The 68770-nt window shown below is 49.0% G+C and overlaps 5 protein-coding genes across 12 annotated transcripts; 2 read left to right on the plus strand and 3 right to left on the minus strand.

Moving 5' to 3' along the window:
- Window positions 1-13414: 13414 nt before the first annotated feature.
- Rnase13 (ribonuclease A family member 13 (inactive)) lies at window positions 13415-13978 on the plus strand. Its single transcript, XM_041638761.1, has one exon. It carries the CDS (start codon window positions 13415-13417, stop codon window positions 13874-13876), a length of 462 nt encoding a protein of 153 aa, XP_041494695.1. The 3' UTR covers window positions 13877-13978.
- A 1432-nt stretch (window positions 13979-15410) lies between these two features.
- Tppp2 (tubulin polymerization promoting protein family member 2) lies at window positions 15411-17398 on the minus strand. The gene is made up of 3 exons (XM_041639090.1): window positions 17226-17398; window positions 16671-16824; window positions 15411-15596 (listed from the first exon to the last, which is right to left on the minus strand). The coding sequence occupies exons 1-3, from the start codon at window positions 17396-17398 to the stop codon at window positions 15411-15413; spliced, it is 513 nt and encodes a 170-aa protein (XP_041495024.1).
- A 4300-nt stretch (window positions 17399-21698) lies between these two features.
- Ndrg2 (NDRG family member 2) lies at window positions 21699-30565 on the plus strand. 8 transcript variants are annotated; one of them, XM_041638846.1, is made up of 16 exons: window positions 21699-21823; window positions 24205-24285; window positions 24604-24645; window positions 24947-25052; window positions 25253-25373; window positions 25560-25622; window positions 26747-26807; window positions 26952-27038; window positions 27205-27261; window positions 27417-27520; window positions 28293-28337; window positions 28574-28625; window positions 29012-29059; window positions 29242-29277; window positions 29411-29462; window positions 29564-30565. In XM_041638846.1, exons 2-16 carry the CDS (start codon window positions 24211-24213, stop codon window positions 29728-29730), a joined length of 1116 nt encoding a protein of 371 aa, XP_041494780.1. In that variant the 5' UTR covers window positions 21699-21823; window positions 24205-24210; the 3' UTR covers window positions 29731-30565. The 8 variants fall into 8 exon arrangements, with proteins under 8 accessions (XP_041494780.1, XP_041494781.1, XP_041494778.1 ...); XM_041638848.1 differs by lacking the exon at window positions 21699-21823 and adding an exon at window positions 22264-22284; XM_041638840.1 differs by lacking the exon at window positions 21699-21823 and adding an exon at window positions 22356-22432.
- Window positions 30566-36970: 6405 nt separating this feature from the next.
- Window positions 36971-38787, minus strand: Slc39a2 (solute carrier family 39 member 2). The gene is made up of 4 exons (XM_041639080.1): window positions 38673-38787; window positions 38378-38508; window positions 38133-38183; window positions 36971-37786 (listed from the first exon to the last, which is right to left on the minus strand). Exons 1-4 carry the CDS (start codon window positions 38785-38787, stop codon window positions 37154-37156), a joined length of 930 nt encoding a protein of 309 aa, XP_041495014.1. The 3' UTR covers window positions 36971-37153.
- Window positions 38788-40439: 1652 nt separating this feature from the next.
- Window positions 40440-46217, minus strand: Mettl17 (methyltransferase like 17). The gene is made up of 14 exons (XM_041638953.1): window positions 46084-46217; window positions 45822-45975; window positions 45604-45738; window positions 44394-44475; window positions 44108-44189; window positions 43726-43799; window positions 43193-43287; window positions 42620-42690; window positions 42291-42398; window positions 42022-42090; window positions 41553-41603; window positions 41147-41239; window positions 40744-40928; window positions 40440-40667 (listed from the first exon to the last, which is right to left on the minus strand). The coding sequence occupies exons 1-14, from the start codon at window positions 46159-46161 to the stop codon at window positions 40577-40579; spliced, it is 1368 nt and encodes a 455-aa protein (XP_041494887.1). The 5' UTR covers window positions 46162-46217; the 3' UTR covers window positions 40440-40576.
- Between the last annotated feature and the right edge of the window lie 22553 nt (window positions 46218-68770).

Here is a 68770-nt window from a genome sequence, read left to right on the forward strand (position 1 = left end):
GAATGCTCAATCGTGCCACAAGGACATGTGCTCAGCTATGTACATAGCAGCTTTGTTTGTCATATCCAGAACCTGGAAACAACCTAAATGCCCCTCAACTGAAGTATGGATAAGGAAAATGTGATACATTTACACAATGGAGTACTACACAGAAGATAAAAAAAAAAAAAACCTGACATCTTGAATTTTGCAGGAAAATGGATGGAGCTAGAAAACATTATTTTTAGTAAGGTAACCCAGACACAGAAAGACAATTATCACATGTACTCACTCATAGGTGGATTTTAAACAAAGCAAAGAAAACCAGCCTACAAACCACAATCCCAGAGAACCTAGACAACAATGAAGACCCTAAGTGAGACATACATGGATCTAATCTACATGGGAAGTAGAAATAGACAAGATCTCCTGAGTAAATTGGGAGCATGGAGACCATGGGAGAGGGTTGAAGTTTAGGGGAAAGAAAGGGAGGGGAGTAGAGAAATATATATAGCTCAATAAAAACAATTTTTTTTTAAAAAAGAAGAGGGATATTGAATAATTCCCTGCTTTGTGTTGAGGAGAAGCCAGAGGGACTGAGGATGCTTACAGGAGCCACCATGTCTTTACAAAGTATCCCATTCCCAACCTGTGGATCTTGGATCTCTGGGAATGCAGTGATGTCATCCAACACACAACTTCCTGTTTCCCAAGCAGACTACATCTGAGGTCACCCACTGGCAATTAGTGAACATAAGTGATAAAATGTAAAGTATGATTTTTAAAAATGCCAAGTGGATTTCCTCCTTAGAAAAACCAATTCTAAGTGATCTTTCTTGTAAAAATGAAATTGTTTTTCCTTTGATCTTCCATGAGCTAACTTGATCCAAGAAAGGAATAAGAAACTGGTCATCACATCTTTAGTTTCCCTAATGTGAAATTTGTTAAGCACTATTGTGCTAACACTAGATACTTCCAGAGGGAGGAAGAAGAAGCTAGGACCACCAGCCCAGGGGTTTCCCTACTGCCTAGTCTTATGAGGGGATTTTCGAGATTGAAGTTCTCTCCTCTCAGGTGACTCTAGCTCGTGACAAGTAAGCATAGAAACTAGCCAGCATAGGAGGGGTATCCTCGGGGTAAGACTCCACCCAGATAAGATTCCACCTTGTAAAAATTTGGTGGAACTGTTTGGGAAGGATTAGGAAGGATGACTGTGGAGGTTTTAATGAGAATGACTCCTATCGGCCCTAAGTTTGGATGCTTGGTGGTTTGCTAGGTGGACTGTTTGGGAATGAGTGGCAGGCATGGCAGTCCTGGTGTATCTGTGTCACTGAGGAGGAGCTTCCATTTCAGGTTGGAGTAGCTGTGTCACTGGGGGTGAGCTTTATTCAGGCCCAGTGCCCTTCTCACTGCCTGCTGCCTGCTGACCAGAATGCAAAGCTCTCAGCTACTGCTCTGGAGCCTGTCTGCTTCCCGCCATAATGACCGTGAACCAAACCTCTAAAATTGTAACCAAGCAATCTCCCAATAAAACACTCTCCTTTATAAGAGTTATCTTGGTAATTGTGTCTCTTCATACCAATAGAAAAGTGACAAAGACAGAAACTGGTATCAGGGACTGGGGCATTGCTGTGACAGGCCTGACCACGTTGTTGTTTGCAGAAATGTGGAAAACTTGGGGCTTTTGGACTAGAAAAGTGGTCGAACTTTTTAAGTGGGTGTACTGGCTGGTTTTGTGTGTCAACTTGGCACAAACTAGAGTCATCAGAGAGGAAGGAGCTTCAGATGAAGAAAAGCCATCATGAGATGCAGCTGTAGGGCATTTTCTCAATTAGGGATCATTGAGGGAGAGCACAGTCCACGGTGGGTGGGGCCATCCCTGGGCTGGTGGTCCTGGGTTTCATAAGAAAGCAGGTTGAGGAAGCCACATGAAGAAAGCCACTAAGTGGGACCCCTCCATGACTTCTGCGTCAGCTCCTGCTTTCAGGATCCTGCCCTGTGTGAGTTCCTGTCCCGTCTTCCTTCAGGGATGAACAACAATGTGGAAGTGAAAGCCAAATAATCCCTTTTCTTCCCAGCTTGCTTTTTGGTCATGGTGTTTTGTTGCAGCAATAGAAATCCTTACTAAGTCAATGGGGCTTAATGGGTGTAGTGTTTTGAAAGAAAATGGCCCTCCCTGGAGTGGCACTATTATGGTACGGCTTTGTTGTAGTAGATGTAGCCTGTTGTGTCACTGCAGGGTTTTGGGATCTCCTGTGCTCAAGCTGCACCCGGGGTGGCACAAGTTCACTTCCTGTTGCCTGCATGTAAACCTCTCAGCTCCTTTTCCAGCACCATGTCTGTCTGCATGCTGCCATGTTTCCCACCATGACAGTAGTGGACTAACCCTCTGAACTGTAAACCAGCCCCAATTAGACACTTTCCTTTATAAGGGTTGCCATGGTCATGGTGTCTCTTCACAGCAATAGAAACCCTAAGATGATGGGCCATTGGAGTAGGAGCATAGAAGGCAGTAGTGTGGAGGGGGATTTGGACTATAGAAGTTTGACACCAGAAGTTTCAGAGGGTGAGAATATTAGTAAGTAGCCTACAGACCTTTCTTGTGATATTTTGGAAAGGAATGTAGCTGCTTTCTGCCCTTGACCAAAACATTTGTTGGAGTCTAAACTGAAGACTTTGGATTAATGCCCTTAGCAGAGGAGATTTCAAGACAGCCTGGTACTAACTATGTCACATGGCTAGTAGCGATCACTCCTATGCAAATCCACCATGAAAAGGAACAAGTGGGGCAAAAAGAAATCCAGAAGGCACAGTTTGAGGAGAAAAGAGGTACTGGAAAGTGTCATGTTGGGGCCAAAGTTTGTGCTGAATAAGAGATAAGAAGTTTAAAGGGAGCCCTGAATCAAAATGGAATGAAGGGGGCGACCACCCTCAGGACAAGATGCCACCGAGGCAATCCTGAAGCCTGTGAAAGGAACAGGCAATTCTGCAGCCCATGAAAGGAACAGGCAATCCTGCAGCCCATGAAAGGAGCAGGCAATCATGCAGCCCGTGAAAGGAGCAGGCATTCCTGCAGCCAGTGGGGTTTCCTCTCTTTAGAGACCAGCATCAACTGAAAGCTTATGCAAATGCAAGTCAAGGAGGGGGCCGAATTAAGACCCCAACAGGCAGAAGAAATTGACCATGTGGTTCTGGATTTAGAGTTAAGACAGATAAAAAAGGTGGTAGAATCTTCCTCCATAAGGAAAGCTGCTGAGGTTAGGCATGTGGCCGGGGCAGCCCTGATTGGAGGCCCAGAGAGGCCATTTCATGAACCTGTGAAGGTGGATCCTGGATTACATTGGAGACCCCAAGATGTTGGAGATGCCAGAGCTATGGACACCTGCCAAGGAAAGCTGCATTCAAATTGTGGTGCCAGCTCGAAAGAGAGAAGTGTGTTGCAGTCAACAAAGGTGGGGGGATGGGATACTGCGCAAGCCATCTGAAATGACCTGTGGGTCAGTATTTGTTCACTCTGCTCTCTTTCTCTTTCCCCCCTTTTGGAGTGACAATGCATATTCTCTACCATTGTATGTTGGAAGACTGGGACCTGCCTTTTTCATTTTACAAGAGTTTACAGTTAAGAAATTGCCTTAAGACTCAGAAGAGACTTTGGCCTTTTAAACAGTCTGAGACTGTTAAAGACTGGTGACTTTTGAAGTTGGACTGAATGCATTTGCATTGTGGTGCAGTTACAAGGCTGAGTCCAGATAGTGGAGAGAATGGCCACCATGAGCTCGTATGTTTCAATGCTTGGTCCCTAGTTAGCGGGACGGTTTGGGAAAGAGTAGAGGGGTGGCCTTGGAGGATGTGTGTCACTGGAAATGGGCTTTGAGGTTTCAAGAGTCCAAGCCAGGCCCAGTGACTTTTTGCTGCCTAAAGATTAGGGTGTAAAATCCGTAGCTACTGGACCAGAAATAGTGGTCCACACCTTTAACTCTAGCACTTTTGGAGGAAGAGGTAGGTAGATCTCTGTGAGTCCAGGCCCAGCCTCCTCTAAATAGTAAGCTCCAGGACAGTCTGAACTATGTAGAGACTGTGTTTCAAAAAAAAAAAAAAAAAAAAGAGCCTTCAGCTACTGCTCCAGGGTCATGCCTGTCTGCTTCCCACCAGATGGTCATGGCTAACCCTCTAACACTGTGACCAAGCAATTCCCCCACTAAACGTTTTCTTTTTTAAGAGTCATCTTGGTCATAGAATCTCTGTAGAGCAGTAGAAGGACATGACAGTGGCCCTGTTGCAGGAGGTGTGTTACTAGGCTTTGAGGTTTCAGAAAGCTCCAACACCATTCCCTGTTAGCTCACACTCTCTCTGCCTCCTCCTTCAGGATCAAAATGTGAGCTCTTAGCTATTCCTGCTGCTACGCCTCCACTCTGACGTCATGGACTTTAACCCTCTGAAGCAGTAAACCCAAATTAAATGCTTTGTAAAATGAGTTGCCTTGGTTGTGTCTTTTTATCATAGCAGTAAAAAAGTATCTTAAGACACCCACTTTCTGTGCTGTCTGTAAGAAGCGAGCTGGGGTTCCAGCTTGCTGCAGTAGTCGGTGTGACTCTATCTCAGTGCACACAGCCCACACGACAGCAGTCTTTCTGTGTGTGTGTGTGTCTGTCCTTCCTTCATTTCTCATTGTCCCTTGTCAGATTTTAGACCCAAGCTGGACAGGATGAGACACCCTTGGACTCCCTATGTCCTATCTGGGTTTTACCTCTCCATCTCCATTTTGTCTCAATTTTTCCTGTTCCCTACATCATTGTCCTTTCTCCCACACCTCCCTCTCTCATGAGTGTCCTCCTACTGTAGTGTCTATCTTACTGCTGACCTGACTAGAACTCACCTGGTCCAAACCTATCCTCCTCTGTCCTCCCTTCTCACTTAGTGCATCACTGGCCCTCATCTCTTTCAGTCCTTGGACCATGGACTGGCAGTTCTTTGAGGACCCATGCATATTGCCTAATTCTTTAAGACAGGCATGAGGAGCTGAGGAGATGGCTCTTCCAGAGGTCCTGAGTTCAATTCCCAGCAACCACATGGTGGCCCACAACCATCTATAATGAGATTTGGTGCCCTCTTCTGGTCTGCAGGCATACATGCCAGAGCACTCACTGAACACATTTTTAAAAATAAAAAGGCAGGCAAGAGCTAAGCTGCCTCTGACTGGGTGCAGGCTGGGAAACAACCCATATATCATTAAATAAACCTCTCTACTTACATATACCAAGTAGCTAATGAGTCTGCCTAAACATATTTGGCAATGGGGAATCTTGAATCCTCACATCCAAAACTATACTGTATTTGACCTCTGGTCACATGGTTTTAGTGACTCCTATTAAAACATCTGGCACCGGTGTCAACTCAGCTGAATTTCAGAGAGAGTCGACATTAATCTTCTTTTACATGTACCTCCAGCTCATTAGCGAAGAGACGATCTCTGTGGTGTTAAAGGTTGTGCTTTCTCCGGGTTGTACAGAAAGTTAGCTCGCGCAACTTCTTGTCATCAAGGTATATGGCTTTTCTCCTGGAGGACCTGGAGGAAGCGAGATGTTGTAGAATTCTCTTTGTGTGCACTGTGAAGATGTGTCTGTGCCAAGGTGCCTTCTGAATGGTCAAGAGCTAGGCAGGAAGAAGTTAGGTGAGACTTCTGAGCAGAGAGGAAAGAGGAGGAGATGAATCTCGGTGCAAGAGGGACACCAGAGGGAACGGAGAGGAAACTGCGTATGTGAGAGGCAAGAGAGGTAAAGCAATGGGGAAAATAGATTAATGTAAGTGGACTAAATTAATTATAAGACGTAGTGCACAAATCTAAGCTACAGGCTGAGCCTTCATAATTAATAAGTCTCTGTGTCATTTTTTTGTGAGCTGGCGGCCCAAAGAAAAATCCATCTACAGCAATAGACAGGATGAATCCTCGGTCACCGTCCCCAGTGCCTTGCCTAACAACTCAGTTATTTCAAGATTCGTGTCTCCAAGCCTCTCCAGTTCCAGTTACTGATCAAGGCCACCTTCCCTTACCAAGAGATGGCACCCAGCCCCTCCCATTCTTCCGCAGGCCCAAAATAGCAGAGCGAGCCGGGCGATGGTGGCGCACGCCTTTAATCCCAGCACTCAGGAGGCAGAGGCAGGCAGATCTCTGGGAGTTCGAGACCAGCCTGGTCTAAAAAAAAAAAAAAAAAGAAAGTTGCAGAGCTTAAACATTACCCAAGTGTTTACGTTTGAAATGCTATCAGCATGCGGCCTCAGCCCCTCCCTCTTGTGCACTTCCTGCTCCTGTGGCGGTTACAGCTTTGGTCTGCGCTGCTTTGGGAACTCCTGGGAGCTGAAAATGTGATGCTCAGAACTAAGAAGCATCTCTGTTAGGACAGAAAAGAGGTGAATGATAGTTTGTTTCTGTTTTCTTTTCAGAACTCACAGGTAAACAAGTGATCTCAAACTCTTAGGTTCAGGTCCTCCCCCAACATTATATAGAGCAGCAGCTGCCGTGTGGTGGTGGTGCACAAGCTTAATCCCAGCACTTGGGAGGCAGAGGCAGGCGGATCTCCGTGAGTTCGAGGCCAGCCTGGACTACAGAGCAAGTTCCAGGACTGGCTTTATAGCTTCTGAGAAACCCTGTCTCGAAAAACCAAAACAACACAACAACAAAAAACAAAAAAACCAAGAGCAGCTGCCTTGAGGTAGTGGAATATCCAATATGTATCAGTGAATAAGACATACATCCCAATCTTTGCGGAGCTTGCATTACATTGGGGAAAGACTGAAAACACACATAACTTTGCTCAGAGATAAGTGCTGAGGAAAATGGTATAACGGGATGGGTGGCCGAGACTTTTGAGCAGGTCATTGAAGTAGGTGACTTTAGGATGGAGACATCCAGATGAGAGGACAAATTTGTGCCTGTCTGGATGTTCCGCGGTGAGAGGACAGCGCAGCAAAGCCAGTGAGGCACAGACAGCGGAGGCAGCAGGAGCACAGCAAGGAGAGCAGCGTGGCTCGAGAGATGGGAGACCTTAGGGACACAGGAGAGGCTGCAGCTTCACCCTGTTCTAAAGGACACCTAATGGATGTGGGTTACAACCACAGACAAATCACACGAACTGTGTTGATTATGAAGTTGGTGTTTGGTCTAGAAATTAGGATTTTTTAAAAATATAAATCATTTGAGGCTTGCATGCAATGTATGCCAGTCACACCTTCCATCTGTCTCCCTGCGGACGCTGGGATTTTGAGCAAGGAAGGTGAGGAAGGTTTGGAGACCGACAGTGCAGCTGTAGTAAGGATGAAGTTCTGTAAACACAAGTGGTGTTGGAGAAGGACAAGGCCACTAGATGGCAAGACAGCGCCAAGGACAAGTTCACACAGGCCCTACTGTGTTTCCTCTGGGAGGCTTGGCCCTGGAGAGAGAGAGAGAGAGAGAGAGAGAGAGAGAGAGAGAGAGCGAGCCAGCCGTTCTCTTCTGTTGAGCTTCAGGACTTCCGGATAGAGTATGACACCACGCTGCTGTAGAGATACAGGCACAATCACGTGACTGTGCATGTGTGTGCGTAAGTACACAAACAGAATCTGCATTTTCTTTTTTTATTGAGAGAGGGGAAGGGGAAAGGACGAAGGAGAAAGTGAGAGCAGTGAGGTGAAGACAAGCTGTAGTGCCATTTCTCTCCTTCCATGTGGGTACCAGGGGCTGAACTCAGGCTGGCAGGATGCTGACACATGCCTTTACACACTGAGTCCCAGAACCCATGTTTTAAAGTAGGTCATGGGCCAAAATCATGTCATGCCCCTGGGAGTGCAGGCTGGGGGGCAGGAGGGGGCAGGAGGCTGTAAGCTCATTAACATTCTTAGCTTAGAGTCCCCCCAAAGTGTGGTGCTTCCAAACCATGACCTGAACCGCGCTGTTTTCTGGCACCGTCACCATATTAACCTATCCGCTCCCAACTCTGCCGCTCTGGCTTCCCAGAGGCTGCCTTCCTATTGGGTGCCAAGGAGACCAAAAAGGCTCTATCATCTCAGGTCAAAGGGGAAGGGGGTGAAGCTTCAAGTCGCACACAGAAGTTGAAGTAGGAAAGTAGAGTCCTACAGTCTATACAATTCAAGTTGAATTCTTTGTTACTTGGATTTGGCTTTATTGGCCTACACTATGCGACTGGTGAGGTTGGCTTCGTTTTGCACCCGGTAGGATAGTTTGCCACTTTATGTTCACTGCGTTCATGGCAAAAGGAGGGAAAGACGAGAGAATGCGGACCACAGGAGGAAGGGGAGAAGACAGAGCCTCCACCCCGGAAAATCCCAGCAGTGCCAGGTGGATCGTTCCCTACAGGACAACAGCTGCCGCTTCCTCCAGCTTGCACTGGGAGGGAGCTCGGGGTGGGGAGAGGGAGGCTGGACTTGGATGAGTGCCCACCCTCCGAGCCAAGCCTTTCTTCCGGAGTTCCACACAGCCTCTCGATACCCCTGGAAAGCCCGTGGGAGAGTGTTTCCCTCCAGCCAGGAGCAGATCCAAGTTCTGTCAGCCTGATGTAGATCCTGGGTAAATAAGGGCAAGAGGCTCGTTTTTATATTTGGAGAAAGTGAGACACACTGCAAAGCTGGGGTCAGTTGTGGACTCTCTTCGGGTCTCTGGATTCCCATGACCTTTCCTGGAACAGCTGTGGGTTTGCAGGAGGCAGCCCTGACCGAAGGTTAGAATCCTTGCCTCCCAGACCTTTAGAGAAGCTAGGAGGACCTGGTCTTAGGGCGAGGTTATCAGCTTGGTCGGTGCCCTAAGCCCTTTCCAGTGCCACAAGCCTTAGTTATATCCAGAATTAGTTCTTTAGCCCTACTCAAGTCTACCACCGTCTGGCAGACCTGCCTCTCTAACTTTGTCTCTGACTTTTCTCCCACTTAGTGTCCTAGCCACGGGTAGACATGATTTTCGTAATGTATTTTTCATGCTGCTTAACTTCTAACAGCCCAGTGAGACTGGGCCCAGGGTTCTCAGGATAACCACCTCCCTCCTCAGGAGAACTTTTCATATCTTCCCAATTCAGAGATAATTTTGGTTTTGATTTTTTTTTTTTGAGACAGAATTTAGTGTAACCTAGGCTGGCTTGGATCTTGCTGTGTTGCTGAGGGTGCCCTTGAACTCCTGATCTTCCTGCTTCAACCTCCCAGTACTGGGGTTTCAGTTGTGTCCCACTGCAACCAACGCTTAGGATCAAGCCTGAGACTGGAACACGCTGCCAACTGAGCTACGTCTCCAGCTGCCAGCGATGAGGTCTTTCTCATCTCTGCATTCTATGATATTTACTGTCTTTTGGGGGGCTGGAGAGATGGCTTAGCGGTTAAGAGCACTTGCTACTCTTCCAGAGGACCTGAGTTCAGTTCCTAGTATCTACACCAGGGGACTTACAACTGCTTGTAACTCCAGCTCCGGGGGCTTCTATGTCTCTGGCCTCCATGGAGACCTATGCACGCGTGTGCACAGACCTCTATACACACACCTACACATCATTTAAAAAATAACAAAAAATTAACCTTAAAAAAGAAAGAAATTATGCCTGGAGTAGTGGCACATGCCTTTAATACTGGCACTCGGAGGCAGAGGTAGGTGGATTTCTGAGTTCCAGGCCAGTTTGATTTACATAATGAGTTCCAGGACAGCCAGAGCTACATACATAATAGAGGGACAATAACTCAGAGACTCTGTATAAAACCATCATCATCATCATAATAACAATAAATCAGATTTCTGTCTGGATTCTGGTTGTTTTCTCTCCGACTATCAATCATCAGAAGTCTGGATTCACCCACTAACGTCCTCCCTGGAAGGCTCGGGACCATCGAGGAGGAGAGTGGAAATACTATAGGAGATACTATCCCAGCAGTCAGACAAGGCTGCAGCTCTCACAGCGTGAAGGAGAAGGGGCTTGCGAAGCCCCACCCATTACTGAGGAACCTTCGGCAGTTGGTTGCTGGGGGGCAGTCAGTCTTCTTGTAGCTATCCCCTGGTAGGGTGCCCATGGTCCAGATACCCCTGCACCCATGCGTGAGCAGCACTAATTGGATTTGGTAGATTATTTTTAAAGGACACTAAGATGGGAGAAGGCAAAGGTGGTCTCGAAGGAGTTGGAGGAGGGCATGGAGGTAAGAATCATGTAAATACATGTACAAAATCACCAAGGAATAAATTAAACCATTTTTAAAAATTCTGTCATAGTGATCACTGAAGTCTTTGTGGAGATGAGTCCCAGAGGCTTAGTTTCGAGGGGACTCTGGGTTGGGGAGTGCAGGGATCTGCATTTGCCATTAGGGAATAAATGAGGCTCTGAATTGACATAGAACCTAGGAGACGTGTTTCCAGTTACCTATCTGCACACTGTTTAATAATTAAAAGACATTTCATACTTATTATAACACATTATTCTCACAGCCTTCTGAACTAAGGGAGGTGTCTCACCTCACGAAAGATGAGTCCAGAGACAGTGAGTGGACCCCAGGCTTTATGTGGATGCAGTTGTCCACACGTGGACCCCTTCCGCTATAATTGTGCTGTAAGCATTTGGAATCCTATGTGCAGGGCAAGTGATGGTGGGTGGAGGAACTAGCAAGTGGCGATGAGGATGAAAAGATTGATAAACAGCTCCGACTGCAGCCTGGAGGGAGGCTGGGTGCGGTGGCATGGCCAAAGCCGGGACCATAGACTCTGTCGAGGTCCTCAAAACACAGCTATGGCCAGGCTTAGGCACTGTCCTGCAGCCCTAAGGACAGCCACGTGCCTCTGTGGGCCTGACCCTTACTTGTCTGAATTATGCATAACCCTCAAGGGAGGTCTTCTAAGCTGAGAATTCTGTGGTGAGACCCCAGGTCTGTCCTCATATGAACTCGATATGGAAGATCGGCAACATTCTGAGTAAAGGAGACAGCATGGGCAGAGGTGTGGGACCCAGTACAAGACGGGAAGCTGGCACACACGGACATGCACAAGAGCAAGATCCTGACAGTCTTGTGTCCTATGAGAAGCTGACTGGATTATGTAGTGTAAGAAACAGGAAACTGATGTGAAGGGTTAAACAAAACAGGACATTTTAAGGTTTTATTTTTAATGTATGCAAGTATTTTGTTTGGACAAATATATGTACATCACCTGTATCCCTGGTGATGAGGCCAAAGATGTTGCATCAGATCCTGAGGCCAGAAGAGTGTAGCAGATGCCCTGGAGCTGGAGTTGTGGTGGTTGTGAGCCACCGTGGGAGTGCTGAGAACTGACTCGGGTCCTCTTGCCCGCTGAGCCGTCTCTTCAGCCCCGTGGGAAGTAATTTCTTTTTTAGATGTCGAATTAAAGGCAGTTGAGACTTCGTGTAATCGGATCATGGTGTCCATGTAAAAGGAGGGACTGAGCTGGGGAAGGAGGACCCTCGGGAGGGACAGATTTGAGGGGAGATTTAAGTAAAGATCCCGAGGGCTACATGGCTTATGGGTTCCTGTGCATTGCTGAGTGGTCACAAGCCAGGCACTAGGCAAAAGCTCATGATTGACATCGTAATGAGTTCTAATACACCATGAGGTAAAAGGTCCTATTCTTACAAGCTTGGTAAACTCAAGCGACGGCATATGCCTTATAAACTGTGGAGCCAGACGTGAGTCTTGATTTTACCATCATGCCTTGCGGTTGATGGTGAGGGCGAGAGAGGAGCCTATCACTGAAGACTGAGGAAGTATATAAGGTCAACTCGACAGATTCTGGCATCACCTGGGAGATGGGATTCTGTGCACATCTTTGGAGCATGATCCTGATTGCATTAATTGCGGTGGGAAACCCAGTCCCTGTGGGCAGCACTGTTTCTTGGCTGGGGTCCTGGGCTGTATAAATGAAGAAGGGTGTTAGGCAGCATCCAGTGTTCATTTATATCTGCTTCCTGACTGGATTCTATGTGACCAGCTGCCTTGACTTCCCCACCCCGAAGGGCTCTCCTTGATAAGTGAACCAGAATAAACCCTGTTCCCTGAAGCAGCTCTTGTCAGTTTCTTACCATAGCAGCAGGGAAATAAAGGCAGACACAGAGAACTACGTTTGAGGAGAACAGATTTAATTTTGGAATCTTGTTTGTGCAGCTGGGAAGAGCAAATCCAGAGGAGGCCGAAAATGAAGGACCACAGAGAGACACCAAGCTGTCGTTCTCTGGGACAAACTCCTCCTTCCCCTGAACTCCACAGGGAACCCCAGAGTACCCGGTCTTTCTGACTCCCTTCAGCTACTGCTGAAGGTGAAGAGGTTCTCCTGAGAGCAAGCCCAGGGAGCAGGGTGGGTGATACATGCCTGTGTTTCCAGCACTCAAGGGGCTGAGACAGGAGGATAACCAATCTGAGACCAGCCTAGGCTACATAGTGAGACCCCATCACCAAATAAAGCCCCCGAATGTGCAAATGTGCAGAAGACCTGCAGGGAGAAGAGGCTGTAAGGTCTGTGGGAGACACGGCTAGAGCTAGCAGGTCCTTGGAGCTAGCTTCTTGACTCTGAAGAAGATCCAGACACCTGATAGATAATAACCCCTTTCCTCCACAGGACAAGCTACCACAAAGCAGCCAATACTAAGAATCTGACCTGGCCCAGTGGTTCACATTCTGTCAAGTCCCTGGCCGCACTCTCAGAGCCAATCTGAGGCTGCAGAGGCCTCGGGTCACAGGTGCAGGGTGTTGGCACTTGCAAAAACTCTTTGTTCTTGGTCATTTCGGTGGGAGGTGCCCAGGCTTGTAAGTGTGATGAGACGTTGGTGATGCCTTGATCAAAGGTAAACACTCCATTCTTCAGCAACAAGATGGTTCTTTCCTTCCTACTTTGCTGAAAGCAGGACCAGTGGGCCAGAGCAAGCATCAAAGAAGGCCCAGGGATTTAGGGGTTTCTGGCCAGGAGGTTGGAACTAAGTGTTCTGAAGACACCAAAGATGAGATCAGACAGCAGTGTGTCTTTCCTCCTACTCATATAACGCCCTTAGCACAGGGCTTCTCAAACCCAGGGGACAGTCCCTTCTTCCAGACACTATCCAGAAACTTTTTCAGTCTCATCCCACCTTTAGGCTGTAAGTGGCCTCAGGCAGGCTGCCCGCTCTCCACTCCTGTATTTACCGTAAGGAGTGCCAGGAAACAAGGAGCATTCAGAAGCTTTTCTCACTCTGCGCAGCAGCCCAAGGACTGGGTGAGACAGACTCAGTGGTGCACTACAGGGGAGAACGGCTGGCTGGAGACGGAGGAGTGGGGGCCTTGAGCAATTTCCTTGTCTTACAGGATCTGTAAGTTACTGAGCAGTTCTTCGAGGATAAGGGAGGCCCAAAGGGGAAACTGGAGAATACTGGAGGCTCTGGGAAGAGTGGACAGTCTCTTTGGGCCTAACGTGCCTCTCATTACCGTAACTCTGCCAGCAGAAGGCATGGCGCGAGACGGGGTCTGGCTCCTTTGCCTCCAGCTTGTCCTACGGCCAACTCTGGTGACAGGCATCAAGATGGAGATCGCCATCAAGAACTTCCGCACCTTACACGTTGACTACCCCAGGATTAACTACCCGAAGGGTTTCCATGGGTACTGTAATGGGCTCATGGCCTACGTGAGGGGCAGAATGCAGGACTGGTATTGCCCTAAGATCCACTACGTGGTCCATGCCCCCTGGGAAGGCATCCAAAAATTCTGCAGAAACAGCGAGAACTTCTGCGAGAACTTCAATGAGTACTGCACGCTCACTCAGAACTCCTTCCCCATCACCATCTGCACCCTGGGTTCCAAACAGCCGCCAACCAGCTGCAGCTACAACAGCACCCTGACCAACCAGAGGCTGTACTTGCTCTGCTCCAGCAAGCAAAATGCTGAACCGATAGGCATCATTGGCCTCTACTAGGCTTGCCAAGCAGTCCCACCTCCGACGGGCCTGTACATGCCACCCCAAAGCCTGTTCCCCGCTTCTGAGGCAGAGCCCGCCCTCCTCCAGGCTCTTTGCACCTTCTCATCACCCCCACTATGAACCTCCCTCGCCCAGCGGCAGTAAAACCCACCCAAGAAGCTGCCGGTGTCCTGCTGGCAGAGCTTGTCCGTCTACTGGGCCAGATCCCGACTTCTGGATGGAGGCCCAGGCCCCAACTCATGCCATAGCAACAGGCACCCAGTCCCAGTATTTCTCTCTATTCCTGTTTCTAGTGTCAACCTCCCCCACTTCCCTTATAATTCCTGCCCCTCCTGGGAGCCTCCGGTAGACCCCTAGGCTCACTATCCCACTCCGCTCCCAGCCCCCTCTCTCTCTGTGATCTTCCCTTCCCCACCTCTTCCCACCGTGGAGTCCAGTGTTGTCTCCCTGTTCTTCCGACCACTGGCCCACTGGTAGCCATGCTGCCTACCTTGTCCCAGCCTCTGCCTCCCACCTTCTTTCACCTTGGTCCACCAGTCTTTTCAAGTTATCTTTTCTGTTCTTCCCAAAGTCTCTGGGTCCCCTTTCCCTGCCCTCATCTCTACCCAACATTTCCCAGACTCTGGGGTCTGTGCCACTCAGGTGGCAGATGAAGAGGCAGACCCAGTTTCCAGTTGTGGAAAAACCACTGGGAGAAATTGGGCACAAGGCTCATGAGCTCCTTTCTGCATTGCCTTCTTGTGAAGCTGTAATAATTTCCAAATAAAAAGCTAAAAAAAACACATTCAACTCCATTGTGATTCAATTCCCTCCCTGCTTTTGGTGTCACCACCTCTGGCCACCCTTCACAACTGTTCTGTCGGAAGGACGATGGAGTTGGGGGCAAGTGAAGCCCTTCATGCTGTGAGTTCAAGGTCAGCCTGATCTAGAGTTCCAGGCATCCAAGCCAGCTAGGGCTTCATAAGTGAGACCCTGTCCCCAAAACCAGACCAAACAAACAAGCAAACAAATAGAAAGAGATTTGTGATTTATAACAGTGTTAGGCTTCCCTTTCTGGTTTTTATCTATCTCCCAACAAAACCTGGATTCTAACAGATGAGCAAGGTGGGAGGCACATTAAAAGCTCTCAGTGATTATCTGGGACATGGTATGTCAAACTAAGACCTATGACTCCCTTTGGGGAGGTAGAAGGAATGGGGGCCACTGATGTGTAATCACAGTAAGCGAATTTTTTTCTTTTTCTGCATCTGATGTAACTCATCTCCAAATGTATTCCCTAGTCCTGTTCTCAAGAGTGGTTGCCAAGGAGACTACTTCATTATGGTTGGTATGCTTGGGGCTTAGTAGGGAAGAGGGTTGGTTGAAACCCCTGGCTTTGTGGGCATTCTCTTTCCTGCTTCTCTGTCTATGGACCAATCTGGTCCTCATACTCATGAGATAGAACTCACTAGCAGCTGCACACACAAAGTTTATTATTTCCTGGTGTTAGAAACACGGGGTCAGGAAACTAGCGGGCGAAGACGGCTCCTCTCTACTTGTTTTTTTGGTCATAGGTGCCAGCCCCCTTGTAGCCACTCACATAGCCTGAGTTGTCTGTGGTCTCTTCCCGTCCCTCGATGCCCTTACCCTTGCCACTCTCGTCAAAGCGCTCCTTGTGGGTGCCCGTGTACTTACTGGTGTCCGTCAGTCGGTCTACTCCACCCACAGTTGTTGCTTTCTGCAACAGGGGAAGGAGGGGGAGTCTGAGCCTTCTTCCTCTCCCTGTGTATTGGAGCCCTTCCCCACATGGTCTTAGAACCTTCGAGCACAGGCTGGAGTGCGCATCCTGCCTCTGGCACGGTGCTGCTTTCTGAGGCCCAGACACAGCTGTGGGCAGGAGCTCTGACAGAGCTATCTACTCACGAGACAGGAGGATTCTGCCGCTGGAAAGGTCAGTGGATTTCTCTGTATCCAGAGGAGTTATTCTGATCAGGCTACTGCCAGAGGGCTTCAGTCCCAAGCTCTGTCCCCAGTGTGCAGAGCTGAAAGCACTATTTGTACAGAGGAAATAATTTAGGAAGAAGAGGGGTGAGAGGCGGGAGGTCTGAGATTAAAATATGTAGGAACAGAACTGGGGGAGCAGGCACCAAGTTCCTCCAATGCTAATGTGCCTCCAAAGTCACAGAATGCTGAGGTGTCTAGACCAGACATGAGACTTGAGAGTGAGTCTGAACATCACTAGTGAAATAGCTATGCCATGGCTAAGGGTGCAGCTGGAAGCGCCAGTAGGAGCCGGAGCAAGTCAGTCTTTCCACGCCACAGTTCTCCCACTCCCAGAATGACAACAACGGTCTAAAGTCTTCCAGTAGAGGCTTTCCACTCTGTATCCTGAGCCACACTGCTGACAGGATTTGGGGCATTGAATGGGAGCCGAGGCCAGAGCAGTGGAGTCTAGGGAACTGGGGCTCTGGGCTGGAGAGGAAGAATGCTACCATTAAGGGAGCTGTGGCAGCACACACCTGGAACCCTAGCACTAGGGAAGCTAAGTATGAAGACCTTAGTTCAAAACTAGCCTGGGTCACACGGCCAGTTCCGGGCTAGTCTAAGCTAGCAGTACGGTCCTGCTATAAAAACACAGACAGACAGACAGACAAGAAAGAAAGGAGGGAGGGAGGGAGGGAGGGAGGGAGGGAGGAAAAGAGGAAGGGAGGGAGGGAGGGAGGAAGAAAGGGAGGGAGGAAGAAAGGGAGGGAGGAAGGAAGGAAGAAACGGAGGGAGGAAGGACAGACACAAAACGGAGACCATCACTCACAGTGACACCAGTGGTAGCAGGGTCCTTGCCTTCCATGAGTTTATAAACGCCCTCCAAAGCCTCGTCTATGCTCTTCCCCTTGAACCGCTTTTGGCCCAGCTCCTTCATCGCCTCTTGAAACTGTTGGAAGTTGATGGTTCTGGCATTCTTGGCCCTGGTCAGTCAGACAGAAACCCAGTAACTGTGGAGTGTGAAGTCATTGCCTTCCAACGTCTCCCTTGTTCTTAGGCATGGCCTCTTTATCCTGACAATGAATCTTGAGGTCAGGGACCAGGACAGTGCCTGGCACCTGCCAGGCACTCCTGAGAAATCTTCCATCATAAGACCATCTGGCTGGGCAGTGGTGGTGCATGTCTTTAATCCCAGCACTCAGGAGGCAGAGGCAGGCAGATCTCTGAGTTCAAGGCCAGTTGGTCTACAGAGTCAGTTCCAAGACAGCCAGGGCTACATAGAGAAACCCTGTCTCAAGTTACAACAATAAACCCAAAACATGACAAGAAGAACCGTACCGTGATCAACTATGTTTTCACTTCACCCCCACCTTTGGCTCCTTACTTTACTTTGCTGAACACAATGTCCACGTCTGTGGAGGTCACCGCCTTGCCGTCCATGATGCCACAGTCTTTACAGAGTTTGGAGAAGTTCTTGTTGTTAATCTCAGTACCACTGCTGGATGAGTCTCCAAAGACAGCAAACCGATGGAATGTTCTTTCTGCTTCTGAGGCCATGGTTGACTACAGGTGGTGGTGGAGGCAGACAGTAGGAGAGGGGATTGGGGAGTGAGGGACCAGGAACAATCGTCTCCATCCCTGTTGCTCTCCAGCCTCCTCACCTTTCCACCCCTCTGCTGTGGTTACAGCAGGAGCCTTCCCTCCCCGGCACTCCTGTGCTTTGGCAATCCTCCCTCCCTCCCACTTTCGCATACCTGGGTGCCCGGATGGTGTCTGTGATCTTGTGTTCAAGTGTGTGCAGCTATTATGGGAACCAGACGACGGGGGAGAAGGTGTGGTAACAGGGAGACAGCAGAAAAGGACACTGTGATGTCACAGTGTTACATGACATCAGTTGTCCAGCCACGGCATCAGAATGAACAAGAACGTCAAGCTGTGTAATGACTGTGGAATCATGGATACCAGCCTGTTAGCGTTTTCAGATGACCAAACGCCCCTAATCACATCAGCCCAGTTTACTAACCTTATGGGTTCTGGCCTCACTATGTCTTCGGCCTGTAAAGGATCTAATTCCTGAAACCTTGTCATGAGCCCCCCAAGTCCCACTTCTCAATACCATCATGTTGGGAGGCAAGATTTTAGCATGTACATTATGGGAAGCCCCAAACACTGAAGCATCTGGGACTGAGGTGAACAGGCCAGCTGGAGTTAACACTGCCCTCCTGGCTGATCTCCCAAGAGTACTGACCAGCATGCAGAATCCCCCTGAGTGCAGAAAAACAACCCCAGCAGGGATTTTAAAGCACATCTACTGTTGGCTCAGGAAGGAAAAAGCTGAGGACCTGAAGTAGAAGCAATCTGTACAAAAGTAGTGTGGAATGTGGACAAGGGTAAGCCTCAAGCTCTCAAAACCCCAGAGGAGCTTCTGAGCAGCTCCAAATGTGCTTTCGTGGTTTCTTTCTGGACAAGCGCTCTATAAGAGATGAGATTCCGGGATCCCATTGCAGAGATTGGTCACTTTCTTGTCTTAGATAATCAGGCTCTATTTTCCTATAAATTCCCATCGTTTCCTATAATTCCCATAAACAGTTTGGGAGCGGGGTGGGTGGTGGCTGCGGCAGCAGTGGTGACACCTTTAATCCCAGCACTTAGGAAGTTGAGGTAGGCTAATCTCTGAGTTCAAAGTCAGCCTGGCCTATAAGTAAACAAACAAACAAACAAACAAATAATAAATTCATTCCTTTCCATCCTAGTCTTGCATCCCTATTCAAGACTTTTTCAAGTTCATTTTATGTGTACAGTTGTACCACCAACATGTATGTCTCTGTACCATGTGTGGGCCGTGCCCATGGAGGCCAGAAGAGGGTATCAGGAAGGCATCAGATCCCCTGTACCTAAGGTTACAGACAGTCAAGAGCTGCCATGTAGGTGCTGGGGATCAACCCCCCAGGACCCCTAGGTCCTCTGGAAGAGCAGGTAGGCCTTGTGACCACTAAGCTCTCTCTCCAGATCCAAATCTTTTTTATTTCACATCCTGAGAATTACGTGGGCCTCTTCTCTGAGGCTTTTGAATGACCCCTTTCCAAATTCAATGCTTTGGTCCTTTCTACTCCCCAAACTAGCTCTGTTACCCCTTTCCATTAGTGTAATGTTCTCCAAACAGGATTTTTTATCTGCTATTCCTGTTCAAGAGCAGATTATGACCCGTGACGCGTCTGTAATCACAGAACTCTTGAGGCCAAGTCAGGGGATGAGTTCAAGGCCAGTCTTAGACATGTGGCTAGTGTGAGAATACCTGATACCCTGTCTCACAGAATGACTATGCTATGACTCAAGACTCAGGACTGGAGAGATGGTTCAGTGGTTAAGAACATACAAGGCTCTTGCAGAGGACCTGAGTGTAATTCCTAGCACCCATACCAGGCAGCTAAGAACACCCGTGATTCCAGCTCCAGTGAGCCCCGATGCCTTCATGGCCATTGCATCTCCACATATACACTCACATGCTGACACAGAAATGAAAATAAAATATCCTTTTGAAAGCGCATAACCTGTGGTTCTTACTGCCAAATCTTTTTGCTTAGCCTTCAAGGACACAACTTGGCCCCAGTCTAACTCACCAAGTGTCTTCTGCCTGTCACTAACACTGCTTTTAGTCGGGGCCCTCATGGCATAATAGTTATACACTCAAGAGGCTACCTGTTGGGAAGAGATAGTCCCTGGAGGGGAATGAGTCTGGATTCAAGTCCTAAGTGTGTTTCAGCTGGTGGCCATGGGCAAGTCATGAACATTTCTGAGCTTCAGTTTCCACATCTGTATGGCTAAGGACATCAATGGAGCGCTGGGATTACACGTACTACCTGCTCTGAAACTCTTCAGGGTCGCTCTTGCATTTCTGCCTATACTTTCTCTTTTGCTCTCTGCCTGAATAAAACGTCCTTTTCTCCCACTCAAATATCCCACTTCTCATATGGATGGTCCACCTTAGCAACAAAACCCCATTCTTCTGAATTATAGAAACACGGGTTTTAGCCTGTGGGCTCCAGCCTCCTGGGGTGCAGGTTCCAGAAGTACGGCCAGGGGCCCTGAAAGATTAAGTGTGAACACTAAATAATATGCTTTGCTAGTGCATATTTGACTGTCAGAGTACTTCAAACATTATTTTAAGTATTTCTTAATTTCTGATTTGTTCTTTTGTCATCACAGCTTACCAAAATCATCCTGCGGAAATGAAAATCCTTCTCTTCCATGGAGACTCGGTGGAGGCCTGCTCTGGACTTGTTCTTTATACATTGGTCTTATTTCTAGTTCCCCTAGCTTTTTCTGTATTTATGTGCTTGCTCAATCACTGGATCACAAGCTGACTGAAACACAGCACTTTTCTGAATGTCATCTATCTGGTGGTTCTCATGCTACGAGTGCTGGAAATTGTCAGGTAGCTGAAGGCACAGTTTGAAGCTGCTTTTGGCCCAGAGAAGGGAGGTCAGATCCTGTCCATATGGGACACTTGCACTCATGTTTGTCTTGAACCTGTCCTGACAGTAAAGAACTCTGGGGCAGAACAGAACCAGCCTTCTTTGTGTAATCAGAGACCCCATAGGTCCAGCAAATAGCCAATCTCAGTGGAAACTTCCCACCTTCTGCCCTCCCCAAGCCCCTGTGTCTGCCCCTTATCAGGTTCTTCCTGAGTCATTCTGACCCAGAGACGAATTTAGATGCTGGAACCTTCCAGTCTATCCCTCCTCCCCCTCTTCAACTACAGCTACGTTAGACACGTGAAAGAAGTCCTCAGGCTGAAGGGCTGAGTCCGTCACACGGGCTGTCGAGTCCTTTCCTATCTTACCCATCTGTAGCTGTGCTCTTTCTCTTGTCCAGGAGAGCATGAAACCTGCACAGAAACCTAGGCAGAAAGCTGGATTGCTAGGTTTCTGTGGCAGTTTCTAGGGAAATTCTTATGAAGAGAGCAGGAGAATAGAACAGATAAAAACTCGAGGCGCCATTCGGGGGATATAGGAAACTCTTTAGGTCTAGGTTGTTTTTTTGAAGGCTGCGTTTGAGCCTACCCAGGTCTCCTCCTCCCTCTTGGCTTCTCCTTCTTTCCAACAGACCTGCCAAGTGGGGATGAAAGGGGCATTGATGCTTCTTGGGGAGGGGGGCTGTGGGTGGTGAGGGTAGTTCCCAGGCAGGGGGGAGGGCAATTTGGGGGTCTTGGGGAGGGCAGTTTTTGCTGGTGTTGCCGTTGGCAGCTCCAGTTCCATTGGACATTGTTTTCAACTGGCCTGGCGCCCAGCCCCCAAAACGGCAAGTCTGGAACTGGGCTGAAGGGGGATGGGGTAGGCTTGATCCTGGGAGCAGGGGTGCGAGAATGAGGACTTGTGGAGAAACTCAATCTAGCTGCCTAACACAACTTTCTCCCCACAGCCACATCAACTATTCCACTCCAGCAAGCCTTCCTTTGAAGATCACAAGGAGGGTGTGTCTCAGATGTGAATCTTGTGAAAGCCTAGGATAGGATGATAACCCCACCTAGACATAAGAGTCGGCCCAGGAGCCAGCAGCTCAGGAGACATCTGCAACGGGGCACTGCCACTCAGCCTTTCTGAGCAGATCTAGCCCTCTTTTTCGGGGTTGGACTGGGAGGGGTTAGCGACTCAGCCACAGGGTCTCTTGGGTCTCAGCCCAGGACAGTGAGTCCTCCCCAAACCCTTACTCCACCCTTGCAGGGTTAGCTCCGCCCCCGCGCCTGTTTACACAGGAGTCAGAGCCCATGGGGGTCCCCAGCCCCTCCCCTACGGTCACTCCACCCCCCCCCTCCCCCGCGTTGGGGCCTTGACCCGGGAGTCGCCGTTGGCTACCAGATTCCCCCTCCTTCGTTCACCCTCTATTTATAGCGGCCCCCAGCATTTCCACCCCGCCCCCCTTGCTTGTTGTCCAACTTCTCACAGAGCGGCCAGAGAGCAGGCGACGGACTCGGCTGAGGAGGTACCAGCACCCCATGCGCTCGGAATTCTTGCGCCCTCGACGCCCTGTCCCCAGACACGCTGGCACCACTGCCCCTACCTGCCCAGGGACCGGGTCTGAGCGGTGACCCTCGCCGCCCACCTCCCCTTTTCCTTGACCTAGCTCTCTGCTTCCGGGCGGGCGGAGCTGAAATCGTGGGACTTGGGCACTTTGGGTTGGCCTCCCCTCTCTATCGTCGCCGCCACTCAATCTGGGGGTCTGGGAAGAGAGCCAAAAGCGAGCCTGGCAGAGCCAGGTCACAGTAGGGGGCGCCGCTGAGGTGGGCGTGGGGGTCATTTGGAGGCTTAAGGGGTCCCTGCTCACACCCACTTCACGCGGCGGCTCGGGGTTGTGGGGAGCATCGGGAGGAGACCCTACGAGCATCCCCCACAGGGTGCTCCCTAGCCTTCCCCTCTCGCCCCTCCCCGAGCGGCATTGGCGAGGTACCGGGGCGTGTTTATGGGGGTCGGGGCGGATCTGTAGGGAGATGGCCCAGGGGCGGACTCGGGGCGGGTCTGTGAGGAGCCGAAGCTAGGGCGGACCTAAGTCAAAGGCAAGTGAAGGTGGCAGCGTCCGCGGCGGCTGGAGCAGGTAGGGGGAGGGGCGAGCGCGCCGCCGCTGGGCTGGGAAGGCGCGGGCCGGGAGGGTGGGCATTGTGGTCCTGGTGCACCGGCTGCGCTCCGGGGAAGGGACTGGCCTAGAGAGACGCTCCGCTGCTGCGCACAAAGGCGGAGGCGCTACAAAGTGCAGGATGTGTTTGGGGCGCTCTTGAGATGGTGTCCAGGTCCTGGGTGCTACGTGTCGGCCGTGCGAGAGTGTTGGTCCTGACGAGGGCCAGCTGCCAGGGACTCATAGGGCCAGGTTTCGGGTTCAGGGAGCGGCCAGTCACAGGTCCTACCCATCCTTTCCCGGCTGGCACATGCAGTCGGGGAAGTCGAGAGGTTACGGGGACCGCCCTATTCCCCCCTTGGCTTTCTCCACTGGACCTCCAGTTAGATTGGGTGGAGGAGAGAGACGAAGGCATGACTTGTTTGTTTTTAAATGGTGGAGGAAAACGTCATTCTGAACTACTTACATATCAACTAAGAGCTGTCCAAACGGAGTAGTAGCCGACCCGACAAGGTCACATGGTAGTGGCAGTGGGGTAGGACCCAAAGGTTCTGACACAGTCATGCTCTGTCCCCATGTCACTGCTCCCTTCTCTCTGTACCCTGCCTGTGTTGCCCCGCAGGCCCCTCCAGCTTGTATTGATCGACGCCTAGAGAGGACGTGTTCTCTGGACTCAGTGGAGATTAGGGAGGGTTAGTGACCCTGGGAGTCTGGGTCTTGGCTGTGGCGGTATGTCCCTAAAAGACCGAAGTCTGTCTCCCATGTCATTCACCTTCGTGTGTTTTCTCAGACCCCAGAGTCAGGACTAAGAACCCTGACCTCTAGCCTCACCGCACCCAACCAATAGGAGCTCAGTAAATTGACCCCACCCATCCCAAGCTCCAGGCTTCTTTCTTTGCAAGTCTGTATGGGTGCTCGACGACTCTCCGGACCTTCCAGTGTTGATGTATGCTCCTTTACTTGTACTTGGAAGGGAAGGGTTTTGAGCCGCCAGAGAAAGTGAGGCGTTGGTTGGATTGGATATCTGTGTCCTCTGTTGACCCCTTCCACTTGGCCATTGCCTTAGTCATTTTTAGCCCCTCAAGATGCTGGCATTGGAGCTACAGTTGAAGGTCATAGTCAATTGTGAACTCTCACTATCCTATCCCTTGGTACACTTAGAGTGTGCCCAGTCAGTGAGCTACAGCAGGGGGTGTGGGTGGCCCCTAAATATAGCTTAAGAAATTGGAACCACATTGCTTCCCCACCCTGGTGTTTCCCTGCAGGAAAGAAGAGGGTGTTGTGGAACATTCAAGAGGGAGGTGTGACTGTTAGAGAGGAAGGGGCAGCAACGGGGCTGGCGGTCCAGAGGGACCGCTATCCTGATGCTGTCATCCTTTGCAGCTCTCCTCAGTACCCTGGAAGCGGTGTATTGACCTGGGCTGAGAGTAGAGGAGTGAGGTTGAGCAGCCTCCAGGCTTATTTGTTGTCTTTCTTTCTTCCTACCTTTCTCTCTCTCTCTCTCTCTTTCTCTCTCTCTCTCTCCCTCTCCCTCTCTCCTCTCTCTCCCCCTTCCTTCCCTCCCTCCCTGCCTCCCTTCCTTCCTTGTTTTTTTTTTTTGAGACAGAATTTCCCTGCATAGCCCTGAAACTCACTCTGTAAACAAGGCTAGTCTTGATTGCACAGAGATTCACCTGCCTCTGCCTTCCGAGTGGTGGGATTAAAGATGTGCACCATCACTGCCTGGCTGGTTTATTGTTTTCTTATCCCACCAGGCCACCATGGCAGAACTGCAGGAGGTGCAGATCACTGAGGAGAAGCCACTGTTGCCAGGACAAACGCCTGAAACTGCCAAGGTTAATGGTGACTTTTTGGCTTCCCTGCCACACAGTCCCATACTCTGACAAATCCCCCTTGCCTCCCGGTTTCCCTAGCTCCATGGCTATCATTCAAATGCACATCCCTCCTTTACCCTTCTCTTCCCATCTGTTGTCCTAGACTCTGCAAAAGGGAGCCCAAACCTTGTCTCGTCACTAACCTCAATCCTCTCCTGTCTTGTTCTTGTCAACCTTTCTGTGTTTGGTCTCTGTTGGTCTCTCTGTACCTACCTCTTTGTGTCTCTCTCTGCTTGTCACTCTGTGGTTGTGTGTCTCTGTCTGTGTGTGTCTCTCCAGGAGGCCGAATTAGCCGCCCGAATCCTCCTGGACCAGGGACAGGTAACTGGACAGTGCCGGGTGGGAGGCTGTGCTCTTCTCTCCCCGATACTGAGAGGGTCCCAGTCTGGCTCTTTGCACTTTTTCCCCACCTTCCTCTTCTCTTCCCTTTTTTCTCTCTTTAGAATTCCTTAATCTCCAGGCTGTCATTATTTCCTGCCCTCCAACCCAGATCTGCTGTCAGCCTTTTCCTAAAAACCCATTGATCCTGTTCTTAACCAATCAATCGTGTCTTCTTTTGGCCTTTCCCCTTTTGAAAACCTTCGGTGTGTGTTCTCCCTGATGGTGACCTTTCTTTCTACAGACTCACTCTGTGGAGACGCCTTATGGCTCCGTCACCTTTACCGTGTATGGCACCCCAAAACCCAAACGCCCAGCCATCTTCACCTACCATGACGTAGGACTCAACTGTAAGACATTCGTTTCTTCTCCTTGCTGGAAAGAGGAGGGGAGGGAAACCCCAGCGTGTCTGGGGGCCGTCCTCAGTATGATGCATCAGAGAGGATTTCTCCTCCTGCTTAGCTGGCGTCAGAGCAAGAGGAGGGAATGTGAATTGTGGATGCATTTTCCTTCTGATTTTGTTGTTGCGGGGAATGTGGATTCTTTCTAGATAAATCTTGCTTCCAGCCACTGTTTCAGTTCGGAGATATGCAAGAAATCATCCAGAACTTCGTGCGGGTTCATGTGGATGCCCCTGGAATGGAAGAAGGGGCTCCTGTGTTCCCTTTGGGGTAAGACTTAGTTCCTTACCCCTCTGCATAAGCAGGTGCATGGGGTGTGCTAGAGAGGACGGGTGCTGGTGAACAGGAGTTCACTGCACTAGAGAGGAAGGGAGCGAGGGAGGCAGAGAGAGCTCTGGCAGAGGATGGGGAGGCACATGGGGCCGACTGGTAACATCAACATTCTTTCCTTCCTAGGTACCAGTACCCGTCCCTGGACCAGCTTGCAGATATGATTCCTTGCATCCTGCAGTACTTAAAGTGAGAGCCCCCTTGGAGTCCTTCGAACCAGTGTTCTTTACAGCGGAAGGAGGCCCTTAGAATGTGGCTACCATAGTTCCTGGGCTGACTTTGGTCTCAATATATTCTTCTTCTTCCGTGTTTTCCACCTTGGTTGTTAGGGGGAAGGGCGGGGGCTTGGAATATTGACTGGAACTATCAGAGCAGTCTCACTCCTGAGGGAGAGGAAGAGTGAAAGGGTTTGTACTGGGCCCCGTCTAGGCTTGGGGGCAGCTTCTCTGATCTGGGAGTTAGGTAAGGAGAGGTTCAGATGATCTCATCCCCGAGGAACTAGATAGACCCGTCTTGGTCCCCATTCCTGTCTTCCTAGTCACATTTGGTACACTGGGTGTCAGGTGTTAGTGGGTTGGAAGATCAGCCTCACAAGGGCCCTCCGGCCTGCAGAGGAAGGTGCTGAAGAGGAAGGGTGTTCGCTCTCTCTCAGATTTATTTATTTTTATTTTATGTGTATGAGTGTTTGCCTCCTACATGTCTGTATGAGTACCCACATGACTGGTGCTCACAGGGGCCAGAAAAGGGCATTGGAATTCCTGGAACTTGAGTTATAGATTCTTGTGAGCCACCATGTAGGTGCTGGAAATCCAGTCTGGGTCCTATGCAAGAGCAGCAAGTGCTCTTGACTGCTGAGCCATCTTGCTGGCCCGATTCCTGGGCTCCTTGGCTTAGCATTTCCTGGACACCCTGGCTCTCAGTAACTCTGGATTACTTCCTTGCCCGTCTTCTCCATTCTTTCTGTTCACTGATATCACACCTGTTCAATATTTGGCTTTAAGGTCCTTAGTTCTTGTTGCTCAGGAACCAGGGCTCAGAACAAGTTTGAACTTGTTGATTGAGAATGAATGAGCTGTGTGTGTAGGAAGAGATGTATGTTTCTTTTCACGACACTAGTTCTCCGAGAGGAAGCTGAGCATAGACTTCAGGGAGCTACACTAAGCACAGGAGTTCTTGGGGCCCCAAAAGAAAGGCCTTTGTTGTCCTTTTTTTGTGGCTGTGACCTCGGGGAGGATGGTGAGGAGTTTGAAGAGACCGGGCTGTGGCAAGTTTGGGCTGCCAGAGTCTATGACCCATACGTTTCTCTTTCACAGTTTCTCTACGATAGTTGGAGTTGGTGTTGGAGCTGGAGCCTACATCCTCTCACGATATGCTGTAAGACTGGGGGTGGCGGCATCCCATGGTAGACAGACTACTGTAGGCACGGTGCACATCCCTGAATTCCAGCCTTTTGGAAGGAAATAGGGATCAGGGGAGAGAGCAGGAGTGGCTGCTCCTGATCTTGCTGTCTTCCCTCAGTTGACCCACCCGGACACAGTCGAAGGGCTCGTTCTCATCAACATTGATCCCAATGCCAAGGGCTGGATGGATTGGGCAGCCCACAAGGTTTGGAGAGGCTTGCGATCTGGTATCCAGGGTGGGGACACTACCAGTGGTAACCGAACAGGTTCAGACTTTCAAGGAGGGTGTGAGGGGCACAGAGACGAAGCTGAGTTGCTTTGCCTGGTCTCTTTCCCCACAACATCTTGAACTTGTTCACCTGCCCTTGCAGCTGACCGGCCTTACCTCTTCCATTCCGGAGATGATCCTTGGGCATCTGTTCAGCCAGGTAAGTGGCCGTGGAAGGCAGAAGTAAAAGTGACCAGCCGGGACTTGAACGCTTTGGGGTGACTTCCTTAGTTGGGATAGGATCTGGGGTGTGGAGATAATTTAGTCATTGTTGACTTCCTTTTCTAACCCTGCTTTACCTCTTCTGTGCTTCAGGAAGAGCTTTCTGGAAATTCTGAATTGATACAAAAGTATAGAAATATCATCACTCATGCACCTAACCTGGAGAACATTGAACTGTATTGGAACAGTTACAACAAGTGAGTGAGCTGTGGAGAGGACATGGAACTGGAGAGAGGGTTCCCTGTGCAGTGTGCAGGGCAGGCAGGGTTCCATGTGCAGTGTGCAGGGCAGGCAGGGTTCCCTGTGCAGCGTGTGGGATGGGCAGAGTTCTGTGTGCAGTGTGCAGGGCAGGCAGGGTTCTGTGTTCAGCGTGCAGGGCAGGCAGGGTTCCACGTTCAGCGTGCAGGGCAGGCAGGGTTCCACGTGCAGCGTGCAGGGCAGGCAGGGTTCCATGTGCAGCGTGCAGGGCAGGCAGGGTTCCATGTGCAGTGTGCAGGGCAGGCAGGGTTCCATGTGCAGCGTGCAGGGCAGGCAGGGTTCCGTGTGCAGCGCGCAGGGTGTCAGATTCCCTCGAACAGGTGTGAGCTGCCGTGTGGATGCTGGGAATTGAATCTGGGTCTCCTGTAAGGGCAGCCAGTGCTCTTAGCCACTGAGCCACCTCTCCAGCCCCGTATTTCTCATTCTTGTGCCCTTCCTCACCCTTAGGTGCCTCTGGCCGGAGATCTAGGGCACAAATGATTATTGGTGGGGTGGGGTGCTTTTGGCATGTCCCTGCCATCTTCTGTGGTCTCCCCTCGTAGATGCTAAGCAGGTACTCTACCAGCAAGCTGCAACCCCAGCTCCTGGTGTTAACTTTTCATCACTAACAGTTGGCTATAAAAAGGGGAGCTAGCTTCCTGTGGAGGAGGTAGCTTATCTAGATAGACAACATTGCCTGTCAAAAACAACTTCTCTTTGAACCCTCTCCAGCCGCCGAGACCTGAACTTTGAGCGAGGTGGCGAGATGACCCTCAAGTAAGACTTTGGCAGATACCGCTTTGCCCTGTCCCTGGACTGTCCCTTGGTACCAGCACCCCTAACCCTTGAGGAGAACTTACCTGCCTCTAACTCCATTCTGTGCAGCAGGCTGCCTCCCTTTGGGCCTGCCCCTTTGGGTGCTCTTGCTGAGTCAACAGGAGAAAGGCGGCTGTGGGAAGTGGTGTGTGAGGAAGGGCAGGGCTCACTGCCTCCCCCCGACCCTGTGCCTCTAGGTGCCCTGTAATGCTGGTGGTCGGAGACCAGGCGCCCCACGAAGATGCTGTGGTCAGTAGCAACTTTCAGGGCAGTGAGGGAATGTTGCAGTCAGAAGTGGATCTTGCCAAGGGGCAAACTCTGGGACTGGAGGAGCAACTTTAGGAAGTTTTATTTTTGTTAAGACACAATTGGAGCTGGGTGGTGGTGGCGCCTGCCTTTAATCCCAGCACTTGGGAGGCAGAAGCAGGTGGGTCTCTGTGAGTTTGAGGCCAGCCTGGTCTACAAAGTGAGTTCCAGGACAGCCAGAGCTACACACTGAAACCCTGTCTTGAAAAACCAAAAGAAAAAAAATTATTGGGTAGGGGGCCGACAAAGAAATGGAAAAGAACAGGGTCCCTCAGAGGAGAAGGGCTGTGCGGAGGGCAGCTCATTCCTTCTGCCCCTACTTATTCCAGGTGGAATGTAACTCCAAGCTGGACCCCACACAGACCTCCTTCCTCAAGGTCAGTAGTCCTCCAAGCCTGTCCAGGACCACACATACTCCAGATTCCAGTGTCTAAGCCTTGCGGGTTCATTGTGGGTCAGGAGAGCAGAACAAAGGGACTAATCGAGGGAGCTGGTAGGACAGGGCCCCTTTCCCTCTGCCTGGATCATCTCATGCAGCCCTGTGTCCTTTCCTGAGCAGATGGCTGACTCTGGAGGCCAGCCACAGCTGACGCAGGTGAGTGTCCTACCACCCATGGGATGGGGAAGTGGGATTTATCAGTGTCCTTCATCTGTGCTCTGTCACTGGGCTTTCCTGGTGTCGATCCCTATCTCTCTGACTGTCCCCTTCCCTTGTGATATGCCCACAGCCAGGCAAGCTGACTGAGGCTTTCAAGTACTTCCTGCAGGGCATGGGCTACAGTGAGTACTGGGGCAGAGGGGTGAGGGCGGACCTGTTTGAGGCTGACTCTCGAACTCCCCGTCTCTCAGTCGATGGCTGGCTCATCGTTCTGTTTCCACAGTGGCCTCATCCTGCATGACTCGCCTGTCTCGGTCTCGTACAGCTTCACTGACCAGTGCGGCCTCCATTGATGGCAGCAGGTCCCGTTCCCGCACCCTGTCACAGAGCAGCGAGTCTGGGACTCTGCCATCTGCACCCCCGGGGCACACCATGGAGGTCTCCTGTTGAATGACCCTCGTGGCCCTGGTGTGGAACCCAGCCTCACCTCCCATAGCGCTAACCCGGGAGGTGTAGTGGGGCGTTGGGCCAGAGTAAGAAGGAAGATGGGCAGATCATGCAGAGAGACGACTTTGATCTTTAATTGCTACCCTAACCTTGACCTTTAACCTGTGATTTCCTCTAGCTCCTAAGAGAGATGTCCTAATATCTCTTAGAGATCCAGGCCCCTAAATTATCCCCTTTCCCATGTTGGTGTTGAGAAGTCTCGTGTCTTCTCTCCCTGACCCAGGTGTCTGTAGGTGAGGAATCAGAAGCTGTTACAGCTGCCGTGGGGCCCCCATCACTCCCTCTCTGTATCCCGTGTTTGCAAGGGTAGAGAGTTGTGCGTGCGTGTGTGTGTGTGTGTGTGTGTGTGTGTGTGTAAGGGTGGGAGATGGGTGCTCCATTCCCCAAAGCTGGCAGTGGCTTTGCCTTGACTCTTCAGGCCTTTGAAGGCAATGGGCTTAAGTGATTGTCTTTTGGGGGAGGCTTGCTGGTGTGCCAGTGGTTCTTAAAATGTGATGGAAATATCCAGCACGTAAAAAGGAAGTAAGAATGGGAAATGGTGGGCATGAAGAATAGTGGTGGAAGGATGGGAGGTGGGGCAGCAGAGTGGGCCTGGCATGTGGCTGCACTAACTTCCGTAGCTATCAGTGCACACCTAGGGGAGAGAGCTCAGGCCAGACTGCTTGGGGCTTGGCATCAGGCTGGGAAGGGCTGCCGCGGCTCTGACCGTACTGTTGTGTGTAGAGCGTGACCTCCTGTCTCCCAAAACTTCTGTGGTGACAATAAACTCTAGAGGAAACTGAGTACCGTTATTAACCTGGTCTGGATGTGCCTGCATCCCGCCCCTTCCCTGCCCCCTCGTTGCTCCCCTCCAAGTGCTATAACCCGGAGGTGGTTTGTGCAGTCTGTGAGCATGGGATCTGAGAAACATGGTATTGCTCTTTCTATTAACAATGTGTATAAGCTTGGAAAAGAGAACTGGTGTAGATTTCAGGGAACTTGCTTATCATTTGTGGGTCCTCGAGGAAGACTAGGACTTCAGAGATGTCATCAATATCGTGTTCTTCAAGAAAGCTGACTGGGGGCTGGAGAGATGGCTCAGAGGTTAAGAGCATTGCCTCCTCTTCCAAAGGTCCTGAGTTCAATTCCCAGCAACCACATGGTGGCTCACAACCATCTGTAATGGGGTCTGGTGCCCTCTTCTGGCCTTCAGGCATACACACAGACAGGATATTATATACATAATAAATAAATAAATAAATATTAAAAGAAAGAAAGAGAGCTGACTGAAGGGCTGGGAAAATGGCTCAGTGGTTAGGAGCACTAGCTACTCTTCGGGGGACCTGGGTTCAATTCCTAGCCCATATGGCAGCTCACTGCTAGCATACTTATAGTTTCAGGGGATCCAACACCCTCTTTTACCCTCCAAGGGCTCTAGGCATCTGGAAGTCTCAAGAAGGTCACAGCAAAACGGAAGTCCCTTTGAGGATTTTATTCACTGGTGGAATGGGAGGGGGGAAGGATCTGGGAGTTAAACTATGTGGCTCACTGCCTGGCCAGGCTAACCAATCAGTGGGCAGCAGTGTCAATTGGGACCGAGTGCTGGGAGAATTTTCTTTCTGAGGGTTTAGAACCAAGCAATGGAACTAGCCCCTTCTCAAGAGGTTCCAATGACAAACCGAATTGCACTCTGGGAAACCAATTAAAGAGATTGTGGGCAGGCACACTGGAAGGTCTGCATCTCATAAAGGTGATGATTCTCCATTGCTGTTCAGGTGGAACTCGCTCCTAGTCTTCCCAAGCTGTATACTCTTGTTCCTCTCCGAGTCCACGGCCTCAGAGATGGGTGGGAGGAGTGGTAGTGGGGTTCAGTGACCTGCGTCCTTCCTTTGTGTCAACAAGCCTAGCTATGAAGATCTTTTGCAGACAGACATGACGATGGTGGCTATTTAATTTAGAGGGTTGTGCTAGACGACACCCAGTCTCAAAAAGTGAGGTGCAGAGCCGGGTGGTGGTGGCGCATGCCTTTAATCCCAGCACTCTGGAGGCAGAGACAGGAGGATCTCTGTGAGTTTGAGGCCAGCCCGGTCTACAAGAGCTAGTTCCGGGACAGGCACCAAAAATAGAGAAACCCTGTCTCGAGAAAAGAAAAAAAATAGGTGTAGAGCGATGGAGGGATATGCTCAGTCTCCCTCTGGCCTCCACACATGGATGTACATACACGAACACTTAGGGCCACAGCACACACAGACACAAGTGAAAATGAGAAAGTACTTTATGGGAGTGTCAGAAGGAACAATGTGGATAGAATATTATGGGGTTGTTAAAGTTTGCTTCGTGGAAACCTTAATTGTACTATTTCCTCCATAGCACTGAGTGGCAGACTGAGCCCTGTGGCATCAAGGGCTACATTCAGGCGTGGTAGTGAGACAGGCTTATGGCCTCGATGCTGGTGTTTCTTTCCTTTCCTTTCTTTTCTTGTGCTGGGGATTGAACCCAGGACCTTGTACATGCTAGGCCCTACCACTGAGCTCTGGCCCTAGTCCTAACCCCATCTAGACGCAGGCCAGTGCCAGAAGAGGGTGTTAGTGGGTTAGTTAGCTGTCGGGTGGATGTTGGGTCAGGCAACAAACACTGCTAAAATGCCAAACTGAAGAAAAACAGAGTATCGCTATAGCCACTGGTGGCAAAACTGAGGAGAAAGCTAAGAACTGGGGTTTCCACCAGTCTCTGCTGGTGTAGCTGCTGTTGTTATTATGGAAGGGAAGACAAACTTTGCTTAGAATCTGCCTACAGAGGTCATATTGTTAGCAGAGTCTTTGAATACAACTATAGATGTTTCTGGAGGGACTGGGGGTGGGGAGGGCATTTGCTGTCCTAGATTGACTCCCTTTTTTTTTTTTTTTGGCCTGACATACTCTAGTTCACCCATGGAGACACAGTGCCTCCCTGTGGTCAGCAAATAACTTTACCTGGCCTAGGTTTCCCTGTCACTGTTCCTCATAGTTAACGCTGAGGCCGTCCTGAAATCAAGGCCTCGGGGGTGCAGTACAGTTTGACAGAAGCAGAGTAACAAACTCCCCGCTTACTTTCTCCTCTTCAGGATTAGGATCCTGTTTGAATCTTGTTTTATCCCCAAGGAATGTCAGTGTACCCCAGATAATCAGAAGAAAGGAGCGAAAAAGAGCCCTACAGTCTGGTGGCGCACACCTTTAATCCCAGCACTCGGGAGGCAGAGGCAGGCGGATCTCTGTGTTCAAGGCCAGCCTGGTCTATAAGAGCTAGTTCCAGGAAGCCAGGGCTGTTACACAGAAAAATCTTGTCTCGAATAACCAAAAAACAAAACAAAATGAAACAAAAAAAACGCAAACATGATCAGGGGAAATGATGTGGGAGACATCACTTTAAAAATAGATTTAGGAGGAACTGGAAAAGACGAGTGATTTCTGACCTGAGGCTCGGGGTTGGTGGGGAAATGTGGTGCCCAGAGCAACGCAGCTTACATTTACCAGACCTCTCTGCCATCAGACTCTAATGATGAGTTAGTAGAAAATGTAGGGCACACTTTGTACTTGACATTCAAGGGCAAGTCACCAAAACCGCAAACCAGACATTTATCCTATAGCCAGGATTTTGTGAGCATCCCCACAGACTGCCGCTGAGGCACAATCCGTCCTGCCTCTCCTTTGCTAGTGGCACTGGGATACCCTCAGATCACCAGGGAACTAGAAGGCGTCCACTCACATCCTGTACCACTAAGTTCTGACAGCTGTTCATTGTACCGAAGAACAAGAGACCATCTCCTGTTGTGAGTGACGAGACACTCCAGAACTTCAGGGAAGGATGGAGGCCCAGGCTACCCCAGCAGAGTGAGTCTAGGGCTTTAGCTCACCCCCTCTTACTGTGGCACTGGGGAGCAAACCCAAACCCTCATGGACACTGAGAGACCGATGGCCTGCAGTGCCCCAGGAAATTCTTTGAACTTCTGCTTTCTTTTGTGTTCTTCACAAGTTCTCTTCTTGTGACTGCAACACTAAACCAAACTAAACCTATCCCCCAGCCGCAAAGCTGAGCAGAGGCAGGACATCTCCCAGAAAGTTTTTACTTCAGAAGACAGCAGCGGCATGTTGGTAGCAGAAATAGGAAGCTGGCTCTCTGCAGGAGGTCGGCCAGAGGAAGCCTAATTCTTGAGTTCTCTTCCTAGGTATATACAAAATACACGAAGAAGTGACTGTGAGAAATGGGGACAGTGACGGGTATGGGCTAAAGTTTCTAGAAAGAAGTTCACACGTTTGACCTTCTCCCAGGGTGATGGACTGACTGGCCAGAACTTAAATGATTGTGGAGAAGCTGGGATGCTGCAGGTCTGGTGCTGAATGGCAGTGTATTTTGACTGTCTTTAGTCCCCTAGATAGCCATTCACACTTCGCCTTTGTGTCTGGCTTAACATCTTTCTGACCATCCGGTAAAATCTTTTAGGATGAATTAATAGATCACTTTCATTAACCCTGAAAACTAAGACTCATCAGACAGCACTCTAGGCCTGTGATGGTTTGCTGTATTACTTTGTCCTGTTGCTATAGAAACGAATGATGGTGAATGCTGGGCGTGGCTTTGCACACCTTTAATCCAGTATTTAGAAGGCAGAGGAGGGTGGATCTCTTGGAGTTTGAGTCCAGCCTGGTCTACATAGTGAGTTCCAGGCTAGCAAAGGCTACATAGAGAGTCTCTGACTAAAGACGAACAAAAACTAATCCAAACCAAAACATCAACAAACACCAAAAACCAAAAGTCCTCCAAACAAAAACAAACAAACAAAACAAACCACCTGACCCAAAGGAAAGCAACTACAAACCTCGAAGCTGCCATCATGGTGGAGCGTGGGATGTGGGGCCATCTTCTCAATCTTCTCTGGGCCATAGCCACTCCTATGTGGCCCTAGAGAAAACTTCCTCTGTGTTTCACATCCCCACAGGAAGATGTAAAATTGTCGCGCACACATTCCTGATTACCCACCAGCCCGGATCATCTTTCCTCTTCGCTCGGCCTTCTCACGGCTGCAACCGCCGCCCGCAGAGGCCTCCCTTCTTTCCCATCAAGGTTCTCATGCTGGTTCCTACTCCATGCTGGTTCCGTTTGTCCTTCCGGTACAGACGGGGCCACCTTCCAGCTTTATGTCTGCTCTTGACATAGTATTCTCAAACTAAACACATGTCTGGCCCTGGTTGGTAAGAATTTGGGGGAGAAAAGAAGGAAATAGATATGGGGAGGAAAGAAATATTGGTTGCTCTGGAGAGAATTCCTGGGATGGATGAGGACAGAGAGTTCACGACTCAGCAGGAACTTGAGATACCAAACTCTACCTCCTCTGCCTCAAGAGCTGATGGCGAAGGAAGAGTCACAGCAGGCCAGGGTGCTTCTCCTTCAGGTTCCTTTCCTAGTTAGACATGTTTCTGTGATAGGATAACTCTCTAGCTTCCATATAACCACAGCTCTTTCAGCTTACCCCGCCAAAGTTCTGGCAAGACCCTGTTACCGTAAACATAGCAGGCAGGGCACGGAAGTCATGCCTGACAGCATTTTGTCCTGTGGCTTGACCGGTCTACAGCCTTTTCTAGCCTCAGGCTTTTAGTTGGTTTTACTCAATAGGACATTAGCAAATCAGAGCAAGAAAATAAGATTAAGTTAGCACCTTCCTGGTTGGGTCCCTCAAGGACACAGCTCTCGGGGCTGGTCCTTTCCAGTTCCTACTAAGGGCAGGCTGATTACTCAGCTTCCCGGCTTTGTCTGAACCCTGCCCACACACACCTCGCTGAAAATCCTCCCGTGCTGCCTCCCCTCTCGGAGCTGATCTGGGATTCTAACACACAGGCTGAGCAGGAGTGTTTGGGAAGGAAACACAGGGAAAGACGCAATACGGACCTTTCTGTGCGCTTTTGAGGCCCCACTGGCTAAGGGATCTAACTTTCCACCTTTTCCGAATGCCAGTTTTCCTAGGTTACTACAGGGATCGTGCCGCTGCAGGTGTTGTGCAAGAGAGGTGATGTGTATACAAAGAGCAGCACAGCACCTGTCATGCGCAGGTGTTCCTGTCCAAGTCCCTGTCATTGGCACGCTCCAGGTTCTCTTGCATACCTTACTCCCCCCACTCCTGGGAGAATACCACCCCCACTTCAGGGAGAATACTCCCCCCCCACTCCTGGGAGAATATCCTCCTACTCCTCGGAGAATACTCCTCTCCACACTCCTGGGAGAATATCCCCCCCCCCCCCCCACTCCTGGGAGAATATTCCTCCCATTCCTGGGAGACTATCCTCCACACTCCTGGGAGAATATCCCCACCACTCCAGGGAGAATATCCCCCCCACTCCTGGGAGACTATCCCCCACACTCCTGGGAGAATACTCCCCCCACTCCTGGGAGAATACTCCCCACACTCCAGGGAGAATACCTCCCCACTCCTGTTTCTGCCTGCCCATTGCTTCCTCATGGCGTCTTGTGGAGATCGGATTTAGATTGCTTACTGCTTCAGCAGGGGACTATGGCGGGAAGGAGACAAAGACCCAGGCAAGAATGATTCAAGAGTTTGTTCATGCTAAGGCTGTTGGGCTATCACATTGGTGAGGGCGAGTGGGCTCCAGGGCACATCTTCCCTGCCTTACTTCTTCACCAAGTGTGGGAATCAGGAGTGCCCTCTCTGTTAGGCAGGGGAGCAGCTGCCCCACTCCTCACGCAGTTGGTCAGGCAGGCAGAAGGAAAGCCACCCGGTGGTTCACCTCAGAGAGATCACCCTTGGTATTTATCTGGCGCCAGGTCCCCTCTGCAAACACTGGTTTTTAATCCCTCAGCCTGTGGCAGCCAGAAAGAGAGACACTCAGAGGACAGCAATGGTGTCCCTGAGGCTACACAAGACTCCATGTAAAAGCAGGGACTGAGGGTGGGGAGGCAGGGAGTGAAGGAAAAACAACTAGCCCGCTTCCTGCTTTTAAACATCCTTTCCCCTCTAAATGCTGTTCTGTTTCTCAGCTCCCATGGGTAAGGCAACAATGGCCTGTAACCACTAAAATGACCGCGCGTCTCAATCCCATCCATGCTCCTTTTCCCCTCTCAGAGACATGGATTACAATGTGATTGGAGGGAAGGGGCAAAAGGACATTCTATTACACAGAACGGCAACTCTGGGGTGGTGGTCTTGATACCAATTCCTCAGCTAAATGGACACTCAAACAAATATCCTTTCTAAGTCTTTATCAAGAACAGGATCTCATGTATATAAAATCTGGGATAGTCCGTGCCTAGTAAATGCTTAGCCTCACTGAAAAGATGTCTGAGGGCCAAAGTCATTCGGGTGGTGTCCTCAGAGGCCCACAAAGCAGTGAGGAAGCTTTCAGGCCCACAAGGCAATAAGAGCCATGAAGGCAAAACCAGCAGCCACACAGCCACACTTGACCAGAGGGGCCTCGGGACAAGCCAGCTCCCGGGGCAGGATTTCTAGGAAGGTGACGTACAGGAACGTGCCCGCTGCTACTCCTTCTAATACAGCCTGGGCTAATCCCTGCCCTGGTCCTGAGGCCGCTCCAGCCACGGTCAGCCCTAGCGCCAGGCCCACGGGAGACATGAGTGCTAACGACAGTATGCAGAACGTGGCCCACCGTGAGCCGGCGCCGACCTTCAGCAGCCGCAGGCCTACGCTGAACACCACAAGCCCCTTGTGCGCCAAGACGGCCACACAGAGCTTCACAGTGGCCGCCACTGTGGTCTGCAGGCCTACGGCCAGGCCTTCGAACACGGAGTGAAAGGACAGAGAGATCAGAAGGATGAGGGCGCGGAGGGGACCCTGCGATGGCGAGGGCACCGGAGGGTGCTTATGGAATCCGAAGGCATGAGTCCCTCCCCATTCCTCTTCCCGCACAGTCGATCCTCCAGCATCCCCTTGGCAGTACTGCAATGCCAGCGACTCCAGAAGGAAGACGAAGAAAAAGCCCAGCGAGATGACGAGCTCTCCATAGGGATACTCCACCTAGGAACAAAAAGAGGGAAGGAGATGAAGCATTTGATGGGCCAGGAGAGAGACAAGAATGGGAAATGTGGTAACAGAACACAAGGGGGAATGAGACCGAGCAGGCACGCAAAAGTGAGAAGCCTAGAGGGGCGGAGGGACAAAGTGTCACTTGGGTTAGAAATAAAGGTCCAGGGTCGGAAGGGAAGCAAGAGCTTTTCCTGAGGGTCCACAAGCAGAGGGCTAGTTGGGGCCCTCTCGCTTTACACTTGAGCTGAGGGAAGAGATTCCCGGTTCCTCACACATCAGAAGGGCATGCAAAGTCCCGGGCTCACTCTCCGGACAGGCGCTAACAGTAGATACCTACGCAATCAGAAGCAGCGTCACGAGAAGAGTTGCCTGTACTTCCTGTACTGTTCTAGGGAGACAGAACCAGAAATCAGACTGAGTCTAGGCAGTGCTAGTTCCTGTCCTGCCCTTTCAGCAACCAAGCTTCCCTTGGAAGCCCAAGCTGACCATCTTCCACCAGCTGCTGATCCACCCACAGGGCGCTCCTCTGCTTTCCCGCGCTCTTCCCCAGCTTCTGGTCACCCGGTTCCCCCCGCTACTCACCTGCACCACGAATTTCTGGATTTCTGATTCAATTCCCTCCAGGGCTTCAGCAGTCATATGCATCAACCCTGCTCCCAGAAAGACGCCGGCAGAGATGCAGCCCAGGAGGCTGAGAACTCTGTAGTGACGACCTAAAAGTAAAGGTTATTCTCCACTTAGCAGTGAGATAAATGGGAATGAATGAAGGGCAACAGGCAGCACCCAAGGTCTTGGGGGACGGGAGAACCAGAGCCAGGTGTCAGGAAGGTCTGAGATAAGCCTGGGTGCAAGGGACAGAGACGGAGTGGGGCTCTACCTGTAGCTGCATCCATCTGGAACCATCTGAAGTAGATGGGAGCAAGGCCACAGCCCAGGGTGAGAACCAGAAGGGCAAGCAGGCAGCCAATTTTCACTCCAAGCAGTACCTCCATCTTTGGGGTGCAGGATGAACAGAGGCCTCAGAATGACAAATGGAGCGGCTGAGGCGACCACAGTGGAGCGCTGCCTTGCGTGAATTCCAGGAGACTGTGGATATTCTCTTTGTCCTGGACTCCTGGAAGGTCTGTGCGCTGCACAGCAGACGAGGGCTCAGCCCCAGCCACCAGCCCTCCCACTATCTGGAGGCCCCTCCCCTGCCTCACGCCTTCCTGAGCTTCCAAACCAGAAACTCCAGACTCCCTGCCAGGTGTAGCTCTTCAATGCTGTGACTAATCCAAGAGCTCTGGGGAGCCTTAGTTCATGTCTGGGGTTGATCTAACCTCAAATGGGACCATCCACGGTACTTATGGCCCAGCTAATGTGTGTGTGGCAAGCTGGCCGCGCCACCGTCAGGACACTTAACCTGAGCCTTCCAAACTCTCGCCCTGTCCCAAGCCTCACAGGTTCCTATGCTGATACTTGAACTGAACCCTTTCAGAGAGGATTTGGGGCCACTTGAGGGTAGAGGGGGTGGGGCTGAGCAGGGCTGCTTCTTTTCCATGGGAATTAGCAAGTGAAGGGATTCCCCTTTCCTCTAATTCCAGAAAAAAATAGCTCCAGGCACGGAAATTTCCAGGGGTGTATGGAGATTCCTGGTGCCACAACATAGATACTGTCACTTTGGGAGGGAGGAGACCGGATCTCATTGTGTAGCCCTGGCTAGCCTGGAACTATATGTACACCAGGCTGGCCTTGATAAACTCGTAGAAATTTTTCCCGCCTCTGCTTCTCCTGTGCTGTGATTAGAGGCATGGGCCACCATGCCCCACCTGTCAAGGCTTCTGACTGCCATTTCTGTAATGAAGTGAAATCGTTATGTTTTTTCTCTTACAAAAGCTTAAAAGCTTCTCTTTCTCTAAAGTTTAAAGAAACCCACAAACTTCAAACAAACACAAATCCCAGTCAGGGCACCTTCTTCCTTTTGGTCAAGATAAGTTGTGCCATGTCCTTGCTGCTCTTCCTATAATTACCAACTGTCAAGCTTGTCATTGCGATCATACAGGGCAGTTTACAAGCTTGGTGTGCAGAACCTCGGATTGCTCAATGCTCCACCAGCTGTCCATTGGTGCCAAGGAATCCAAGAACCTTGATTTTCATTAAAACCCGTAAGTTACCAGCTTGCCCCTTTCCCTTTCTAGGTGGGAATCCCCGAGTGAGTGGCCCTGCCTGCCTTCTGGGTGGGTTTGAAGGTTTGTTACTATTTCCTGCTGGGAACAGAGGTTGTTCTAGAAAGGAAACAGGGAAATGGAAGCAAACTAAATAAACAGAAGCACTCTAAGTAGATCTAGATAAGGCTGGAGATGGGACCAGTCTTGAGGGAAACACAGGCCAACTCCAGACATGGTTACCTCGGCAGAGATGGGTAAAGAAGTCAGCTAACTGCTAGTTCCCACTTCAGAGGCCCACATAAACACCATAAGCACCGGTTGGGACCTGCTGAGCCAGTTCCCACAGGGCCTGAGGTGTCTTTCCCCACAACCTTAGCCATCTTTCAAGGAAGTGTCTGGTAGCAGTGGCTCTCACTCCTGAGATCTCAGCATTCTCTTGATCGCTGACAGGCCAGGACAACTGACTCCACATCTTTAAAAGTCATGACATCCACGTCTGTTCTTAACAAATTTATTATTAAAATTTCAAACACCCGCACAGGGTACCAGCACTGTCTTCCTGGACACCAGGTAGCCTCGGCCTTGGCAGGCGTGATGGAAGGAAACACTTGTTACATCTGCATCCACATCCCTGTCAACTCTCCGTGGGCTCTTCAGCAGGGGATGGAGCAACCACAGGTAAAAGGTCTCCCCAGGAGCTGACGCGGGCACAGCGATACAAATCCCTGCGGCCAGGAGAGAGGCATTAGCAGGGGCTGGGGCTTCTTGTTACACTTCCCCAGCCACTCACGTCGCCGGTACCTGCCATGCCGCCGGGCTGTGACCACAGCGTGCTGCATGTGCCCGTCTGGACAGCAGAGGTGGCAGTGCACATGGCGAGGCCGTTTAAGGACAGGCTGAGTGACACGGGGCCAGCGATGAGCCTCCTTTGGAGACCCCCTGGCAAGGATTACCAAAGAGAATGTTTCCTCTTTCGGCTTCTTATTCTGAAAGAAGAATGCAGGGGCTGTTTAGAGAGAACAGATCTTTCCACTCCCTTCCCCTTACATGCCTGAAGTCCTTTCTCATTGTCTGGAAATCACATAGAGCTCCAGGTTACCCCGGAAATTCTCCAGCTCTTCCCACACTTCAACCCCCAGCTATCCATCTATTAATCCATCCTGTTTTCCCAGGCTGTTCTCGTTATAACTCTGAGAATACATACCCAGCTGAAGGGGATAGGATGATAAGCCTGGGAGAAGCTACAGGCCAGGGGCTTGGAGGCTGTCAGCTGAGGACAAGGGAGCTCATGGGGACACTGCAAATATACAAAAGACTCTCAGTGATGCTGGGACCGAGGAGGGCTTGTTGCATAGCCTCATGGCTTGACTTTGGTCCCCTAAATCCACAGAGAAGCAGAGACAGATTCCTGAAGCTGTCCTCTGACCTCCACGAGCGCGCTGTAGCACGCACATGTGCCCCACATCATACACACACTAAAAAGGCCAGGAAGAAGAGGGACACAGGAACAGGGGTTGGGAAAGCATGGCAATCACGGGAAAGACAAAGGAGGGGAGAGTGGCTGAGCAGCACCCTTCTGGAGCAATAGAACAGAAGGAAGTGGTACTTACTGGGGCAAAGACAAAGCCAGGCTGAAGATCCAAAGGGGACTTCTCTTTTTCCTGCAATCAAGGAAACACAGCCGACCCTGTGGGATCTATCGCCATAATCCAACCTCTGCAGGTGGAGAACTGAGGACTCCTCAGAATAATCCTCATACTGACAAACCATGCTCACTGAGTTAAGCTGGCTGCATCTCTAAGGTGCTAAACAACAGACTTGTCTTCACTGCAGCAGAAAGGCAGGGATCTGGCACTGTATTCTCCCACAGGTAAATTTAGGATGCTGTACTGGCTCACACGGTTTCACTGAGGTTCTGGGTCAGCAAAGTAGGAAAAGGAGCGAGGAGCGAGGAGCGAGGAGCGAGCAGCACCTGCCTGGGGCTCTCGTGCAGTCTGCAGTGTGAACGCCATCACCACTACATTGTGCAGCAGTGACTTACGACACAAAGGTGGAGAACCTGAGGAAAAGGAACCTCACCTGGAGCACCAGGCTCCTGGCCTCCATGAGCAGACGGTGCCCAGCTTTTGTTCCGTTCTCTACCAACACCTGTTAAAAACAGAGACAATGAGCAGGCACTCTGAATCCCACGAAACAATGCCAGTTGCTCCGTCAGGCAGGGAAGTGGGCACTGTGACCCTACGGAAGTGCACAGATCTATAAAAGAGAAACACTAGGCGATAACAAGAGGACAAGGCACAGAACCACAGCACTGCTTTAAAACCCGAGGGGAAAGAACTCTAACTCACCAGAAAATGGCTTGTCTTACGCCACAAGTTCCGAACTACCTCAGTGCGGTCAGCCTTGCTGGGCAGTTCACTGAGGGCGAAGGCTGACACCACCACATTAAACTGGACCTGAGGACCAAGACAAGGGACACAACAGACGTGACATCTCCCCCAAAGCACAACAAATTCCTATCCTCTAATCCCCCTGATCCCAAGAGATCTCATTATGTAACCCATGTTAGACCTGAATGAATGGTAATCTTCTAGCCTCGGCTCCTGAGTTCTGAGATTATAGGTGTGCACCATGATGCCCAGGCTAAAACCACAGCTATCGAGAACAGCCTACTTGCCTTCGGTGACACAGGTAGAAACTGTCTGAAGAAGACACCGGGGATACAGGGCTTCCCTGACTCTGAACCACCTACGGGAGAAAGATACGGCAGCTGAGGGAACGTGAGCTTCACAGCCAGAAGCTGGCTCAGTTAGGAGACATGCCTCAGATGATAACCCTAGCCGAGAGGTGCAAGACTGTAAGGGAGCCTTAAAACGTGGCCTGCTGACCCCGTCCAACCACCCAGAGCCCCACAAAGGCCTCTAACACTGCTCTACTGTAATAATGGAAGGAGCTCAGATTATAATTTATATCTTTCTCTTCTTTTTTTTTTATATTTATTTATTATGTATACAACACTCTGTCTGAGTATATGCCTGAAGGCCAGAAGAGGGCACCAGACCCCATTACAGATGGTTGTGAGCCACCATGTGGTTGCTGGGAATTGAACTCAGGACCTTTGGAAGAGCAGGCAATGCTCTTAACCTCTGAGCCATCTCTCCAGCCCTATATCTTTCTCTTCTACATCCCAATAAAAACTTTCCTAACTCCTTCAACTTTTAGACATCCCTAGATTAGAGCTTGGTCTTACCTTTTAGTAGCTTTTCAGCCAAACCCAACATGGCAGCTGAATTGTCCACACACACATATTCACGGAGGCTCTGGCCCCAAGTGCTGTGAGCAGCCCTGAGATGAAGATAAAAAACCACCAATTCTTCTGGCACACAGTCATACTCACCTGCTCTTAGTCCTACAGACAGGCTCAGAACATATAAACTAACAGTGTTATTTTATTTATTAGTGCATTTACAACTTCTGAAATAAATGGCAGATGATTCAAACACTGACTTGTAGACAAAATATTTTAATCAGTATGCAAAATCTACTCCCTACACTAAATTGCTTTTTCTTCTGACCTGAGTACCGGGCCTTTTCATGGGTCACTCTTTGAATCTGACCCTAGCTCAAACACCTTCTTCTGCCTGGCTAACCTGAGGGCTGCAACACTCTAGATCTGACGGTCTTGCTCTCTGATACCCCGGTTTGTTGATACTGAGGTGACATAGAAAATCCGACTCCCTAGAATTGGACCTGACATGACCAAGGGTTAGGAAAGTTATTTACCAGGCAACAGAACCAGTGCCGGATCCAAAGTCCATCAGAGTCTGTGGCTGGAACTCTGGAACTCGAGTCTGGATCTGAAGAAAACACACAACACCCAGAGAAAGGTAAGGTAGCACTAAGAACCCGCGTGACAATAGGGGACCGAGACAGAAGGGAGGGACGAATGCATGGACGGCCAAGAATCAATAAAAATCTCTGAGACAGGAAACATCTCACTGATTCTAAACCTTTCTCAGCCCACAGAATCTTTTTTCCAAGGATACATAGGATAAATGAACATGCTCATAACATTCCAAGAACTCCTATCACAAAAGACTAAAGACTAATTTACAGACAATAAACTGATGATAAAAGGGGTCAGGTGGGAAGCTGAGACTTTCACCTCATGGAACGCCCTGAAAACTGCCGCGAAAGCACCGTCCAATCTTGCTGCCATGTATATCAGACTCAGTTCTTCATTATAGCTGAAAAAAGAAATCAGTCTAGGAAATAAACCCACCCCACAGTGACTCAAAAGTCAAGGAAGTGAAGAATTTGGAGAGGACTCCCCTCGGTTTCCCTTTCCAACACAGAAGACTCCAGGGAGCTTTCTCAGACACAAGGCGACATCATCTCAGCTCTCCTCAAACTCAGCGCTTCTTCTCTGCACCCTCCGGACAAGTCCTTACCTGAGCTTCTGCCAATGGTAGGTAGTCCGGCGCAGGGCATGCAGTACTGCCTCACGAAGTTTCTCCTCTGTCTGAGCTGAGTCTAGGTGAGAAGGGCTGGAGGTGAGGGCCTGGGAGAACCACTCAGACCCAGTGTAGCACACTGCCTACCGAACCCTCCTCCTCCCACCTGAGAAAAGGCTAGGAGGTCAAGAGAGGCCAAACCCAGAGAACACCTCGGGAGAGTGAACTGCCACCGTCCCAGAGTGTACCCATCTAGCCTCTAATAGTACTTGAGTCAACTTAATCTATCCAAGTTTTGCTTCACAGGAAACAGAAATCTGATAAAAACCTAAGAAGCTTTGCATTTATTTATTGTGATCAGATAGTTCTCACTTCAACCATCTCTGCCCACACAATCAAAGTCTAAAAGCTAGAATACATACATTTTTATGGACATTTCCCCTTCCATGCACTTAGGAGTCAGAGAGTTTCAATATTCCCATAGAAAGAGGCTTAGAAATCTAAGTTCCGCGACTGTGTTTGTAGTAAAATTCTACAAATCCCCACTGCAATGGTTTGACTGAGAATGGCCCCCATCGGCTCATGGATTTGAATGCTTGGTCACCAGGGAATGACACTATTTGAAAGGATTAGGAGGAGTGGCCTCTTTGGAGAAAGTGTATCAATGGAGGTAGTTTGCATGCCAAGCCCAAAGTCTCTCTCTTCCTGTTGCCTGCAGATCAGATACTGAAACTCCAGCTACTTCTCCCGCACCAAGTCCGCCTGCTGCCATGCTTGTCACCACACTGACTACAGACTAAATTTCTGAAGCTGTAAGCCAGCCCCAGTTAAAAGGCTTTCTTTTAATAAGAGTTGCCTGTGGTCATGGCGCCTCTTCATAGCAAAAGAACACTAAGACAGCTACTCTAAGCCAGGTACTGTGGGAAATGCAGGGAATACAGGAAGAATAAGGGGTAAACTTGCAATATGAAGTTCACAATCTTGAAAATAATCTTAATGTAATAATTTTCTACTCCTGAAGTGGGTTTCAGATAGCCACCCACTAGCATTTCTGGCCCAATCTACTTTCTAGTAGGGCATCGGATAACAACTGCTGGTACTAAACATCAAATAAGAAACGGCAGCATTTATCTGAGATTTAAATGATTCCTTGCTCCAACTTCCCTCTGACATTTCAATCTGGTTTACTTTTAGTCTTAAATCCCACCTTGGTTTTCCAAGAATTTTTTCTCAAGGTCCACAGCTCGTCTTTGCAATTCCTCCGCCTCTACTGGCAAATGTCGGCTCCAGAGATAGTTGGAGAGCGCCTGTACCTGCTTCTCTGTAATGCGGACGGGTCTCTCTGTGGCCACAGACGTAAAGTCTCATCACTGCGCGCCGACCTCGTTTTGTTTCTTTGGTTTCCCCCTCCCCGCAGTTTCTCACCAAGAAGCAGTAACTGCGCGGCGTTAGTCAGTGCTTGCGGCAGCCGCACGTGCGGAAGACGCAGGATGCCGGGATGCTTACGATGGGGCTTCTTCCCCAGAAAATCGGAATTATTATCTACCTGGGACACACCGGGCACGAGGGCGGCGAATGCCTGCAGACCGCGAGAGAAACAGAAAGGTCGCAGGTGCTAGCTGCGGGAGGCATCGCCGAGGTCGTCCTCCTCCGAGAGATTTTGCCAGCAGAGGAAGGATGCACTTACTCGGGACTGGGGTCCTCGAAGGCTCCGGCACCATCTGCAGAATGTCAACAGAAGCGTCACCTCTTTGGCGGTAGCCATGGCTCCAGGACACACCGGAAACGGAAGTGCACATGCCTGTGACCCCCCCCCCCCCCCCCCCAGCAGCTAAGAGCATCTTCCGTGGACCTTCGACCCGGACGGTATCAACTAATGAGAAGAGTATTTGCCAGCAGCCAATAAGCGATCTCTACGTACGGAAACCGTACGTGGGAGGAGTTTAGTCTCCAGAAGGGGCGTGGCGCGCGGGCCTAGGGGGGGGGGGGGACCAGCGGGGTAGGGGCGTGTTCGGGGCCAGGGACCAGAGCGTCAGGGGCGTGTTTGGGGGCGGGGACCAGAGCGTCAGGGGCGTGTTCTGGGGGCGGGGACCAGAGCGTCGGGGGCGTGTTTGGGGGCGGGGACTAGCATGGCAGGGGCGTGGGCAGGGCGGGGTGGGGGCGGGACTGAGAGTCGGTGGGCAGGTGGAGTAACGTGACTTCCTTTGTCTTTGTTTGCTGCTGGAAAATTCTGAGTCTTGCTAGTTTTCCTGTGTAAAACGGGAGACTACTGTAACAAAGATAAGATTTAGGTGGCCAACGATAGTGAAAGTTAATAATTATTATAGTTAGCGGTTTAATAAATGTAAAGCCTAATTGGTTTACTTTTTCTTCCATTTGTTAGTTGTCTTTCCAAGTCTGCTCCAGGTTTTCTGTTGAGAACTTCCACACAGGACACCGAACTCCCACATACCTGTTATTAACTTAGTTTTTCACGTGGTTGAATATACACAAAATCACGAACTTATTAGGTGACAGCTGAGTTCAGCGCTAGGAAATTGGAAGGCTGATTTGCACCTTTAGCCAATGCACTATTCTGCAAATGAAAAATTTTATGCTAAATGTTCCAAGTGTGGTATTAAAAAGACCTCGCGGTGCTGTAAACTGAAGCCGCCCTTCACACCCCTGTGGTTTGTCTTTAACCTCTTGGGGGTAGAAGAGTACCCTGCATAATAATCAGTCCAGATAGAATAATTAAGGACCACATTTGGGCAACTGTATTAGCTAGATACTTGGATGCCTGGTTTGTATTTGGGTGGTAGAGATCTGGCTTTATCAAATGAATCTCTGGAGACTCAAGGGAGTGTGTGTGACATCTGTGGAAATGTTCTACCCTTCCCATGTTTCCTTTCTTTTCTTCTTCTCTCTCTCTTTTATTTGCCTTTTGTTTTTGTTTTGTGTTTGTTTGTTTTTTCAGAGAGGGTCTTTACATAACCCTGGCTGGCCTGGAACTCACTACCTAGACCAAGTTGGCTTAGAATGCAGGGACATCAGCCAGTTTTGCCTCCCAAGGGCTGGGTTTAAAGGCCAGTGCCACTCTGCCCAGCCTACACTTTGCAGTTCTTGTACTTTAGTTTTATGTTAAGTTACTGACTTGTGGTGAAACGATAAATATCATTGTCACGAACGGGTCCGTCATGATAGAAGATTAATTGGTTTGTTGTTCTCTCTGTAGGCAGGAATCAGGCAGGAATCAGAACGTAGGATTTGCCCCCGGAGACTCTAGAGCAGTGACAGTTGGTTGTTGTAATGGCTAAATATGAAAATATCTGGGTCAAAGCAAACCTTCAATAAATCTATGCTACTATTTTTATATGTGCTTTTGGAATTCGAAGGGACATGACTGTATCTTTTAATTGTTATTCTTTGTCCATATCATTTTAAAAACAGACATGAAAAAACAACAGTTAGGGGCCAGGTAATACTGAGCACTGGGGAATGAGAAGAAATCAGAGAATTGGTGGTGTCGGTGAGTGACAGTCCCACCTCCAGCTAAACGGCTAAGGGAGATGTATCTTTTTTTGTTTGGCCTAAATGACATTGTTCATTTTTACTGGAAATACAACATTTCAGGAGCTGACTGTGCTGGTTTGAATGAGAAAGGTCCCCTTGGCCTCACATTTGAATTCTTTTTTCCCCCAGTTTTTGAGACAGGAGTCTCTGTGTAACAGTCCTGGCTGTCCTGGAACTCCCTTTGTAGACCAGGCTGGCCTCGAACTCACAGAGATCCATTTGCCTCTGCATTCAGAGTGCTGGGATTAAAGGTGGGTACCACCACTTCCCGGCTGTGTCTGAATTCTTTGATCCCAGTTGGTGGAGTTTTGGGGGAAGGATTAGGAGGTGTGGCCTTTTTGGAAGAGGTGCGTCACTGGGCTTTGAGGCTTCAGAACACAGGTGCCATTTGCGGTGAGCTCTCAGTCTTCTGTGCTTGCTTCCATGCGTGAGCTCCCGGCTGTTCCTGACAGGATGCTAGTCCTCTGGAATCCTGAACCTCAATTAGTACCTCCTTTTATAAGTTGCTCAGCTCATGGTGATTTATCACAGCAGCAGAGCAGTTACTAAGACACCGACTTAGGCCTCCACATAAATGTGTGTGTCTTTTGACGGTTGTTGCTTTTTGCAACAGAATCTTGCGATGCAGCCCAAGCTAGTTTTCAACTCACAGTCTTGCCTCTGTCTCTGGAGTTCTGGAATTTTAGGCGTATGCCACTGTGTTCTTCTGTTTTGCTTTTGTTTGTCTTTGAGATAGGGTCTCATTATGTAGCCCTGGCTAGTCCAGAACTTGGTATATAGACCAGGCTAGCCTCTACCAGAGATCCATATGCCTCTCAAGTACTGGAATTAAAGGTATGAGCTCTCACACCTGGTATTATCACCATGTTCTTAATTCATCGTTTTTAAAAACTTAACTAAATAAAACAAAGCTCTGCAGCAGCATCATCCTCATGGATGCAGGATACCCGTAAGATAAATAAAACAATGAGCAGAAGTCTTTGGATATGGAATATGCCTAGTTAGTACTGAAATGTGATGGAGGACTGTTTTCTGTTTCTGTGCTCGGCAATGGGCTGGTGTGATAACTCAGCAGGTAGAAGTGCCTACCATCCTTCCAGAGGATCCTGGTTCACTTACCAGGACCCACAGTGGGCAACTCCAGCTCCAGGGGATCCGGTGCTTTCTTCTGGCCTAGAAGGACACTCACAGGAATGTACATACCCCCCACCCACACAAATCAAAAATAAAATAAATAAGGATCTGGATCTAATCTACCTCCTCCCACCCCCTGGAAAAACAGTATAGATAAACTCATTTCATACCTAATCTGCCATGTTAAGAATGTATTTCCAATCTATGTCTCTACATTCAAAGCAGACAGTGTGGAATAACACCAGCTACCTAAGGAAGTGCATTTTAAAAAGCACAATAATCTTATAATCTCAGCACTTGGGAGGCTGAGGCAGAAGGAAGGTAAGTCTGAGACTAGCTGGGTTTGCGTCGTGACATCATGTCTCAAAATCTCAAAGTATCTGGGGATGGAACTCGGCTGCAAAATGTCTGCCCAGCAAGCACAAAGTCCCAGGCTTGATTCCCAGCTCCTGCACCTAGGGCGGGAGGGACAAGGAGGAGGATCAGGCATTCCAAGTTCTCGTCTCTTAGTTTCTCCTGTTACTGTGGTAAAATATCCTGACCAAGCAACTGTCGCAAGAATGGCTTTATTTTAGGTTGCAGTTCAAGGTGTGGTTGGTGATGGTGAAGAAGCCAAGGTGGAAGGAGCCTAAAGCAGCTAGCTGGCCACATTACAGTCTCTGTCAGAAGAGAAACCGATGAACGCCTGTGCATACTCAGATTTCATTTTACACACTGCAGAATCTCCTGCCCCAGGAATCACCTCCAACTAAAATGGGCTTTCCCACATTGTTGTAAGTCAGGAAATCAGGTGTCTCCTGGGAGTCCTAACATCAACCCCAGCTTCTCTCCTTCTGTCACACTCCACCACATCCAAGTCAATGACAAACCTTACTGGCTCCCTGTGGTCCCAGCGTTCAGGAGGTGAGGTAGGAGGACAGCCTGGGATGTACAGTCATGGAGACCCCGGCTCAAAATGTCAAAGACAAAAGCAGAGCAGAACAGAGATGGTGAAATGGTGGGCGTGGTGGTGCAGCCTGCCATCCCAGCACCGGGCATGCAGAGGGCAGACGGTCAGGAGTCTCTGCAGCGCTGTCTCTCACCACTGGGGGCGCACTCATGCAGCTCTCAGTACGGACAACCTCATCTTAGATTCTCTGAAGATAACAAGTGAGCACTGAGCCTCACCACCCTCTCCTGCTCCTCACCATGGCTGGACTCCATGAAGAACATCATGGGAAGAGACGGGGGCAATGCCGCTCCAGTTACAGACCCCTGGCTCTTAATTTTGTGCGATCCTCAGCCTAGAGCTGGGTAAAGAAGGGTGTGTGACCTCAAGACAGTGAGGGTGAAGAATTCTCACTGGAGAGGCAGCTGTGGTCCCAGGGAGAAGAACTGGTGGGTAAAAGGGGTGGGGAGCAGTTAGAAGACGGAGTTAAGCAATTGATCTTTCTTTCTTCGCTCTCCTCCTCCCCACTTCTCCTTTCTTATCTCGTGCTTTTTCTCCTTCCCTCTTCTCTCCTCGCCTTCCTCCCTTCTTCCCTTCCTCTCCCGTTACTGGAGAAGTACTCAACCACACAACTACATCTCTAACATTATTTGTATCTTTTTATTTTGAGGCAGGATTTTTACTAAGCTGCCCAGGCAGGCCTTGAACTTGTGCGCCTCTTGCCTCAGGCACTAGAGTGACTGGGGATTACAGGTGTGAGTCACAGCAGGTTGAGCAAAAAGAAGTACAACTCTAATGGAAATGCCAGAGCACATTATTTCAGGGGCAATTTGAGATGCTCGCCATTGTCTGGCTTTGGATAAGTCACTGAAACACCCAGAGGCTCAGTTATCTCCTTATACAATGGGATTGTCAAATACTTTCCTTGATTTACAAGGACATGGGGGAAGATCTGATGTAAAAGTGTAAGAAGCTAGCCAAATTGTCTATCCTGATTGAAACAGGAAACTGGAAAATTCAAGGCAAGATAGGACACAGTGCAAACTGTAACACCAGGCTCATTTTTATTGCTACAGCTCCTTTGATAACAGAGTTACAGGTTTACATTTCAGCAAGCAACCCTGATTAGCAGGCCAGCGCGTTCTAGCTTAGAATGCACAACCTTGTTACTTTTCTTCAGAAAGACACCTGAGGCATGGGAACATCTCTTGGCCTAACTATCCTGTAGAAGTTGGGTGTCACGGGCCATGACATAAATACAACAGATGACAATTAATAACTCCGGTGTTGACCCACCAGACGAATAACTCTCTGATGGAGGAATCTCATTAAGCAAGACTCCGAGAACTGGTTGTTTCTGGCTGTAATTATCTCACGTACCGCTACATTTCTTCCGTAGCGCAATGTCTGCTCTATGTGCTACAGTACTGTCTGTGAGTCAGGCAAGGGGCTGGGGATTGAAACACACACACACACTCACACTCACACACATGCGTGCACACACATATTTAAAGAAATATGACTAAGAACATCCTGGGCCATGCAGAGGCATAGGACAAAGAAGGCTCACGGAGGAAGGAGAGGATGAGGGCGAGTAATCTATTTTCTATGATGGTGAAGAACAGGGAGTAGGAAATGTGGGAAGGAATTTTAGCGGATGCATTTTGCGTAAGGCATTTCTTTCTTTCAAAATATCTTTTTCTTATTCATTCATTTGTGTGTAAGAGAGGGGGAGGAGGGAGGGAGGGAGGGAAGGAGGGAGGGAGAGAGGGAGTGCTGCTACACACAGGTACATGTGTGAAGGTCAAAGGCCAACCTGTGGGAGCTGGTTTTCCCACTGAGTGGATTCTGGGGAGCGAACTCCTTTCCTACTGAGGTATCTATCTCGCTGGCCCTGGTGTTTCTTGACGGTAGAGGAAGGGGACACTGAGAAAGGGCCCATTCCTCAGCTCATCACTCTCACAGGATGTATGGCTTCCACAAAGACCCTCCTCTTGCTTCTGCTGCTGTCCCAGTGTAATGAGCATGGAAACAGATCCCTCTGCATGAGTAAAAAAAGGGGAATCTATAGTGTAGGTAAAATAGGAAATCTATACTATAAGGATAAGTATAATATAGAAAATGGAAAATTAAGTAAGAAAACTGTGTGAAGTAGAAAATTATTAAAGAGAAGTATTAAGAGAACATTTTTGCCCACTTAAAGGCTGCCACACCCATCTGGCCCTGCCAGTTGGGAAGGCTGCATCCAGTAACCTTGGTAACAAAAGTAATCTTGCCATACAAGAAGTAGATAAAATAATAACTTGAGTGAACAGGTAACCAGCGTAAAAGTAATCTTGCCAAATGAGAAGGACCCCACCCTTCTGTGTCCAGTTGATACCGATAGCCTAGGACATCTGGCTGTCAGAAGGACTGGATGGGAGACAGGTTCAAACGGGTATAAAAAGAGGCAGAAGCAAGGCAGTCATCTCACCATCACGATGGCCCTAACAAGCTGCTGAGCCTCGTAGTGAGATCCTCCGAATGCCCTGCCTCCCAAGAGCAGAGCATCACCAGACCACACAGCCTACGCAGTCGAGAGTTGAGCTTCGTGGTCAAGCACCCAGCCTGAAGAAACCCAACAGTTCTTTTCAGGACTGAAGAACCCTCACAGAGGATATCAGGCTGTATGATGCTATTTACAATCAAGTATGGAACTTCGCAAATCTGAGATTAATGCAATAATGAAAATTAGAAGAGCACAGATGTATTAATGCGTGTGTGAAATGTTAAGAGATATTATATGGGGCTGGAGAGATGGCTCAGAGGTTAAGAGAACTGACAGCTGTTCCAGAGGTCCTGAGTTCAATTCCCAGCAACCACACGGTGGCTCACACCCATCTATAAAGACATCTGGTGCCCAGAACACTATATATACATAATAAATAAATTAAAAAAAGATATTTTATGGATAATTGGTAAGATTAAGAAAAGTTAATTGATAAGTTGTATTAAGGCTAAGAAATGTTTTATGGATAATCAAAAAGTTGAATGGAGGTTAGGAATTGGTTTTATGTATTAGGATTAGTAGGATTAATAATCATGATATTGAATTGTTTGTGTGTTGCCTATCACGGTCCTCCCATGCATGCTAAGAGTGCGAACACCCTTAATGCATTGGATATAGAAGAAACCACTAATAAAGAATCATTGTAAAGACAATTCTCTTGCTTCGTCTGGTTACTCATTGCTCTCTGGGGAGAAGGGCACTGAGTTCTCATAGCACTGCTTGCAAAAGAACCTTGAGCTGAGAAAAGTCACAGCGTTTGAAGTGGCTAAACCCAACAACTTGCGACACCCAGATGTTCTTCTACCCCAAACCATGTGCTGACATGATCATGCCTCCTTGATATGCAGGATCTGCGGCAGTTTCAGCTAGGGCTATGGTCTGGTGATGTGGAGCAGAAGGGTCTCTGGGGTCTGCAAGCACACCAACACCTTTAAATGCAAGAGGATAGATGACAGACAACACCACACCTACCAGACGTCGGACTCCTTCAATGAACGAAGAACTCAAGCTAATCAACACATGGGTTTGTCAGTAGGGTCCCATCTCTCTGTCACCACAGGTCCAAAATTCCTCCTGGAGAGGTTGGCTGTGAGTAGTGTGTTCACAGGGAGAGCTGGTCTCCTGGGCTTCCAGGTCCTCCAGGAGGCTGATGTCCACAGTGGCTGGACCAGTTTGGATTCCCACCTGCTCTGCAGCATCCTCCCCAGCATTCGTCACCATTTGTTTCCGTGCAGTCTCACTGGGAATGACATGAACAACCGATCAACATCACTGGGATCAGAAAGCTACAGATGAAAGGCCAAGGCCGCTCTGCTGTCCACAGGCCTCAGGCTCAGCCTGCTTGTTGTTTCAGAACATTGATCCTCTGTGTGCACTGTGAAGACGCGTCTTTGCCAAGGTGTCTTCTGATTGGTTTAATAAACAGTCAAGTGGCCAATAGCTAGGCAGAAGAGGTTAGGTGGGACTTCCAGGGACAAAGAGGACTCTGGGGAGAAGAGAAGTAGAGTCATCAGGCAGACTCTGAGGAAGCGGCTTGGGCGGTATGGAGAGATGAGCAATGAGCCACATGACAGGACGCAGATTAGAGACTATGGGTTAATTTAAGATGTAAGAGAAGTTAGTCCAACTACAACCCTCTTCTCTGGAAGACAGGGAAGTCTAAGGGACATCTCCTTAGTGTCTCAGTGGAGCAGACATGAAGGAGGGGAGGAGTGAGGTGGGGTGCAGAGAACCTTGCTCTCTGCTTCAGGGCAAAGTCTCTGGAGGTCCCATCAGGGCTACACCAATTAGACAGTGTCGGGTTTCATTTCAAGAATTAATTCTTCTGGGTTTGGGATTTCTGTTCTCACAGATCATCTTCCCAGGCTCAAAGGGAGAACATGGTACACATATATATTAAACTAAGGAATTATTTATATAAAATATAATTTATATTATAAATTATATATATGTGTGTGCTGCATATATTAAATTAAGGAAGTATATTCAGTAAAAGATGTGATATTTTATGTGATCACAAAACTACATGTAAATTAAGTATGTACAATGAAAAGTATGTCACACACTCACACACACACGTAAATTAAGTATGTACAATGAAAAGTATGGGAAGGGGGGCTGGAGAGATGGCTCAGAGGTTAAGAGCACTGGCTGCTCTTCCAGAGGTCCTGAGTTCAGTTCTCAGCAACCACATGGTGGCTCACAACCATCTGTAATGAGATCTGGTGCCATTTTCTGGCCTACAGCATACATACAGACTGAGTATGAAAGAAAGAAAGAATGAATGAAAGAAAGAAAGAAAGGTCACACACACACACACACACACACACACACACACACACACACACTCATATTTATTCACAGTCCCTGGCTTAATATTTCCTTTCCATTGCTGGCCAGAATTGTAGAAACTACAATTTCTGTTTTCTAAGACCTTGAATCCCTTGCATTTCCTCTCTTTGAGCTAGCCATAAAGAAAGTTACTATCCCAATGTGGCAGGGCGTGCATTTAATCCCAGTTCTTGTGTGACAGAGGGCAGGCAGATCTCTGAATTCCAGGCTATCTAGTCTACAGAGTTAGAAAGACAGGATAACATAGAGAAAGAAACCCTTTATTAAACACACACACACACACACACACACACACACACACACACAAAAGAAAGAAGAGAAAAGAAAGAAAAAAATTCTGAACAGCCTGTGTAATAGGAGTTGTTAAGACACTTCACCTCAGGAGAGATCTGGCTGCACGCCCAGGAGGAAGGAATGCCAGACAGAAAAGCTAAGAATGTGGAAGGACAGGTTTCTGTGGATTTCTGCGGATTTTAACATCAGATAGTGACCATTTTTGTCTAATCATATTCCCGTGTTGTCGTCTATGCTCTGGTCATGGCTATGCCGTGAAGTCTCCGTAAGAGAGCCAGCAGGAGGAGAGGTTGTGGAGAAAGGGGTACACTCATCCATTGCTGGTGGGAATGCAAACTTGTGCAACCACTTTGGAAAGCAGTGTTTCGGTTTCTCAGGAAATCCGGGATCAACCTACCCCTGGACCCAGCAATACCACTCTTGGGAATATACCCAAGAGAGGCCTTATTATACAACAAAAGTATATGCTCAACTATGTTCATAGCAGCATTGTTTGTAATAGCCAGAACCTGGAAACAACCTAGATGTCCTTCAATGGAAGAATGGATGAAGAAAGTATGGAATATATACACATTAGGGTACTACGCTGCTGTAAAAAACAATGATTTCTTGAATTTTGCATGCAAATGGATGGAAATAGAAAACACTATCCTGAGTGAGGTAAGCCAGACCCAAAAAGAGGAACATGGGATGTACTCACTCATATTTGGTTTCTAGCCATAAATAAAGGACATTGAGCCTATAATTCGTGATCCTAGAGAAGCTAAATAAGAAGGAGAACCCAAAGAAAAACATATAGGCATCCTCTTGAATATTAACCTTCAGGCGATGAAAAGAGACAGAGACCCACACTGGAGCACCGGACAGAAATCTCAAGGTCAGGAGCAGAAGGAGAGAGAGCACGAGCAAGGAACTCAGGACCGCGAGGGGTGCACCCACACACTGAGACAATGGGGGTGTTCTATTGGGAACTCACCAAGGCCAGCTGGCCTGGGTCTGAAAAAGCCTGGGATAAAACCGGACTCGCTGAACATAGCGGACAATGAGGACTACTGAGAACTCAAGAACAATGGCAATGGGTTTTTGATCTACTGCACGTACTGGCTTTGTGGGAGCCTAGGCAGTTTGTATGCTCACCTTACTAGACTTTAATGGAGGTGGGTGGTCCTTGGACTTCCCACAGGGCAGGGAACCCTGATTGCTCTTTGGGCTGACTAGGGAGGGGGACTTAATTGGGGGAGGGGGAGGGAAATGGGAGGCGGTGACGGGGAAGAGACAGAAATCTTTAATAAATAAATAAATAAACAAACAAACAAAGACCATAATTAAAAATACAAAAAAAAAAAAAAAAAACACGTGGCAGTTCCTGAAGTGAGGCGTGCTGGAGAGGGCGTGGGAGGCCGTGCGCCTGATCCCAACCTCATCCCAGACAGCTCTCCATCGTGCTGTGAGCCACCCGAGATTAACTGCCCGAGGACGGCTTTACAAGGACAGAAGCATGGGCTAAGTAGCCCGGGCTCACAACCACGTGAGAAGTCGGTTTTGGGAACTGTGGGACGTGACGTTGCTGTGGGCAGGTAATGACAGCTGCGTTGCCTTAGAGGCCTGTCAGCTGTTGCTGGCGGTGGATCTGACGGACTGCGGGCTAGTGGGGAGAAAGCCCCACAGTGTGGCTGATGAAGAGCTGATGTTCACAGGTTGTCCTCTGGGGGTTGTTTCCTTTCCTAAAAGCAGTAGGTGTTCAGGGTTTTGCAGCCCTTCATAGGTGTCTACAAACATGTGTGAGTATATGCACATGTGAAAGGCCTGTAGGCGCACACACTGTACACGTGTGTGTTCCATTGTATGAGCATCAGAAGCCAGAGGCTGGCAGCACCAATATGGATTCGTGTCAATGGCCTGAGGAAATATTGGAGGCTATTATTTTCGGAGGACGGTACTTCCTTCTTATCCACAGCTTCAGTATTTGTGGTTTCAGTTACGTGTAGAAACCTGTGTTCTGAAAACGGTTAATGGAAATAATTTGTCAGAGCTTTAAATTTTGCCCTGTTTGAGCACTGTAGTGAAACTATGCCTCTCAGTTTTTCCCCTGTCCTGTTTTGAGCCGTGTGGTGGAACTATGTCTCTCAGTTTTTCCCCTGTCCTGCTTTGAGCCGTGTGGTGGAACTATGTCTCTCAGTTTTTCCCATCCCCTGGGACATGAGCTGCTCCTTTGTTCAGCTGCTGCACTGTTTGCTCTGTTAGCCTTTCCACTTATCCCTGGAACCCACCTGGTGGGTTTGGGTTGAGCTCTCCCCTCTCCCACCCCCTCCCCTCCCCCCGCCACTCCCCTCCACCCCAAACCCTGCCCAGTCTCAGAAAGGTAGCAAAACTGCAGGCTCTCCCCTAAGATGCCTGACCAGGCCTGCAGGGTATTTAAATGGCCTCTTAAGAAAAGGTCACGTGTTTTCCAGTTCCTTCTCCCGTCCCTGTCTGATAGCCTGGAGACCATTGGGAGCCTTTTCCTCATTAAACCTAGACTTTCAATTCTTAACTCATCTCGGTTTGATTGGGTGCATTGGCAGAGAGACTTAATGTCGGGGTACAGAAATCTTTCAGAAGAAGAGAACCAGGTCCCACAAATTGTCTTCTGACCTCCACGAATGAGCTGTGATGTGTGCACATGGAGGTCATACAGGGTCATACAGACATGTTAAAGCAAACAATCCCCAAATCTCCCAGGCCTGAGAATAGTCATACCGGCTATTTGGTGAGGTCAAAGAGAAGCCAAACTGTGCCCCGTTTTAAGTAAGAAGATGAAAATTCTCAACTTAAGAAAAACATTATTATAATGTCACTGTTGATATGGACATAAATATAGACCTAGGTAAACCTGAACACAGACCGACCAGCACCCTGCTTCCTTCAGTGACTCAGCAATGTGGGAAGGAAGCCTTTTCATACATGGCAAGGATTCAAAGACGGGTGAGGAGCAGCCCTTTGGTATACTTATGACTTTGCATACTGAAAGAAACGTACCAGGTGTCTATCTCACTTGTTCTGAGACAGACTCTCAGTTTGTAATCTATGCTGGCATTGAACTCTCAGCAATCCTCCTGCCTTAGCTTCCCAGTTGCTGGGATTTCAGAAGTGAGCCACCAAGTCTTGTCTATACCAAATAGCAGGCAAAGACTGCACGGTGTAGCCACGGCAGTTTTTAAAATTCCTTTCAAAACAATATTTGTATCAGTCTGTCTAAAATATTCACTTTGAAAATGTGGATTCTTGATTTGCTTTAAAAGAGTTAAAAATGTGACCAAATTAGGCCACCAATGTAGTTCTGAACTGGGGCACGCGGCCGCTTCGTCTTTGCAAGCCACTCGCCTGCACGCTGGAGCTGCATTTATGCCTACAGCAATGTCCCGAGAAAGGACTTAGAGCATCACCCTGATCCTTCGCCATACTTTAAACTGTGTTCAAAGAGTTGTACTAAGAAATACTTCCAGGCAGAGGGACATCTACTATAAACAGAAATTAAATGCAAATGACCCTGTTGACAGAAAATATGTTTGCTAAAGACCCATTTATTTGAAATGGGAATTTAATAAAAACACGTGTTAAGGAGCATACCCTTAGCTCTAAGGGTGATTTTTGTCTGGTGTTAAACACTGTCAAATACAAACAGTCTTGTTCTACTATTTCCTTAGCTTCGACACCGTATCAGCGACGGTTGCTGAGTAATGTAGCGATGCCCTTATGTGTAATTAGGATGCAGTCAGATAACAGGTCCAGGAAAGGACTGTTGAGGACATTGGTCATGGTTTCTCAATGCCACTGTGATGGCCAGCACTTGCTGTTTCCTAAGTTGTGGGTCCACTGGCATGCCTGCACACAGCTTTCCGTGACTGAGTGGCCACAGTGAGAATGGCAACGGCGCACTTGCAAAACCACACGAGGAATTTTACAGTAACATGGCACAGGTTAATCCCGACGAATGCAGGGGAGACAGGTTCTGGAGACAGGACATAGAAACATCCGCGTAGAGCTGAGCTGGAAGCGTCTTCCCTGCTGGCTAGCTTTAACAGTGCCGGAGGGTGGTGTGCAGGCCACCAGGGAATGACTCATGACGCCACATCTAGCCGAGGTGCTGTTAGCAGCTAATGGCTGCTGGGGAATGGGAAGTTACCCCAACTTCAGTAAGTAACCCCACAGCCTTACTCATGCAAGTGGCCCTTATTAAACATAAGGAGTTGTTAAACAAAAATAGACATGAAAGTTGACAGGGTACATTTTGGAGAGAAAAGGGGATCATGAGGGAGACACAGAGGAGGGGAAGAGAGGGAGGATATGGAGGGTGAATATGATCATAAATGAAATTGTCAAATAAATAAAAATATTAAAAACAAGCCAACAAGCACCCCAAACAAACAAATATAATGTATATTGAAGAGAATTGTCCTTCTATCAAGGTTATTACAAGGTTTTACGGACTGGAAGGTATCATGCTGAGGTCATAAAGTGTGTCATTGTGGGGACTGTGGACCCCAGACCCTGAATTTCTTTTTTTTTAAATATTTATTTATTTATTTATCCATTCATTATGTATACAATATTCTGTCTGTATGTATATCTGCAGGCCAGAAGAGGGCACCAGACCTCATTACAGATGGTTGTGAGCCACCATGTGGTTGCCGGGAATTGAACTCAGGACCTTTGGAAGAGCAGGCAATGCTCTTAACCACTGAGCCATCTCTCCAGCACGACCCTGAATTTCAGGTAAACAACTTGTTTTCCTCTGCCCTGAGCAGCCTGCAGCTGCCCCTGAGCACCATAAAGTGGGCATTCTTGGCACTCTTGTGACTCTGCCAGTCTGTGTGTGCTCGCGTGTTCCCGCTGCCAGTCTGTGTGTGCTCGCGTGTTCCCGGCTCACATATTGTCCCATAGCGCAGGCGCTACATGTCATCTCCTTCCTCTTGACAAAGACCTGCTTGGGCTACACGAGCTGGGTTCGTCACAGTGCCAACAGGGTCTCAGTCTGAGCTTTCCTCTCTCCCAGCTCCCCATTAGCTCTGTTAATACAGTTGAGGCGGGACACAGAGTGTGTAGTATAAGACAAGCTGAGCTTCGGAAAGGATGAACTCCTGAGACACAAGAATGGACACGGGCTCAAGAGACCCCTGCCAGCTACAGCGTAGGTGGTCTTTATATGATTTTTGGAGGGACTTTTGTCCATATTTTTGGCATGCCTGTTTGGATTGTATCTTACAAGAGATAAGCTTGGAATCTCTTTTTGAATCAGAAGTTCCCCTTCAGTAGTAATTTGGGGCTTCTGAAGCCAGGCTGAGGTGGTTACCCATGAATGACATCTTCCTTCTAGGGCCAGAGCTGTGACTCCCATTCTTCCGGACAGTAATAAGGTCCTATTGTTCCAGACTTTAGCTTTAGAGGGCTGACTTGATTCGTGGGTGTGGTGCAGTTTTAGTGTCCTCTAAATCTGCTAACAGTGGCTAACAGGGAGCTTCTGGCTCCAGACTTCCTGGTCACCCCTCCAGCACCCCACTTTCCTAAGGGGTCCTAGAAAAGAGCCCCACGTGCTCACAGACCACAGTCAGGAGTGTTTCTGCATTCACCTCTCTTCTGAGCAGATGGGAGCAAACATATCTTTGACCCTGGCCTTCATATTCCCCTGTCACCCCCATTCTTCCGTGAAAGCACATTTCCGTGTGGAGCCGTTCAAGCTGAAGTTAGAGACAAACACAGAGAGAAGAATGAGTTCTGTGCCGAGCCTTAGAGTGAGGTCACAGAGTCAGGGGTCATGTCACTTCCTTTGTTGTCCATGATAAAATTCTTGGCTGTTTTCTTGCTCATATTAAAAGAACAAACGCAGTCAGCCTTCCTCATCCACAATCGACCTATCCTAAGACCTCGAGTGGATGCCCCACTGTGGAAAATACCGGACCCCATTTATTCAGCACTATTTTTCCTAAACACAATACTTACGACAGCTTAACAGTAACCATCAGTACCACTGATTGCTTAAAACAGTAGACTATACCCAAATGTCTAATGGGGTATTTTCTTTCTCACCCCATCCTGTACTGCGTTTGCCCTCTTTTTCTGGAGTCAATCTTGGGGAAATAAGACTGTAAGGAAGTCTCAGGTGATGAGGCTGCTGCACATGCGTGTGTGCTGTGGGTGAAGAGCCCACTGCACAGGGATGCGTGTTAATGGGTGGAGTCTATGTACACGCTACTGCACGTGTGTGTGCAACGCGCGCGTGTGCCCAGATGACGAGAGCACTGCACATGGATAGAAAGACAAGGTTAGTTTTCCTTCTCCTAAATGTAAGTGGGGGTGTTGGAAAAAGTCAGACTTACATGGTGAAACTTTCCAAGATTGTCATTTGCACTTCCCATAGTCATCCCTACATACACATGCACACTCATGTGCGCAAACACACACACACACACACACACACACACACACACACACACACACACACACACACACAGAACTGCAGATTCTGAGATGCAAGGAATTGTGACATCTTTTCTTACAGCCTCTTCATTCCACAACAAATGGCAGAATCTGGGGTGAGGCACCTGGCTGACCCAGAATGAGATGCGCGACTCCCTGACCTGAGGTCTGCGCATCCCTCTGTGACAGCTTCGATGTTAGGCAGCGATCTCCAGAGTGTGCAGACTCAGAGTGGTCTGAGAGAAAGGAGGACAGGCAGGGAGAGTTCTCTTGGGCGAGGTCGGCAAGCACTCGGTCCGGCCAGCAGAGGGCAGGAGCGGGCTATGCACTCCTGGGGTGGCAAGCACTCCGTCCAGCCAGCAGAGGGCAGGAGCGGGCTATGCAGATCTCAGCTGGCAAAGGGCCTGGGGAAGGAGGGCCTGCAAAGAGATGGCCTCATTTCCTCTTGCAGCAGGGAAACACAGCTTAGATGTGCCTGCTCTTCCTACTGGAAGTTTCTCTACTGGACTCTCTCTTTAAGACCAAGGCGTTTGTAGCTCCCACTGGACTGCCCAGCCTCCTCAGCCTGTTAACAGGGTAACGGGTTATGGGGGTGCTGCAGGTATCTGAACTGAGACCTCACTCTAATGAGGTTCTCCTTCCGCATTAGGCAGTCCTCCCCTTGGGGACACTACCCGCAGAGCAGGGCCCTCCAAGGGGGACCCCCTCTCGGGACAGTCATTTAGAGGCTGTATGTTGGTCTCTAGGACGCCCCTACCTCCTGGCTCTTTCCTAACCTACTGGCTTTTAGCTGTGGTTCTGCTCAGTCTACACCATTCCCTTGGTTGACTTATCCAGTCTGAGGCTGTAGATACCACCAATTCTCCAACTTCTCTCTGATTTTGACTCCAGCCAACTCATTCTCTTTGAATCAGTCCTGGTCTGATCACTGCCATGGACTAATCTCTACTGGAAACTTCTCTTGGATGCCTTCTCAAACAGAAACGATTACTTCTTCCCTAAAACTGCTCTATCCAGAATGTCCGCCCTGAGATGAGATACCTTTTCCACTCTAAGAGCAACACCTTCAATACTATTCTTGTTTGCTCTTTCTTTCATTTTTCTCTTCCATCTGTCCTCCAGCTGGTACAGCTGTCCCCTTCAGAACACACCTAGCCTGGGGCTCACCCACAGTGGACAGCCTTGGCTTGAGCTCAGCCTCTACTCCCCGTCTCACACCAAGAAGCCGGAGAGATCCTGTCAGAAGATAACCTGGATCATGCAAACCTGCTCAGAGCCCTCCTCTGTGTCTTCTTTAACTCAACAATCTCTCCCACATGTCTACTACTTAGGCAGAAAGAGATCTGCTGTCCCTGCCCCTCTCCACCCTATGTCAGCTCTCTGCCGTTCCCGAGAGACTCAGGCTTATTCTCCTTTCCGACATTTCTCCCTGGACGTGTGCACTGGAGAGCTAATCCAGGGCTTTAAATGTCACCTGTGCGGTGGCTTGGACACGGTCGGATGTTAAAGGTGAATTCCTGTCAGTGGCAGTAAGGTAGCAGCGATATAGTATGACTCTGGTGTGTAGCGCTAGCCTGCAGAAGGTGATTCTGATTAACTAAGTGCTCTAAAGTGGAATTCCGTGGGCTTTAAAGAAGAGGGCCTGAGACAACTTTACAGATCTCAGCCTATGGGAAACCCCGAAACAATTGCTAGGACCTCTTTAGAGACAGATCTGCTGAGAGGGGCCTGTGTCCTCCCTGTGCTTGGAGCTGGCCTTGAGGGCTGGTCGTGGACTTGAGGCAGCTCTCAGAGGTGTCCCTTCTATGGACTCAGGACTCCTGGAAGGAAAACGGTTCTAGAGGAACCCATCCCCGTGTTCGCTCAGCAAATCATCTTTCATTGTTCTTAAGCACAGTGGGCTCAGGCACTCAGACAGAGACTGACCGAGGAATTCGGTATTGGGTCCAAGGACAGCAGCCACGTGGGAATGTTTTCTTAAGTCTCAGCCCCTACAGCAACTGGAATAAGAATTCCACCAGGAGAAATAAAGGTGAAAGGAATGAGTGCCTAGCTGGGGAAAGGTTGGAGGAGCCTGCATGGCGGGGAGGAGGGGATCGACACAAAGGCTTGAGGAGCAGAGAGCATTCCCGGACACAGTGTGTGCTATGTCCTTTCATTGTAACAAATATTAATCAGATGATTGTGGTGTGGGACTGAGGTTTGCCTTCGTGAGCCCAAGGCTCTCAGGAAGAGGGTAAAAGTGATTCAGTCCATAATTCTCCCAAGATGTTCTGTGACCTCTTGATTCCAGGACCACACGCTCAGAAGCCTTTCCCTCTGCTCGTTTGCTCATCCCGTGTGGTTATCTTAGGAATAAATGTGCTCCATGAAGATAGTTGGGCCCGAGAGCAGAGCTTTTGTGTGTGTGTGTTTATGTGTGTGCATGTATGTATATTGTGTGTATGTGTATATATGTGTGCATGTGTCTGTGTGTCTGTGTGTATGTGTATGTATGTGTGTGCATGTATGTATATATTGTGTGTGTGTGTTTATATCCATACTATTTTAACATACTAAGGCTCACAAATCTTTCCTGGGTAAGTGAATGAAATGCTTGCTACACAAGTAACTGTTGCACACTGTACATGTGATTCATATACAACAAAATGCTTTCACAGCTGTAGGACAAAATTTTAAAAAATTATTTTTCAAAAACAAAAAAAACTCTGAGAGCCGGGTGGTGGTGGCACACGCCTTTAATCCCAGCATTCGGGAGGCAGAGGCAGGTGGATCTCCGTGAATTCGAGGCCAGCCTGGTCTACACAGCAAGTTCCAAGACATTTAGGACTGTTACTCAGAGAAACCCTGTCTCCAAAAACAAACAAACAAACCAACCAACCAGCTCTCTGAGAGCTGGAGTCACTCATCTCAGCAAGGTGATGTAACGCAGAGGTGGTGTCTGAGTCTCACCATCTTCCCAGGGTGACACCGGTGACAACAAAGATGTTTTGCATTTTATTTTATGTGTACCAATTAACTGTGTGCATGTGTTTGTGTGGGAGTGTCCACAGTTATCCATGTGTGCTGAGGTCACAGGTCCAAGCCGAGTTTCTCCTCACTTGCTGGCCATTTAAGCTTTTGTCAGAGTCTCTCACTAAACCCAAACTCCCCAGGTTGGCTCTGGTGGATGGATGACCAGTGAGCTTCAGAGACTGATCACCTTGTGTCTGCCTCTTTGGGGCTCAGGCCCTGGGGACAGGCTGATGCTGTTTGTTTTAAAAGAGCGTTCTTACTATTTAGCCCCGCTGGCTTAGGATTTGCAGTGTAGATCAGGCTGGCCTCAGCTCTTAAGTGCTGAGGTAAAGGCTTGTGCCGTCGCCTCTGGTGTTACTAAAGAAGGCAGCTCCTTCCAACACTTCTGCGTTCAAGAAATTTACATCCACACTTCTGATTTCTCAGAAGACAGAAAGATTTTTATTTTTAGATTGAAAAATCTAAGTTTTTAGATTTGCAGTAATTTGAAAACTTATAAAGGCCCAGTGTAGAAGGCAGAACCCAGCTGTGGGCATCCACACTCTGCTCCTACTCGGAATAATGAACCTTTCTTCCTCTTTCATGTCCATATTGTCCTCCCTTTCCAGTGACTGCAGACTTCCGGGGAAACAGTCAGTTAGCACACAAGTCTGTCAGTTAACCTGTTAGGCTAATCATACCATTGCTGTGGACATCACGTTAGAAGAAGCTACCTGTCCCAACAAACACAAACATGACCAATAATCAGGTGTGTGTGTGTGTGTGTGTGTGTGTGTGTGTGTGTGTGAAATGAAAGGCAGAGAGGCCACTCAGGGTGCACCGAGGACAAACGGGCTGCCCTCCCTAAACTTAACCATTGCCTATGCCCATCCTGCTTCCATTTCCACGCTCCTGCAGGGTCTTCTCCTTGAAGCTGTAGTTCCTTGAGGTTCCTTTTTTTCTCATTATGTAGCTCAGGCTGGCCCAAACTCCCTTTAACTCCCTGAGTGTTGGAATCCTGGCAAGAGGCGTTCAGCCCAAATGGACTTCATGTTGGTCTGCTTGAGATCTCTTGTGGATGTGCAGAGGGATCGGGGGTTAAGGGGTGGTGAGAGGGCTCAGCTGGTAAAGCCCTGAGCAGAAGGTGGGTGAGAAAGGGGATCTCAGTGGAGTAAGGCAGCCTATGCCTAAAGTACATCATAGACTTCTATGCGCAGTCCTTACATAATGCAGCGCCGTCAACAGTGTTTACAGCGACATCTGTTGTAAAAGCTGCTCTAGGACAATAAGAAAAGTATATTGCACGGATTTCTAACGTCGTTATAAAATCATTCCCTCCCGCACATTGAAACCAGTTCCCTCCAAAAAGCGTTGTCTTGTTGATGTCCTAAGAACCTCAGGGTTAAACTGCCCTAAGCAACATTGTATTGTTATGGGCTAACAGGGCCCTTATCAGAGCTCAGGTGAGGAAAGCGGAGTTCAGTATCCTCCTCTACTCCCCCCCCCCCCATCTCTTCTGTCTGGTTTGTTTTTCAGGCGGGTGTCCAACACCTATGGCCAAGGTAGTGGTTTTGTGGGAATCTTTCCAGACCAAGCACCCTGACACCAATGAGAGCAGAAGAGAGACGGTGTCCCTGGTGTCTCCTGACCCAGGAGAGCTCCTGCAATGCTGTGATCCCGGTGTAGTTTGTATTCTCATTTGATCCTCTAAGACCTAAGACCACAGGGTGGAGAGAGCAAGCCATGAAGATTTCACAAAAGCACAGGGGCGCTCAGCAGGTTAGAGGTGACAAACCTATGTCTCCAGGTCATTCATAAGAGAAGTCATGCGTGGCAAACTGGCAGGAGAAGCAGTGCCAGTAAACTGCTAAGTAAGTCAGCAAGTCAGTGTTTAGTAACTGGCTGTTCTACCTTACTCTACTCTATCAGGAGCAGCTTCAAACCCTACACTGTCTCAGCTGTAACTGGGAAGGCGCCCATCTTCCTACCCAACACACTCAAGCTAGTGTTTGTGAATGTCAGGGTTCTCTCAGAATATAACAACTGCTGGTCACATCATGGTTGGTCCACAGACTCTTGTGTGGCAGCTGGGAGGCCCTCCCTTCCAAGCACATATCCACATGAAGCCAGATTTACATAATTCAACCAAGCAGTGAAGCCGAATAGCATAAATGAAAGGAGATCAGGGAATCAAGATGTCAGCCACTAAAGAGATTTTGAAAACATAACCCGGCATGAATTTCTCTTATTATTCTTTTTGTTTTGAAAAAGATCGACTTACACTCCAGACCTGGTGACACACACCTTTATTTAATTCAAGCACTTGGGAGGTGGGGGGAGGAAGATCAGGAGCTCAAAGTGATCTCTGGGTAAGCAAAGAATTAGTCTTCCTAAGCAACAAGAAACCCTATTTCAAGACTGTCCAGTCAAAATCTATTGCAGGAATTCCCTAAACCAAATGAAAATACAACAAAAAATTAGGATTACTTCAAGAGAATTTATTTAAACATATACTACAATAAGTAGTTTATTTTACTTGCTAGATTTAAATAATTTAGTTCTACTTTTTTTCGAGACAGGGTTTCTTTGTGTAGCTTTGGTTGTCCTGGACTCACTCTGTAGACCAGGCTGACCTCAAACCCAGATGAATTCACCTGCCTCTTCCTCCCCAGTGCTGGGATTAAAAACTTATGCCACTACTGCCCAGCAAATCTTGACAACTTTTAGAGAATATATTGACACCATGATCCAAATGTATAAAGGGATCATTGGGGTAATGGAACAAGGTGGCTCAACCAGACATTCAAGTCTTGACGACCTGAGTTTGATTCCTTTAATCTACGTAAAGGAAGAAAAAGGAAACTGATTCCACAGAGCTGACCTCTGATCTCCACATCCATTCTATATTCCTGAACAGAATTTAAAAGAGGGGCTGAAGAGATGGCTCTGTGTTTAAGAGTACTGGTTGCTCTTGCAGAAACCCCAGGTTTGCTTCCCAGCCTCCAAATGTCAGCCCACACCATCTGTAACTTCAGTTTCAGGGACCCAGTGCCCTTTCCTGGCCTCAGTGAACACGAGGCACAAGCTGGGCGCATATGCAGACACACAGGCAATGCTCAAATACAGAAATAGTTTGCATTAAAGAATATGAGGAACTGGAGTGTTGCTTTAGTTAGTAAAGCGTTTGCCACATAAGCTCCTAGAAGCCTTGAGGAAGAGCTCGGGGTGGTGTGCACATGCAAAGGCTTACAACCTTAGAGTGCCACGCTCTGTGCACCACGGGTTCAACCCATGCCTATGGGAATCATTTCACACTCAAACCACAACACCCAGCAAATGTGTCAGGATCAGAATTCCCACACGGAGACTCTGAGAGACTCTTGTGTGAGGCTGTGAAGGTGAAGCCGGAGGCTCAGTGAAGACCTCAGGACTCTAGTGGCACAAGGGCCGTGGGACATCGGCTGAGAATACTCACAGATATGGAGTGGAGAGAACCCGTGTGTGTGTTTCAGGGTGCAGAGTTGAGGGGTGTGGTTACTAAGGTTTCTATGGACTGGATGATCCCAGCGTAAGGCCAGGACACCTGACACGGAGCGTCAGGATTTGGTGTTACTTGCTGGGTTTGTTTCAAAATATCTTGTTATGCTCAGCTACTCACTTACTTTTGGAATGGACTGTGTACTTTGTACATTGTGTTACTGTATTCTGATAGCAGGGACCTTGATTTGATTTTATAAGAGCTCACAGTTAAGAGATATCCTAGTGTCTTAGATCAGCTGTGGACTTCAGAGTTCTGAGGAGTGTTGGACTTTTGTAGACTACAGGGAATGCAAAACTGGACCGAATGCATTTGCATCGTGAGATGGCCATGGGCCTATTGGCACCATGGCAGATGGTCAAATTGAACCTGAGTGTTCCTCTTAGGGTCTTGTGCTTGAACACTTCTTCTCTAGTTTGGGAAAGCTGTGGAGGAACTGGGTCTTTGGAGCCAGGTCTTGAGGCTTCATAGTTCACCCTTTCCTGTTTACTCTCTGCTTACTGAATGCGGATGTAATGTGTCTTGCACCTGCTGCCATGGCTTTGACAGAATGCTGGACTGTATGCCTCCAGGGCCAT

The sequence above is a fragment of the Microtus oregoni genome, unplaced genomic scaffold, assembly GCF_018167655.1.
Source record: "Microtus oregoni isolate MIOR12 unplaced genomic scaffold, Mior012 000056F_ref0000123, whole genome shotgun sequence".
Taxonomy (NCBI): domain Eukaryota; kingdom Metazoa; phylum Chordata; class Mammalia; order Rodentia; family Cricetidae; genus Microtus; species Microtus oregoni.

Bases quoted from the DNA above. Each gene is read 5' to 3' on its own strand.
- Rnase13 (XM_041638761.1), top strand. From the start codon at position 13,415: ATGGCGCGAGACGGGGTCTGGCTCCTTTGCCTCCAGCTTGTCCTACGG.
- Ndrg2 (XM_041638846.1), top strand. From the start codon at position 24,211: ATGGCAGAACTGCAGGAGGTGCAGATCACTGAGGAGAAGCCACTGTTG. The intron at 25,374-25,559 runs GTAAGACTTAGT...TTTCCTTCCTAG, and splicing joins GCTCCTGTGTTCCCTTTGGG to GTACCAGTACCCGTCCCTGG. The intron at 28,626-29,011 runs GTCAGTAGCAAC...TACTTATTCCAG, and splicing joins CGCCCCACGAAGATGCTGTG to GTGGAATGTAACTCCAAGCT.
- Mettl17 (XM_041638953.1), bottom strand. From the start codon at position 46,161: ATGGCTACCGCCAAAGAGGTGACGCTTCTGTTGACATTCTGCAGATGG. The intron at 45,739-45,821 runs GTGAGAAACTGC...CTGTGGCCACAG, and splicing joins CGCGCAGTTACTGCTTCTTG to AGAGACCCGTCCGCATTACA. The intron at 42,691-43,192 runs GTAAGACCAAGC...TTTCTCCCGTAG, and splicing joins GGCTGAAAAGCTACTAAAAG to GTGGTTCAGAGTCAGGGAAG.
- Slc39a2 (XM_041639080.1), bottom strand. From the start codon at position 38,787: ATGGAGGTACTGCTTGGAGTGAAAATTGGCTGCCTGCTTGCCCTTCTG. The intron at 38,184-38,377 runs GTGAGTAGCGGG...CTGTCTCCCTAG, and splicing joins TCCAGAAATTCGTGGTGCAG to AACAGTACAGGAAGTACAGG. The intron at 37,787-38,132 runs GTAGGTATCTAC...TTTTGTTCCTAG, and splicing joins GTGACGCTGCTTCTGATTGC to GTGGAGTATCCCTATGGAGA.
- Tppp2 (XM_041639090.1), bottom strand. From the start codon at position 17,398: ATGGCCTCAGAAGCAGAAAGAACATTCCATCGGTTTGCTGTCTTTGGA. The intron at 16,825-17,225 runs GTAAGGAGCCAA...CTGACTGACCAG, and splicing joins ATTGTGTTCAGCAAAGTAAA to GGCCAAGAATGCCAGAACCA. The intron at 15,597-16,670 runs GTGAGTGATGGT...CCCCTGTTGCAG, and splicing joins CTGCTACCACTGGTGTCACT to AAAGCAACAACTGTGGGTGG.